A 72,089-nucleotide genomic window follows, 5' to 3' on the forward strand; every position below is an offset into this window, starting at 1 on the left:
TTTCAATCCTTAGATTTTATTTGACTGATTCTTGATGTCTCATAAAGTCATTAGCTTCTTCTTGGCCATTTCTAATTTTTATCAAATTGTTTTCTTAAGTTAACTTTTAAATTTCCTTTTCCATCTGTTCAACTATTTTTTTAAGGAATTATTTTCTCCAGTTAGTTTTTGTACTTCCTTTATCATTTGTTCAATTTTCCTTTTTAGAGAGCTGTTGTCTTCAGTGAATTATTTTTTCATACTTTTAAAATCATTGGTCAGTTTTTCTTGTATTTCCACAGCTTCTAGGTGAAAGAACCAGAAGCCACAACACACAAAGCATCAAGGCTTTGGCACAAAAACTATGGGGCAGTGCTCCATGTGCCACAGATGCAGAGATCTACCTTAAAAGTCAGGAAAAGGGCTATTATCAAGAGTAAAAAGCAAAGCAGAAAAGAAAATACCATAGAATCTTTCTGTGGGGATAAGGAATAAAACACAAATACCAAAAAGGTCAGCATTGAGACTGTACTCCCATCTGAAACTTCAGAAGGGAATATGAACTAGTGTGAAGTGCAAAGAGCCTTCTTGGAAGAACTCAGGAAGGATTTTAAAACCAAAATTAGAGAAATAGACCAGTGTCTTTAAAAATACAAAAAAAGAGAACATAGAAGAATTTAAAATGAGAACAGGACAAATTAAAAAGGAACTTCAAACCTAACTGGAGAAAATAATTATTTAAAAGTAAGAACTGAACAAATGGGAAAGGAGATAAAAAAGTTAACTGAAGAAAATAATTTGATAAAAATTGGAATTCCCACAAGTGGAAGCTAATGACTCTATGACACTTCAAGAATCATTCAAACAGCATCTAAAGGATGAAAAGATAGAAGAAAATATAAAATATCTAATTGGAAAAACAACTGGCCTGGAAAATAGATGCAGGAGAAAAAAATCTAAGAATTATTTGCCTACCAAAAAGCCATGATGAAGAAAAGAGCCTGGACAATATCATACAAGAAAGTATCATGGAAATTTGCCCAGAAGTCTTAGACCCAGAGGGAAAAATTGTCATCAAAAAATCCATTGTTCACTTCCTGAAAGGGATCCTAAACTAAAAACACCAAGGAATATCGTTACCAAATTCCAGAACTGTCAAGTGAAGGAGAAAATACTACAGGCAGCCAAAAACAAGCAATTCAAATATTGAGGAGCTATAGTCAGGATCACAGAGGAACTTGCAGCTTCTACATTAAAAGACTGAAGGAATTGAAACACAATATTCCATAAGGCAAAGAAGATGGGACTACAACCAAGGATTAATTAGCTAGCAAAGTTGAGCAGAATATTTCAGGCAAGAAGATGGACATTCAAAGAAATGAAAGATTTCCAGACATTCTTGATGAAAAGATCAGAACTCAATAGAAAGTTTGATCTTCAAAGGTGGGGCTCAAGGGAGTCATAAAAAGGAAACAGGAAAAAAATAGTACACAATACAGGTAAATTGTTTACATTGCTACATAGGAAGATGATACTTGTTAATCTTGAGAACTGTATATTCATTGTGAAATGTAAAAGGGATATACTTAGAAAGAAGGAGTGGTTATAAATTAAATGATGTCTTAATAAGAAATGTGATTAAAGGCTGCAAAGGGATTGTAATGGGAGATGTGAACAGGAGGAGGCAGAAAAAAATAAATTGCATCACAGGAAGAGACACCAAAATATATTACAGTAGAGGGAAAGAGGGGAGGAAGAAGAGCATTGTTTGAGAAGTACACTCATTGGGTTGGATTTAAGGAGGGTAAAACAAACTCAGTTAAGTAGAGAAATACAACAAGTACTATAGGCAGGAGTGCAAGGGGAAAGAAAAGGGAGGGAAGACTAAAAGGGAGGGAAGAAGTAGTAAGGTAAAAGTAGGTTAAAAGGGAGAGGGGATGAAAGAAGGGAGGGAAGACAGAGGGAGGCAGTAGTCAAAATTTAAAACCCTATTGTGGAGGGGAAGGGAAAAGGGAGAACTAAAAGCATAAACAAGGGGAAAGGGGATGGAGGGAAAGACACAGATAGTAATCACAACTGTGAATATGAATGGGATGAACTCTCCCATAAAACAGAGATAGCAGAACAGATTGAAAACCAAAATCCAAAAATTGTTGTTTACAAGAAACATATTTGAAACAGCAGCATACATGGAGGGTAAAAAAAAGGTTGCAGCAGAATATTTTGTGCTTCAGCTGATGTAAAAGAAAGCAGGAATAGCAATCCTAATCTCAGACAAAGCAAAAGCAGAAATAGAACTAATCAAAAGGGATAAGGAAAGAAACTATATCCTGCTAAAATCACCATAGAAAATGAAGCAATTTCATTACTAAACATATGTGCTCCAACTGGTATAGTATCCAAATTCTTAGAGGAGAAATTAAGGGAGTTACAAGATAAAATAGTCAGTAAAACTACACTTGTGGGGGACCTCACCCCCCCTCTCTCTGAACTTATAAATCTCACCTCAAAATAGCCACGTAAGAAGATAAGTTGGTGAATGGAACTCGGGATGAAGTAGATATGATAGACCTCTGGAGAAAATTGAATAGGGATAGAAAGGAATATACCTTTCTCTCAGTGGTACATAGCATATATACAAAAATTGACTATGTACTAGGCCATAAGAACCTCACAATTCATTGCAGAAAGACAGAGATAATCAATGCATCCTTCTCAGATCATAATGCAATAAAACTTAAATGTAATCAAAGGCCACGGAAACATAAACCAAAAACCAATTGGAAACTAATGAATCTAAACCTAAGGAATGAGTGGGTTAAGTAACAAATTATAGGAACAATTAGCAACTGCATTAAAAAGAATGAAAATAATGAGGCAACCTACCAAATCTTATGGGAAATTGGAAAAGCAATTCCGAGGGGAAATTTTATATCTTTGAGTGACTACATGAATAAAATAGAGAAAGAGGAGATTAATAAATCGGGCGTTCAGCTGAAAAAGCTCAACAAAGAACAAATTGAAAATCCTAAAGTAAATACCAAAATAGAAATATTGAAACCAAAGAAGAGATTAATAAAATAGAAATTAAGAAATCTATTGTTCTAATAAACAAAATTAAGGGTTGGTTTTATGAAGAAAACAAAAAGTTGAAAAAAATGGTCAATTTGATTAGAAAAAGGAAAGAAGAAAACCAAATTACCAGTATCAAAAATAAAAAGTGCGAACTAACCTCCAGTGGGGAGGAAATCAAAACAATAATAAGAAATTACTTGGTCCAAATGTATGCCCAGAAATTGGACAATAAAAATGAGATAAATGATTATTTTAAATAAATATAAATTGCCCAGATTAACAGAAGAGGAAGTTGAGTACTTAAACAACCCCATCTCAGAAAAACAAATTGAACCAGCCATCAGTTTGCTCCCTAGGAAAAACCTTCTAGGGCTGGATGGATTCACAAGCGAGATCTATCAAAAATTTCAAGAACAGTTAATTCCAATACTATATAGACTACCCGGGAAAATTGAAAAAGGAGTCCAACCAAATTCATTTTACGGTAGAAATATGGTTTTGATAGGTAAACCAGGAAGACCTAAAATAGATAACGAAAATTATAGGCCAATTTCTCTAATGAATATAGATGCAAAAATTTTAAATAAGATTTTAGCAAAAAGAATACAGCAACTTATCATGAAAATTATATATTATGATCAGGTAGGATTTATAAAGGAATGCAAGGCTAGTTAAATATCAGGAAAATTATTAGCAGTATGGAGAATATCAGCAATAAAACTAATGGAAACCACATCTCAAGAGATGCAGAAAAAGCTTTTGTCAAAATTCAACACCAATTCCTATTGAAAGCACTGGAGAACACAGAAATCAATGGAACTTTCCATAAAATAATAAGAAGTATCTAACTAAAACCTTCAGCAAGCTTTATATGCAATGGGGATAAGCTAGATGCATTTCCCATAAGATCAGGGGTGAAACAAGGATGTCCGTTATCACCACTATTATTCAATATCATCCTAGAAATGTTAGCTGTAGCAATTAGAGAAGATAAATAGAAGGAATTAGAATAGGCAAAGAAGAAACGAAGCTATCACTCTTTGCAGATGATACAATGATATACTTAGAGAATCAAATAAAGAACTACTTCAAATAATAAACAACTTTGGCAAAGTTGCAGGTTAAAAAATAAACCCACACAAATCTTCTGCATTTCTATATATTACTAACAATGATCAACAGGAAGAAATAGAAAGACAAATCCTATTTAAAGCTATGGTAGACATGGTAAATTATTTGGAAGCCTACCAAATAAACCCAGAGACTACATGAACACAATTACAAAACACTTTTCACACAAATAAAGTCAGATTTAAGGAAGTGGAGAAATATCAGTTGCTTGTGGATAGGAGGAGCCAATATAATAAAAATGAAAAATCTACTTCAATTAATTTTCTTAATTTTTCTTATTCAATGTCACACCTATCAAACATCAGATAATTATTTTGTAGAGCTAGAAAAAATAATATCAAAATTCACCTGAAAGAGCAAAATAGTATCAAAGGAACTAATGAAAAGAAATGCTGGGAAAATGGCCTAGCTCTACCAGATCTCAAATTGTATTATAAAGCATCAATTATCAAAATCACTGGATAAAGTGTAAGAAACAGAAGGCTATATAAGTGGAATATATTAGGTACTCAAGACACAGTAGTCAACGAATATAGCAATTTACTGTTTGATATACCCAAGGACCCCATCTTCTAGGACAAGAATTGACTGTTCGGCAAAAATTGCTAGAAAGATTGGATAACAGTATGACAGAAACTAGACATAGACCAATGGCTGACACCGTACACAAAAAGAAAGTCCAAATGGGTCCATGATCTAGGTATGAGGATTGATAATATAAACAAATTAGTGGAGCAAGGAATAGTGTATTTATCAACTATATGGGAAAGGGAAGAATTTTTGACTAAACAAGAGACAGAAAACATTATGAAATGTAAAATTGATTATTTTGATTATATTAAATTTGAAAGGTTTTGCACAATCAAACCCAATGCAAACAAGATTAGGAAAGATGCAGAAAACTGGGAAAGAAGTTTTGCACCTAGTGTCTGTGATAAATGCCTTATTTCTAAAATATATATACAACTGAGTCAAATGTACAAGAATACAAGTCATCTCTGAAATGAGAAATGATCAAAGGATATGAACAGTCATATTTTTTTTCAGAGGAAGAAATTAAAGCTATCTGTAGTCATATGAAAAAATGCTCTAAATCACTATTGATTAGGGAGTTCCAAATCAAAATAACTCTGAGATACCACATCACACCTGTCAGATTGGCTAACATGACAAAACAGGAAGATGATAATGTTGGAGAAGATGTGACAGAGTTGGAACACTAATTCATTGTTGGTGGAGTTGTGATGTGATTCAACCATTCTGGAGAGCAATTTGGAGTTATGCCCAAAGGCCTACAAAATTCTGCCTAACCTATGACTCAGCAATGCCATTTGTAGGACTGTATCCCCAAGAGATCATAAAAATGGGAAAGGGTTCCACGTGTACACAAATATTTATAGCTGTTATATTTTTGGTGGCAGATACTGGAAATCAAGGGGATGCCCATCAATTGGGGGATGACTAAATAAATTGTGTTATATGCATGTATGCATGGTGCAAACTATCTCTCATAAAAGAGGCAAGAGAAAGTTTTTTATTTATTTTATTTTTTTATTTTAATTTATTTATTTAACTTTCAACATTCATTTTCACAAAATTTTGGGTTCCAAATTTTCTCCCCCCTTGTCTCCTTCCCCCACCCCAAGGCACCAAGCATTCCAATTGCCCCCATCACCAATCTGCTCTCTCCTCTATCATCCCTCTCTGCCCTTGTCTCCATCCTCTCCTCTGTCCTGTAGGGCCAAATAACTTTCTATACCCCTTTACCTATATTCAAGAGAAAGTTTTGTCAATGGAGGGGAAAATGGGGGAGGTGGGAGGGAAATAGTGAAGTTTACTCTCAGCACATTTGGTTTAAGGAGAGAATAACATGTACCCTCAATTTGGTATTAAAATCTATCTTACACTACATGAAAGTAGGGGAGAAGGGGATAAGTGGGGTAGGGGGATGCTAGAATAGAAGGCAAATGAGAGGAGGGAGTAATTAGAAATAAACATTTTTGGGGAAGGACCAGGTCAAAAGAGAGGATAGAATTAATGGGGGGGCAAGACAGGGTGGAGCAAAATGCAGTTAGTTTTTCACAACATGAGTATTATGGAAGTCCTTTGCAAAGCTACACATATGGATCCTATTTTGAATCACTTGCCTTTTCAGTGGGAATGGGTGGCAAGGGAGGAAGGGAGAATATTGGAACTCAAAGTTTTACAAAAAATGTTGAAAACTGTGGTATGCAAATGAGAAATAAAAAATACAGGCAATGGGGTGTAGAAATCTATCTTGCCCTACAACAAATGAGAGAAAATGGGGATAATGGAAAGGAGGGGTGTGATAGAAGGGAGGGCAGAATGGGGGAAGGGCTTATCAGAATGCACGTTGTTTTGGTTTGGGGGGAAGGCAGAGATGGGGAGAAAATTTGCAACTCAGAATTTTGGGGAAATGAATGTTGAAAACTAAAAATAAATAACTAAACATTTCCCAAAAAGAATCCACATATTATAATTAATATTGTGAAAGTAGCCTGCAACAAGACAGAGACTTGTAGAATATTCTACCTGCTTTGTATTCTAATTCTACTAATTACTAGTTATGATTCAGTCCTTTTATCTCTGTGGGTTCTAATACAGGTTCCTAATATATGAAAAAGTTAGACGAAGAAAATTCCAAAGTTCTTGACAACTCTAAGATTTTCTGATATCTATCAATGTATACCTATACACATATACATGTATTCAACACTAAAATATTTGATTCTATTGAAAGGAACTTCTGAGTGGCTGATGGTGCTAAAAAGATTGCTTTCAGATTTTCATAGTGAGTAAAAAGACATATTGTCATTGACAATATCTCCAACTCAGGAGATCTGTAGTAAAACGTCATTCTTTTGAATTAATTAGACTCAATACCATAAGGAAATTTTGGTTCCTTTCTTTAGGCACCTAAGGTTGATAAATAATGAACTTACATTTAAGTACTCTTCTTAATATATATATATATATATACACATATATGTATATACATATATGTGTATATATATGTGTGTGTGTGTATGTATACATATACATACACACACATATATATACATACAGATAGATAGATAGATAGATAGATAGATAGATAGATAGATAGATAGATAGATAGATAGATAGATAAATAGATAGGTAGGTAGGTAGGTAGATGTGACTACGTATTTCAAAGCTTTTCCAAACGGGACACTGGTGTTTGTGGGTCCTATGAATGAAAAGTTTCCAAGTATAGACTCAGAATTAAGCCTCATTTCTGTTGCCAGAAGATCACCCTTGCTATAGTCAGAAATGCTCATAACCAGTGGATTGGTCACCAGGTACAGACATTTTGGTGGAAGAAAATCATGAAGAATGATCTACTAACTGTATACCAATTGAGATCTGTATCAGTAAAAAGACAATACAAACAAAAAGTCAAGCATTTTAAACTGTAAAGATAATTAATGTAAATAGAGCTAGAGTGATGGTTGGGTAGAGGCACCAAAGTGTTGTGGATACATTTCTATCATGTATATATAGCCTTAGAAAGTAGATAAAAGGATTCATCTTCACATGATGCTCATTATCTTGTTTATCTTATTGTTAATTACGTCTTCCTCCTCATTCCCCTTTGCCCAACCATCATACTTCAATGCTAATGCCAACGTTCTGTGTCTAGGACATTTCCATTACTTAGCTACACATATGGCATGAAAGGTTGCAATGGAAACGCTGACCCAAGTATAACTAGTGAGCAAAGTCAACTCAGCACTGAAATTCTTCCTTTTATTAAAGTCTCATTAAAGTCTTATTAAAGTTTCCTTATATGGGAGACCCTTATACAAGTGAAATCAAAGGTCTAGTCCCCATCCGTATCACTATTAGAGTGTGGAATGGGTTGCATGTTTCACAGAACTGATTTTACCATCTTGCTGCTTATTCTTCAAGGATTGCTCTCCAATGTCCCTGATTACTTAAAATATATTTTAACTTAGAAAACCTAAGGTTCTTTTCTCTGATTGTCTTCCTTCTTTCAAACAAATAAGATGCCGTGCTAACATAACTGAATAACCAGTTGCTGTCCTTGTGTTAATCTGATTATGCCAATAGAAAGTCCCTCAAAACCATAGAGACACACATATACACATAAATACGCACATATACATTTTTATATACACATATAAATAGTCTATATTTTGAAGGACAATGTTGTGCTCCTGCTATATTCATTAAATTTATAACTATGAATCATAGAGACTCAAGCACCTTATTTTGCTCAGCACAGAAATAAATTCCTCATGTACTGTTAACAAAAAGAAAAATAACATAATTTGTAATTGCTTTTCCAGTCATTTTTTTTTGAATGCTCATTAGCATTGACATGTAGAATCAGGCATGCTTTTATTAAGCAAATGATTCTACAGAACTGTATTTTGATTCTCTATTATTATCTTTGAATACACAAGACAGTTGAACAGCTGCTTAATCAGACAAGGTAAAAAAGTTACAAGGCTTGTAATACAAAACGGAAAACTCCTTAGAATAAAGCAGAATGTAGTTAGACCCATTTTTAATCCTTGCTGTCAAGAGTTAGTTATGAACTATAGGTTAACTATAGGTTAACATGAGGTATATCAAGCTTTCACTAATACATCCTTCTATTCTGAGCAAAAATTCTGTCTATAATCTATTTCAGTCTAGGAGATTCCTGTGTATGTTGTTTTGGTGATATTCTATTAAATGAAAAAACACTTGCATATAGAAAAATTTTTAAATTAGTGTATATAGAGGAATGTCTTGCCTAATATTTTTAATTGATGCACAAAAATATAAAGTTAAGTGAAATGACATTACACAGTACAATAAGTTCCTTAGAGGTAAGATTAATGGGCAAAATGGAAGAAGACACTGCATTTTCTGTGTCATTCTCAAAAAGTAATGAAAGCTTCCAATTTAGAAGTAAAATTATTGGAAATTCTCAAAAAAATTCAATGACATAAAAAATAAGCAAGTGAATTAAATAAGCACTCCAATGCCAGGCCTAGAGGCCTGTGGGCTACCCGAGTCTTCCCTTACCTCTATCCCAAGGTCTTCGGTTGGCCAAACCGGATGCTCGTATGAGAGAAAGGACGTTCCAGAGTCAAACAAGGGTTGAGCTTTATTTCAGGGTCTAGTTACAAGTGCAGGGGAATTCTTCCTTAGGAGGGAGCGAAGAATCTCCCAAGGAGGCAAAGATCTTACAATAAGAGATTGGAAGTAGAAGTATAAGTGGGGAGAGAGGGGGAGGGGAGAGAGGAGAGAGGAAAAGCGGAGCCTTGTGTCCTGTCCGCTCCGCGCCCCTCCGCCCAAGAGCGCTTTCAGGCTTTCCTGATCCTACTTAAGTTCTCCAGCCGCATAGTTTGCATCTGAATACCGTGTTGTTAGGTGTGCCCAGATCCGGGACAATCTCGAGGGCGGGGAGAGCTCTCTCCCATCACGTCTCTCATGGGAAGAGGCGGAAATACACGAGATAGCTCGGTTCACCTCGATTCCCAGTCGTTTCCTGGGGGGTCTCGTGAGAACTCTAAGATTTAGAAGTTCCCACCTTTACTCGCCCGAGACTGTCCACATGGAATTGAGCTTCCAACCCCAGCATCTCCCCCTTTTTGTTTTGCGCTGCGCGCATATGGCTCTAGAGCAAACAGTGGCTGGAGGCTGAGTGGATTAGGAAGGCCTTTAGCATATGAGTACCCCACAACAAGACTTCATTTACACAGAAATCTGCAGCTAGCACAACTGACAAAGAGAGGCATCAGACAAAACAAAGATGAAGCTAAATGGCTGAGTTACAACAAGAGAAAGGACAATCACTAATTCCAAAGCATATTCTAAGAGAAGCAGCTAGTGCTGGCGCCTTACACATCACCACCCCCTCAGTCATGCAAATGGATCTCAACGGCCAAGCCCGAATGGCCAAGCCTGTGGTATTCAGGCGAAAAATTGGTCATTTCCCGAAAAGTTGGTCACCCCTTCCCCCCCCCCAAATGTCCTGGGTTTGTGATATCAAAGTCCTCCTTCAGCCGCTGGAAAGAGATGCCTAGATGGAGTGGTCAGCAATGTTGGGATGAGTGCTACTTCCTCTCTGGGCAGCAGGGTTAAGGCTGTCAGCAGCAGACTCAGGTGGTGCATGATCCTTCTCCGGGGTCTCCGGGCTCTCTGGGGTCTCTGCCTCCTGCGTCTCCGCCGTCTCCGACATCGGTTTATACCTACGGATCCTTCTAATGGGAATCCACGCATTCCCTTTTCCTGTGGAGACACAAACATACCCTGGACCCTATATTAGTATCTTATAAGGACCTTTCCATTTCCCTGAGGCCATATCATTTACCATGGCCCATGTGTCCTTATTTCCAGCCTGGGTATTACTTTCCTTGAGGGGTTGTCTTGGAATAGTCACAAAATGTCTCATAGCTGGAGTAGCATGTGAGTTTTTTGAGATATGCAAAAAATTGTGTGTATACACAGCTGTATCAAGCTCTGATTGTGTTAGGCGACCTCTTAATCTCCCCCTTTTTTGTTTAGCGAGAATCACCTTTAAGGTGAAATTGATAAGGCTGCATACTGGCTGTTTATTTTGGTATAGCTGCTGCCAGGTACTTACAAATGCTTGATTAACATCTGTTAGGAACCTGAATTTCCTGGATTTTTTCTTTATAACAAACACAGGAGCATTCCAGGGTGACTGTGATGGCTCTATATTTCCTTTTTCTAATTGCTCCTTAACCAGTAGTTGTAGTGCCTGGAGTTTTTCTGGAGTCAGGGGCCATTGCTCCACCCAAATCAGGGTGTCTGACTTCCAATTCAAGGGTGGGGACTCCAGTGCAACAGCAATGGCCCTTACTAAAAATTTGATAGCTTTATCCCCAGGCGGCTCATGATGTCTCTGCCCCAGATGTTAAAACTAAGTCCTGGAATCACCAACGGCCATACGGTCCCTTGGCGATCCTCTGCTTCCCACTTTACTGGGTGCATTGTCTCTAAGGTATTTTGGCACCCTCCTATTCCCCACACTGGTCTCTGGCTTTCTTTAAGCTTCCAGTGCCAGGGTACCGAGAGACCGCTAAGGCAGGTCCTATCTGCTCCAGTATCAAGGAGGCCAGTCATGGGAATTCCATTGAGCCAGATTGTACACTCAGGTCTATTCTGTCCTATTTCCTTTAGTAACTGGATTTGAACTGAGTGCTTTAAGGGAAGGGCAATAGCTATGGGAAGCTGATCCTGGCCCCTCCCTGTACTTATTTCTTTCTGCCCAGGGGTAAGGCAGGCTCTGGCTAAGCTCTTCCAGTCATTAGGAGTCAGAACGAACTGACCATTGAGAGTCTCAAGCATGGCTATGACAAAGGGTGAATTAGGGCTGTGCTTGGTACAAGCCTCTTTGAGAGTCGCTACTCTCTTCCACTCTATGGGTATGTGGCTCCTCCGAACCCCACCGGGGACACTGGGGTCCGCTATTTCTAGCACAGGAAATGTCCCTACGTCTTCTCCATTCTCTATGGCCTTTCGTATTCCCTTTTCCCAACTGGACTGTGGCCCTGGACTGTCTGACCAATGGAGCATGCTATAAGGAGGCGCAGAGGGAAGACGCGGTACATTCTCCCCTGCCTCGCCTTTCCCATCCGCTAGATGGAGCTCCAAACCTATTTTTTCTCTACACTCCTTAACTTTCTGCTCGCCAGGGTTCTCCCCTCCCCTCTCTCTGCTTCCACTCTCATTCCAATCCCGCCCTGGCCTCTCCAGCCCTTCTAAAAGGCTCTTAATGACACTGAATATCAGGAAATTTAAATCCTCCAGCTCCCCGGGGCATAGTTGCTCATAAGCAGTCATTTGTTCTCCGACCACTCCCCATCTTTCTCTTGATATTCCTGTCTGCTTGAGCCAAGGAGAAACTTTCCAAATCCTTTTACAAAATTCTTGGAGGTCGTTTAACTCTATAGTGACCCCCGCCTCCCTGCATTCCCTGTAAAGTATCTCAGCCCAGACCTCCTGTTCCTCTGGCTTTATTACTGGCAATTGATTCCCCATCCCTGCCCTTTTCCCATAGGTGTGGGAAGCTACTCTCACTCTTTCTCTCCTTCCGAGTCTAGGATTCGGGACTCGCGTCTTTCACAGCCCCTTCCGGGTGTTCCCAAAGCACCCAGGATATCTGCGCTCCCAGTCCCTGTTCAGGCGCCAACTGCCAGGCCTAGAGGCCTGTGGGCTACCCGAGTCTTCCCTTACCTCTATCCCAAGGTCTTCGGTTGGCCAAACCGGATGCTCGTATGAGAGAAAGGACGTTCCAGAGTCAAACAAGGGTTGAGCTTTATTTCAGGGTCTAGTTACAAGTGCAGGGGAATTCTTCCTTAGGAGGGAGCGAAGAATCTCCCAAGGAGGCAAAGATCTTACAATAAGAGATTGGAAGTAGAAGTATAAGTGGGGAGAGAGGGGGAGGGGAGAGAGGAGAGAGGAAAAGCGGAGCCTTGTGTCCTGTCCGCTCCGCGCCCCTCCGCCCAAGAGCGCTTTCAGGCTTTCCTGATCCTACTTAAGTTCTCCAGCCGCATAGTTTGCATCTGAATACCGTGTTGTTAGGTGTGCCCAGATCCGGGACAATCTCGAGGGCGGGGAGAGCTCTCTCCCATCACGTCTCTCATGGGAAGAGGCGGAAATACACGAGATAGCTCGGTTCACCTCGATTCCCAGTCGTTTCCTGGGGGGTCTTGTGAGAACTCTAAGATTTAGAAGTTCCCACCTTTACTCGCCCGAGACTGTCCACATGGAATTGAGCCTCCAACCCCAACACTCCGACACAATTACACTATATTCTGCATTAACAGAAGCCTCAGGAAAAACATCAACATGAATTAGTAATCCAAAGTAAAAATATACTAAATAATACCAGTGGTAGCAGAGTTAGAAATGTCTTAAGATGCCATAAAATTGATACCAAACACACTGAGAGTAATAAAAGAAAGAAATTAAATTAGCAAAAATATCACAATGTTAAATGAAGAAAAAAAAAACTGACAAGGCCTCAGGATCATCAAAGCAAAATATGACCCCAGCAGAAAAAAAAAAATCTTCCCTCTTCATACCTCCCCAGTTTAGTTCCTACAACACAAAATATCAAAGGCAGTATTGTCCTAAGCACAATTATTGGAAAATACGCAATTAAAAAGACTTCATTCTTCTATACTGTCCAACTTGAATAACAAGAAGAATATAAATAAGAATCATCACATTTATCAAATGTTATGACATAGAAAAACAAAACAAAAACTTAATTACTTTATTACAGGAAACTTCATAACTAAATCTGAAAGTGAGAGGCAGCACAGTATAGAACGTAGAGGGACTGCTTCTGGAATCAAAAAGATCTCCCTCCCCACACTCATTCTAGTTCTGTTTTCATTACTTATCTTTATAATTTAAAGTGTTTGACATTTTGTTTGTATTATCCTTTTACTGATACAGATCTCAACTCCTCCATAGTTAATTGATTGTTCTTCAAGATTTCCCGCTACCAAAATGTCAGTACCTGTTGACTTTTCTTAGATAGTCATATCTTCAAATCCTTATTGTTGTATAACATCCAGAATTAATTGTCATATTCTTTAGACAGGATTATCATGGACTTCCTCTCAGTCCTTGACCCACCAAACAGAGATACCGGATTCTCGTTCTCTTATTCAATTGGTCATTCATGATGGGATGCATGGCAAGAGCACTGAACTAAAAGACTGAGATGGCTTCCTCAATTGATACTTCTCTATCATATAAGTATTCATCATTGGAGTGAAATGTTACAGTTAGACAATTTAGAATGCATGTAGTGAAAATCTAATAGCTATGTAAGAGACAGTCATAAAATAGAACAAGGAACAAAGGATTTGAAGTGACACGACTCAGGTTTAAGTTCAAGCTGTGTTATTTTCATCAGACTTTAGACAAAACAAACCTTCACAAGCCTAAACTTTGTCCTCTATGTGTTCTTAATGAAGCCATGATGACTTTTAGTCATTATTTTTCCTTTTATAAAAATTGACAAGTCATAGTAATTTTATAATATTAATTTATTCTAGAACTTTGTAAGAAACGTGTTAAACCCAGTGGAGTACATTTTGCAGACTCTATTTTCCTATTTTTTTCTTTTCAAATACTGGGACAGTATTTGATCTTCTCCAGGTATGAATTACTGACGCTTATCAGAACATGTTAAGATGGAAATTACTGATAACATTTTGAAGTACCATATTCAGTATTTAAGTCATGGCTGATTACCCAGACTTAGACCCTTAATAATCTAAAGTACACTAGGAAATTATCTAACATTTTCAGTTACAAAGAAATTGCTGATTTGCATTTGGGAGAAGACATTTCATCACTAAAAGTTTCCTACACCAACGAAATGATAGAGCTAAGCCAAAATCAAACAATCATATTTAAGTATATACTATCCTTTCAAAGGTAAAATCTCACACTCAGACAATAAGTCCATAGCCTATAGCTACCATTGTAGCCTCTTTTTGCAGGTAAATTTCTATAAAAATAGCATACATTCATTTCTTCTAAATCTCAACTTTTTGTATTCTAGTTTCTATCCCCACCACTCTACTCAATAAGCTTTTCTTAAGCATCTATTTTGTGCCATGCTACAATAAAACCAATTTTTTCAAGTTCATAAATAACCCCTTAACTGAAGTATTTTCCCCCTTAGTGCTCATCCTCTTCATTCTGCAACATTTTCTGCCATTAACCACCCTTTTCCTTCATATTCGATTCTACTGGTTTCTTTGATGCTCCACTCTCTTATATTACATTCTGCCTCTCTGATCATTCATAGGTTAATGTTAGAGCATATTTCTGACAGTTCCTTTATATTTCAAATTTTACCTTTCCCCCAAAATTTACTAATTTACCTGTTTCCAGTTTTCAACAATCACTTCCATAAAGTCCAAATTTTCTCCCTCTCCCCAAGAAGACATGCAATCTAATATGGACTCTACACATGCATTTATATTACACACATTTTCACATTAGTCATGTTGCATAAAAGAATTGAAATTAATGGGAGAAACCATAAGAAAAACAAAACACAATATAAGAAAAAATAGTCAGATTCATTCTGTGTTCTGATTCCATAGTTCTCTCCCTGGATGTGGATCAATTTTGGCTTTCTTAAAAAGAAAAAAAATAACTGAATAAAAATATTCAGAATACTTTTGCCTATAATTTTGTGTCTTTTTTTCCCAGAGGATATGCTGACTTGAGGATTAGCATGGACATCACACTTAAACTCTCTGAGCCCCACTTTCCACCATAAAAATGAGATATCTCACTGCTACCAATCACATATGCCTCTTATGTAACCTAATCCACTAGCATTTAACACAGTGCCCCACCACTTTTCATAGTGCTGGCAAGCATTTAATAAATACTCACTTCTCTGTCTTTATCTCCATTTCCCTCTCTGTCCTTTTCTCCCTGTGTTTCCCTTTCTCTTTCTTTGTTTCTCTGTCTCTCTCCTCCTCATTCCTTCCACTGCATGGGTGTTATGATGAACTACTTTTTAAACCTTTAAATTTTAAAAATGTTTTAATGGTTTGTTATGATGCTGCTGCTAATGACAATTAAGTGTAAGAGATTGCTGGTCTTATTTTTTGAAATCAATAATTTTCTTTTGGATTATATTAGGTCGGTTGCTTATAATTGCTTATTTATAACTGATTTTTAAGAAACGCATTTTTTGAATATTTAGTTGTATTCTAACTTCTGGAATTTAATTTTAAGGATCACAAATTTATGTCGTTTTGTCAATTGTTTGTGTCTTATTTATTCATCTACTTCTTTACTGTGTATTCCTTCATTTCCCCCCCCCCCCTCATCTGGGCCATAACATACAATTTATATTTATTTTAAAGACGCAGAATGTCTTTGTTAAGTTTTTGAAACTGTCTTTTCTGATCATTTCCCTTTAACAAATTGGAGAGTCAGGCTTTCTAATCATATACTGCTTATACCCAAACTTCCCAAGTTTGGAATTTTTACTTTCATTGGGTAATGGTATCTTTCATTTTTGTTTCCTTCTTTGACAGAATGGGAATCATCATTGAAATATGAAGACTATAGCATGCTTCCTTCAACAAAATGTCTAGTTAATATGCTACCTCACAAGTATACATGGCATTTATTTTCTTATCACTGATGACTAACAAAATAATTTACATATATAAACATATATGTGTGTGTGTGTGTGTCTGTGTGTGCACACATATAATTTGTAAGATAAATGCCCTTAAATAATGACAAGAATGTGACAAAGGCCAAGCAAAACCACTTGTTCAAACCAAGTCACCAACCTCCCTGAATGATGAGAAGTAATATACTAATGATATTTTTAGTAGCACAGAGGAAGGAAATTAGGTGACTTTGCTAAAGCAGCTGATTAATTCATATGAACTGGATAGTAATATAATACCTATGAGACTTAATGGTTGCCAATATAGAAATGATTGGCATTTTGTCAAATGCTGGTATTAATTTCCCCCAAAATGTGGATAAAGGTTAAAAAGAAGTACTTTCCTTGATATATTTTATTAATGAAAATGATTTGTGTTTTATAAAGGTCTTTAAGGTGATCATTTGTCATGAATTTTTGGGGCCAAACCTATCACACTTGGAAATCAGGATCTCCCCAAGAAAACATTGCCTCAAAGGTCCTTAGCTTTTGAAGGTATAATCAACGAAATATAGGTCTCATTTTCATTTGAAATATGAGGATAAAATTCAAATGAAACTATGAGTCACCAAATGTCATAGCTTCTAACAACTTTAAAGAAATACTCGTGGGATTTTGATTCCCTTCTGGGGTCTAAAGCAGAGCATTCTTCTAAAGTAAGAAAAAAAATTTCATATCATTCAAACTTCCAATTAATTTTTACAGTCATTTTATGAAGATAAAGAACATTTCACTGTTGTACAAAACAGAGTGTCCCACACTTTCCCCAAAGTCAGTTTTAAATAACTAAAAAAACTTGCACAAAGAATTTTCTCTGAAAAGTTTTGCTCTATGGCAAAGGAGAGAGAGAAATGAGCCTATATTTAAAAAACGCATCTGGAGCACACAGTCTATGTTTTTCTCAATTGTAGAACAATAATCATATTTTTAATAGATAAAAAATTGGGGGAAACCATCAAATAACAAGAATGTTAAAATATCAAGGGGAAAGATGAATGCCTTAATTTAGTACATACAGAAGAAAATAAGTAATGAAGTTGAATTTTCATTTTTCAGAAGCAGTATTTACATATATTATTTCTATTACTACACACCTTCATCTCCATGCATAGGTAACATAGTCTCCATAAAGTATGCAACATTTTTGCTTGTGTTTCTGAAAAAAAGCAATTTGCAGATATGGTTATATATTACTTATAGGCTTTTAAAAAATTACCCCATAATCAAATGAGATCATGTACATCAGGATTTTTCAAATTTAAACCATTATACAACTGAATTGCCAATACCTCATCCTCTTAATTTTTCAGTAGGATTCATACGGAAATAGCCCTGGGACATGAGACTAGCCTATTTTGATTTTTTTATTGAATATTCAATGCATAATCTTATAAAGTAACAGCTTTTCACAGTTAAATAAGAGGTATTTAGATATAAGTTTATCCTATGTAGCTTCATTAAAAATATTCTCTGTACAAAGCTGGAAAGTGATAGAATAACACTTATACTATATGTCTGATCCAGTTCTCAGCTTGTAGGTCTGTATGCTTTTGAAGCTTTGCATTCACAGTAGCTGGGAGGTTGAGAATATAGTGTATGATATCATCCATATAAAATATTGCATTTATTTTTTTTAAGTCAATGTTTATTTTTTTTTTTTCTATTGTGATAAACTACTTGGTCTGTGATAATGGTCTGGCTACAGTGTAGTTTATTGATTCAGTTCTTCAGGACATTTTTAATGTCTGTTTTTGGAGTCTAGATATTTCTCTTCTGTTAATCTGTAAAAGAAAGTGAGCTTCTGAAGTATGAGAACATGCCTCTGGAATGTCTTATTAGGTGTTTGGTGGGTATCAAATATTTGCATACTAAGGATATGTTGCAGTTTCTATTGTCTCCTTACATAATCTGCAATAATCATTAAATTCCTTTAAGAGAACTGCTATTTTCCACCAGGGTATCTTAAGTTAAGGTCTAAAAACTTTCTAAAAAGCATGTTTCATAAAAGCATTTCAACCTAATTGGTTTCTTTTTCTAATCTTATATATTTCATTTTATGCATTTAACACATTATTCTGAAAAGAGTTCCATAGCCTTTACTAAGAGTATATGAAACATAAAAAAGGTTAAGAATCCCTGGTCTACATTAATATGAGCTGAATTAATGTAGCTGTTATTCATGGCAAGCATTTTTATTCCACCATTGGTTTTTATTCCTTCATATACTCCATCCAGAGGTAAACCACTTTGATTAAATTGGAAATTTTGGTGGATTGTAAATGATATCTATCAGTCTTTACTATTGTTCATTGAAATGACTAAGGCCTAGGTTTTCTAAAGCAGTTCTATAGGTTTTTGACCTCTTAGGATATGTATCAAACCTCTTCTTTCTCAATAGGGTACACTTGCCATCAACCTTTAAATTGAAGGTTTTTGACCAGTGCTTATCATACGGTTTAAGAATGTTTACAACTTTTCTGTCTCCTTTTGGGGGTAGAAGTATTGTTTTTTCTGTAGTTGTCTTGGGGCAGAAGGTTTTGTTCTGTAAAGTTTGGATTCAGTCAAAGGGATGCCTTTGAGAGCCAAGATGGTGGAAAGATCCTAAGTGCTCTCTCCTTCCCTTAGTTGACATTGAACAACCCAGAGAATATTTCCCCAGGAAAAATTCTGGAACAATGGAAACAGCCAAAGGAGGTAAACAGTCTCTTAGCTCATGAGGCTAGGAAAATCACAAAGAGGGGTCACTTTTGCTTTGGTTGAAGTGTATCAGTACAAGACTTGAGCTGTTCCAGACAGCATGACATTCGGGAACAGGGAGGAGATCCTGAACCCCCTGGGGATGGGGGCTGGAACCTATAATCACTAACACCAGGACCCTAGGCTTACCTCAGCACAAACAGGGGAATTAGAAAGACACCAATGCAGACAGGGTTCCCAGAAGACTAAACTTCCCGCAGCCAGACCACCCCCCCTCCACAGTGAACCCAATTAGCTCCAGAATAACTCCAAGGAAACTCAGAAAGATTTTACCTGGCCTCTGCTTTGGCACACCAGCTAGCCCAGCACCAGATAGGCTACAGCAGTTTAGCTTTTAGCTGAAAGAACCAGAGGCCACGATACACAAAGTCTTAAGTTCTAAGCACAAGAATTATGAAGCAGAGCTCCCAGTGCTGCAGAAGCAGAGATTCACTTTAAAAGACAGGAAAAACGTAATAATCATGAGCAAGAAGTAAACCAGAAAAGAAAAGATCATAGAATCTTCTTATGGGGACAGGGACCAAAACACACATACCAAAGAGGTCAGCATTGAGACTGTTCTCCAATCTGATACTTCAGAAGGGAATATGAACTGGTCTCAAGCCCAGAGAGCATTCTTGGAAGAGTTCAAGAAGAATTTTAAAAGCCACATTAAAGAAGAAGAATAAAAATTGGACAATGATTTTAAAAATATGAAAAAAGAAATCACAGAGTAATTTAAAAGTAAAATTGGACAAAAGGAAAAGGAAGCAAAAAACTCTTTGGGAAAATTAAACAAATGAAAAAGGAAGTACAAAAGTTAACTAGAGAAAATAACTCCTTAAAAAGAAAAATTGGACAAATGAAAAAGCAGATGTGAAAGTTAACTAAAGAAAACAATCTATTAAAAATTAGAACTGGGCAAGTACAACCTAGTGACTTTATGGGACATCAAGAATCAGTCAAACAGAATCTATAGAATGAAAAAAATAGAAGAAAATGTAAAATATCTCAGTGGAGAAACAACTGACCGGGAAAATAGATCCAGGAAAGAAAATCTAAGAATTAGTGGTGTATCAGAAAGCAATGATGAAAAAAGAGTCTGGACAATATCTTCCAAGAGATTATCAAGGAAAAGTGCCCAGAGGTCATAGATTCGGAAGGTAAAACAATCATTGAAAGAATCCACTGTTCACCTCCTGAACGACACCAAGGAATATTGTTACCAAATTCCAGAACTAGCAAGTGAAGGAAAAAATACTGCAGGCAGCCAGAAAGAAACAATTCAAATATTGAGAAATTACAGTTAGGATCACACAAGACCTTGCTGCATCTACATTAAAAGATGGGAGGAATTGGAGTATGATATTCCACAGGGGAAAGGAGCTGGGACTACCACCAAGGATCAATTACCCAGTAAAATTGAGAGTAATATTTCAGGCAAGGAGATGGACATTTAATAAAATAAGGGATTTCCAGACCTAAGGCGAGAGCTCAATAAAAATTCAATCTTCAAACACAAGTCTCAAGGGAGGCGTAGGAGTGCATTCAGGAGCCAGCGCTATGGAGGAGACAGACCCTAAAACTGTACAGGACCTGACTGCAGTGGTTCAAATGCTTCCCCAGCAGATGCAGGACAAGTTTCAGACCATGTCAGACCAAATAATTGGTTGAATTGATGATATGAGCAGTAGCATTGATGATCTGGAGAAAAACACTGCTGACCACATGACCCAAGCAGGGGTAGAAGAAATAGAAAGAGAAAACAAAGTACCTGCAACACATAATAATTAAAGGTTTTGTTAAACATTCAGAGTGAATTCTGGAAAATTATTTTTTTTTACAAGCCAAGAGGTGAATGAACTGCTTTTCTCAACTAACTACTGTGTGGAAACATTTTTTATTCTATCGTTTGTATTCCTAGAATATGCAGTTTAGTTAGGTTTCAAGGTGATTTATTTTTTGATTTATTGTACATAGTAGATTCATAATCTATGACATAAAATGTGTAAACATTAGTTAGTAAACTGAAATTCTGACTACTCTTGGCTCAAATAAAAAAAAAATTAGTACATTTACTGTCAAGTCCTTTGTTCTTTTTGTAGTAGTTTCAGTTTAGTAACAAATTGCTGTGAAGTTTTTTAAAGAAATGCATTAATTTTTTCTACTGTAAATTAGATCTTCTTTGTGAAGTAAAACACCTAGAGTCTGTGGTTTCTAATTCTCAGCACAAAATTACTGTTGTACCAATAACAAATAAATGGTATGCTGGCCATATTTTTAAAGCAGACAAAAAAATTCGAGCATTTTGTATTTAGATGTCTATCATTGCTTTGTTTCTGTGATTGAGAACTATACCTAAGAATCTACCATGAAAAGCTCTACAAAGGAGCTGAAATTGTTGTACAGTAACTACTGCCATTTTTAATACACTAGAGGAATTGAATAGTGACTATCTCAATTTCTCACAAATACTCTGAACAGAAAACCTTCTAGAAAGATGATTTACACTCAATGGTTAGAATTTTGTGTGTCATAACACTAAAATGATATTAGTTATAACACCTGAAGTGCTAACTGTAAGAACTTGAGGGGAATTTAAAACTCACTCCATATTTACCTGTGCTACTGATTTTAAAAAAGCCTTTATTAATTAGAAGAAAAAGCAAATGGCCATTTTTGAATCCTTATTCACTTGCTGCTTACTGAATGATAAATATCCTTATTATAAGTTTGGATTTTCTAAAAAAAATGTTGGGTTTTGTTGTTTACCTTTTTTCTTATCTAAATGCTTGCAGAATAACACATTTGCAATAGATGATAGGTGGAACAGAAAATACCAAACATTTTCATCACAATATAGTTTCAATTTGCTCGCCACAGTGGTTGTGAGAGGAAAAAGTTGAGGGCCCCTACTAATATAATTTTATTGTCTATTTCCTCCTGTAATTTATTTAGTTTTCCTTTTAAGAATCTGAATTCTATGCTATTTGGTACATGTATGTCTACCACTGTTGTTATTTTCATGCCTGCAGTGCCTTTTAGGAAGATGTAGTTTCCTGATTTTCTATTTAATTAGGTATGTTTTTACTTTTGTTTGTCTGAAATTATTCTCACTAATTCTTCCTTTATTACCTCTGCAGAAGCATAATATATTCTGATTCAACTTCTTATTTTTACTCTGTGTGTATCTTACTGATTCAAGTGTGTTTCTTATTTTTGATTTTTTAATATATGTTATTTATTTTTCAGGTATCAACATTCACTTCCACAAGAATTTGAATTTGAAATTTTCTCCCCATCTCTCCTCAACCCCCCCAACTCAGGATAACATGCACCCCATTCACTCCTTCCTTCAGTCTGTCCTCCCTTCCATTACCAACACTTCTTCCAATCCCCTTCCCCTCCACTTTACTGTAGGGCAAAATAAAATTCTATACTCCGTAGTCTATATAGTGAGAAGGAGAGAGAGGGAGGGGTAAATATCTAAGATATATGGAAGTGACTGTAGAAAACTGAAAACAAATAAATTAATAATATTTTTTAAAAGGGACGCACTTGAGGACCTAGAGGGTCATATGTGGCCTTGAGGGTTTAGGTTTTCCAGCCCTGCCGTAGGGTGATGAACTCTATGTTTATTGATTGTACATAGCAGCTATGCCTTTTGTTAATCACTGATAACAGAAACTTTGGTAAGAAATTCGCATTACCAGTGCTGGGTAGCATGTTAGACTTGCAGGCTTAGAGAGTGCACTAGAAAACCAAGGAGTTAAATTACTAGCCCAGGGTGACATGACCAGTATGTGTCAAATAAGAGTTTCACTCTTGTCTTGATTTTGTGGCCAGTTGTCTAACCATAATTCAATAATGGTTCTATATATTCATATGCATTATCTATCTATCTACCTATCTCTCTCTCTCTCTCTCTCCCTCTCTCTGTCTGTCTGTCTATCTATCTATCTATCTATCTATCTATCTATCTATCTATCTATCTATCTATCTATCTGCCAAGCCTAGAGGCCTGTATTGGGCTACTCGAGTCTTTCTTACCTGTCCAGGTCTTCGGCTGGCCACGCCGGATGCACGTATGAGAGAAAGGACGTTCCAGAGTCAAACAGGGGTTGAGCTTTATTACAGGGTTTCGGTTACAAGTGCAGGGGGTCTTCTTTCTTAGGACGAAGAGGGGGAGATTTCCTAAGGAGGCTAAGCTTAAGGGATTGGAAGTAGAAGTACAAGTGGGGAGAGAGGGGGAGGGGAGAGAGGAAAGAAAAGAAGCAGAGCCCTACTTTTCTCTTTGGCTCCACACGTGCTAAGAGAGCTTTTAGGCTTCCTCAATCCTACTTAATCTTCAGCCACACAGTTTGCATCTCAATACCGTGCTGTTAGGTAACTAGGTGTACTCCAATCCGGGACGACCTCGAGGGCAGGGAGACTCCACCCATCAGGTATCTCCGGGGGAGAGGCGGAAATACCCGAGCTAGCCGAGCTAGCTCAGTCTGACCTTCTCGAACCCCCGCTGTTCATGGAGGGCCTCGTAAGACTCTAAGATTTAGAAGTCCCACTTTTACCTGCCCGAGACTGTCCACACGGAATTGAGCTTCCAGTCCCAACATCTATCTATCTATCTATCTATCTATCTATCTATCTATCTATCTATCTATCTATTATCTATCCCTTCTATTTATGATCTATCATTTATCCATCTGTCATCTACCTGTCTATCTATCTATCTATCTATCTATCTATCTATCTATCTATCTATCTATCTATCTATCTATCTGTCTGTCTGTCTGTCTGTCTGTCTGTCTGTCTGTCTGTCTGTCTGTCTGTCTGTCTATCTATCTATCCATCCATCTCTCTCTCTCTCTCTCTCTCTTTCTGTCTCTCTGTCAATCTATCTCCATCTTTCTGTGTCTCCATTTCTCCCTATTTCCATCATTTAATTTCAATTTTTGTTAGCTAATGAACTATGTTGATATATTAATGTAAAAATATGAAAAAGTATTTTTTCCATTTACTCAATAATTTTGCTATTCAAATAAAGCAAGTAAAAGAGATAAACTACATCAACTAAGCTGGTTTTCAATTGAAAGTTCTGTTCCATAAAACCTTAATAATGATTTTTTCAGGAACTAGGTATATGATTAGTCTTATATTTCTTCAAGATTTTAAAATAGTTTAGACAATTTCTATTCTCTTAGAAAGATTTTAATATGACATGAGAATCTAGGAGATAAGTTTTTATAAATCTCAGGAGGTTGAGGTAAGTAGAATGTATTTCAGCAGGGTTTCCCCCCTCTTTTAGGTTCCCCATGGTCAGACTCGTAGTTATTAAAATTAGAATTTATGAAGACAGCACTTTTCTTTTTAGTAGTTTTATTTCTGTAGGTGAATGGTGGTAGCAAAGTAGTGTTATAAAATGGTAATATGGCTAATAAACTTTTGGCAGATTATAAAAAGAAATTTGATCAAATAGCTAGATTTTCTGTGTCTAAATCATAGGTCATGTTTGATACTTATTTGTAATTATTATAAATTTAAACTTTTTCAGAGAATTACAAGATTATGACAATCATTTTTTTCAAACTGGTCAATCTCAAAATTTTAAAGTAGAAATTAATATGGAAATCTATGCAAAAATACAAATATATACCCACAAACATGGATATGCAGAATAATTTAGGATATAAAAATAAGGTAAAGGTGCCTTAACTGTCTCCTTTCAAGGAGTCTTCCTAGCATGCTTTCAAATCCATTCTCTTATTGTCACTCTAAAATGAGGGAACTGCTGCACCATGCATTAAAATCACATTTTAATCTCTTAAAATAATAGAAGAATAGTCATCAGGGAACATGTAACACATTCTCTTTTACCTAATGATGATGTTTAGTAATTAAGTAGAGGCATTTTGAGATTAAAAACAGTATTCACTAAAGCAGGCAACAGGAATCCTACTGAAGTTTTCCTAAATAAGCACTCTGGTAAGCAATATAAGATCCCTTGCTCATCTGTTATTAACTAGTAAATTACAACTGCTATTTTTCTAAATTCCTAACTAGCATTCTATTGGCTTAGATATTCCACTGTGTAGCTTATCTTTAGATGCATTCAGATAATGTTAGGCATACTTATTGCATTACTAGTAAATACTACCTTTTTGAGTTTAGTAGCCTGAAAAATTCATTTGGAAAATTCAGTATTAATTTACACCACAATTAGGAATGACATTTATTGACATTATAAAGAAAAATATCCACTCTTAAATGACTTTGAGACCGGCTGTCAAGAAGCTCTTTTGCCAAGAAATTTGTTTTCCATAGCTGCTGCTCTCCAATATGGTCATTCTGTGACACTCTGCATTGTTTATTCTGGGGATGAAGATCCATTGGAATAATCTATTTATCTCTTTTAGAATCTTTTTACTACAATTGAATGATGACTAGATTCTGAAAATGTTGAAGTCCTAATGGTGTATATTGAGTATTTGAATTATACTACCCCATGCGCAGAATATTTTATAACAAAGTCCAGGTTATTATGAGCTATAAGGGGCAAAGTGGAGCCAGACCCTTCAGCTGGAGAGCGTGAATTAAAGTATCACATTCAGTCAAACCAGGATTTAGTCTCTAGTTCCAAAGATTTTTCTCATTTTTATACCCTCTAAATTCTTCAAAATTCCTAGGGAAGTCCAATTCCTTGCTTTGTCCTTGAGTAGAATGTCAAGGCATTTTGCAAAACTTATCACACTCTATAAATGAGATTGGTGACAATAATGATGAAATAGAGGAAAAACAGAAAGAAAAGAAAAAAAGAGGAGGTAAAGAAAGAAGAAAAGAAGGATAAGGAAAAGGAGATCTTTCCCACAAATCCACTCACTTTAGGGGTATTCATAGAAACTAGGAGAAAGAAAGATTAAATAATCTCACCAAACTTGTCACTGGTTTTTAGTAGTTGTGATAGCAGCAGCAGCAGAAGATAAAGCTTATATTGTACTTTAAGTTTTATAAAGTTTTTTCCATACATTACTTCATTTGATCTTCATGAGTACTCTGTGAGGTAGATACAATCATTTTACAATATGTTTTTCACACAACGTTGACCTTTTTATTCCCTTAGATTTTTTTCTGAATTTATAATTACACATTCTTCTAGCTCTTCACAATAAACTTTTATCCTGACAAAAGATTGAAACTAGTTTCCAGAGGTCAGAATGGTTATTATGCTTATTGAAATTTTGGTTGCCTTTTAGAAACTCTAACATTCTACACAATTTTCTTGAGAATAATGATGAAATAGCATTATGGTTTTTCTTTAAGTCACTGAGCTAGAAGAAATATCATAGAAAGTGGTGCAGGACCCCCTTTGAAGAATTTATAGGAGGGCATGAGCAGGAGTAATTGAGGATTGGAAGGAAATAGGTAAGTTACTATCAGCATTATTGAAAGAGGTGCACATGTTGAGATTACAAATTCGCTGACATATCAAAGAAATTGCTTAAGGGTTTGATTAAAAATAGGGTAACCAGTTATTTTGAATTCTAACTTCCCTTCCATCACTGATTAACTAAATGACCTTGAAAGCACTTTGTCTCTATTTGCCAATTCATAAAGTAAAAATAAATGTCTTATTCTGTCTCTAAGGGATGTGGTCCAGCTTTTCCCAGCAATCGCAATTCTAGTTGCTATTAAGCTGAAGCATCTGAATGTGATTATTGTGAAATAAGACTAATTTCCTTTAATCTGGCTGAAGAAAGTAAATAAAACTGATTAAAAGAACATACTATTTAAAAGCATAAAAAGTAAGCACTGAGCTTTTCAAGGAACATTAGCTCATAAATGGTATACTCTCATTGAATTGAAATTACTATGGAATACTTTGCATAGTCTGATTTTGTGTGCCTATTTATTATCCAAGTATTGTATTAACATTTTCCATATAGTCATTTAGACTCAAATGCTTTACAATGCGTTCATGACTTGAAACTCAGAACATTAGATTGTGTCTCTAAATAGATATGAAGGCATTTGACTATGGTTCTTCCATATTTTTTACTCTGATCTTTTCATCACCATCCCTTTTCATATAAATAAACTCATCTGATCACGTACTGAATTAAGAGAGATTTTCTTTTTAGGAATATGTGGGTAGAAAGCAATCCAAATGTTTCATCTCCTTCTCTTACTTGGCTTTCAAAATCCTTTTTGAGCTCTTCCATGACCTGTGACAAATTCATATTTTTCTTGGAGGCTTCTAATGTAGGAGCTTTGCCTTTGTTGTCTTATTCTAGTTGTATGCTTTGATCTTCTTTGTCACCGAAGTAAGATGCTATAGTCTGATTTTTTTTTTAACTTAGTTTACTCATTTCCAATCAAATATTTGACTTTTTAATTCTTTGTCAAACTAGAACTCTCCTTCCAGCGGGGAAGTTGACAGGGGTAGATGTACTGCCAGAGGTTATGTATCAGCCACACAATCTCCCACCATCTGTGGGACCAGAGCTCCAGATGCAGCTGCTACTGCTACCACCACTCCCACCTCCCCCATCCCAGGGGTGGGGCTAGACTTGCATTCCTCTTTCACCCAGGTCCCACAGAGTTTTCCCAATGATCTTCTATGCTGTCTTTGAAGTTTGTGGGTTGAGAAGTCTGAAAACTACCACAGACACCAGTGATTTAGTCCCCTGAGGCCTGCTCTGGCCCTGTCAATTCTGGCACAGCCCATGCCAGACTGTGTTTGGTTCCCAGTCCAGTGCAACGTACCCTTCCTGTCTAAGTTGTCTTTGATTAGAGATTTGATTCACTTTGTCATTTTGTGGGTTCTATACCTTTAGAATTTTTTAGAGGCATTTTTACAGGTATTTGGAGGGGTTTGGAGGAGAGCTCAAACAAGGCACTGTTTTTACTCCACCATCTTGGCTCCACCTCCCGAAAAATGTAGGTAGTAATCAAAGAAGAAACATCTTTTTAAATTTATACCTTATTTATGTTTCAGTTCTTAACATTCACTTCTACAAGAATTTGAATTCAAAATTTTCTCCCCATTTCTCCCCATCTCACCCTATCCCCCACCCCAGGACAGCATGCATGCCATCCACCCTTCCTCCAGTCTGTCTTCCCTTCAATTACCCACCCTTCTTCCATCCCCCTTCCCCTCTATTTTCCTGTAGGGCAAAACAGATTTCTATGCTCCATTGCCTGTATAGCTTACTTTCCAGTTGCTTGCTAAGGCAATTTTTAACATTCATTCTTAAAATTTTGAATTTCATTTTCTCTCCCTTCCTCCCCAGCCACCATCATTGATAAAACAAGCAATTCAATATAGGTCATATATGTGTAAAAATGCAGAGCACTTTCATAACAGCTATGTTGTAAAAGACTAACCACATTTCCCTCTGTCCATCCTACCCTTCATTTATTCCATTCTCTCCCTTGATCTGTTGCCCCACAATAGTGTTTTCTTCTGATAATCCCTTTCCCCACTTTGCTATCCCTTTTATTATCTTCCCTCTTTTATCCCTTTGACCCTTGAATTCCTGCGGGGGAAAATAGATTTCCATACCAAATTGTGTGCTACTCCCTCCTTAAACCAAATTCAATGAGAGTAAGGCTCAATTATTTCCTTTCATCTCCTGCCACTTTCTCTCCATTGTAGAAGCTCTTTCTTGCCTCTTGTATGTGAGATGATTTGCTACATTCTCTCTCTCCATTTCTCTCATTCCTAGTACATTTCATTCAACAATAAATTTTGTTTTTAGGTATTCTTCCTTCATATTCAGCTCACCTTTTGCCCTCTGTCTATATCTAGACACACACACACACACACACACACACACACATATACATACCTACACCTAATATTGAAAAAGATCTTCTCATGAGGTACAAATAACATCTTTCTATGTAGGAATGAAAACACTTCAACTTTATTGATTTCCTTAAGGCTTTGACCTCTGGAATATCATATCCCTAGGCCTTCCATCCCCTAGTGTACAAGGTGCTGTATCCCGTGTTATTCTGATTGTATTTCCACAAGACTTGAATTGTTTCTTTTTGGTTGCTTGCAGTATTTTGTCCTTGCCCTGGGAACTCTGGAATTTGGCTACAATATTCCTAAGAGTTTTCCTTTGGAGATCTCTTTCATGAAGTAATCAGTGAATTCTTTCCATTTATATTTTATCCTCTAGTTCTAGAACATCAGTGCAGTTTTCCTTGATAATTTCTTGGAAGATAATATCTAGGCTATTTTTCTTATCATACTTTTCAGGTGGACCAATAATTTTTAAATTATCTCTCCTGGATCTATTTTCCAGGTCAGTTGTTTTTTCAATCCAATATTTCACATTGTTTTCTATTTTTTCATTTTTTTGTTTTGTTTTATAATTTCTTGCTTTCTCATAGTCATTAACTTCTATCTACTACATCCTAATTTTTAAACAACTATTTTCTTCAGTGAGCTTTTGAGTTTCCTTTTCATTTGGCACACTCTTTTTAAAATTTTTTAAAACTTTTTTATTTTTTAATTCAATTATTTAACTTTTAACATTCATTTTCACAAAATTTTGGGTTCCACATTTTCTCCCCATTTGTCCCCTCCCCCACCCCAAAACACCGAGCATTCTAATTGCCCCTATCACCATACTGCCCTCTCTTCTATCATCCCTCCTTTCCCTTGTCCCCATCTTCTCTTTTGTCCTGTAGGGCCAGATGACTTTCTATACTCCATTACCTGTATTCCTTATTTCCTAGTAGCAAGAACAGTACTCCACAATTGTTCTTAAAACTTTGACTTCCAACTTCTCTTCATCCCTCCCTCACCACACATTCCCTTCAGAAGGCAAGCAATTCAATATAGGCCATATCTGTGTAGTTTTTCAAATGACTTCCATAATAGTCATATTGTGTAAGACTAATGATATTCCCCTCCATCCTATCCTGCCCCACATTGCTTCTGTTCTCTCTTTTGATCCTGTTCCTCCCCAAGAGTGTGACTTCACATTGCTCCCTCCTACCATTGCCCTCCCTTCCATCATCCCCCTCCACCCTGCTTATCCCCTTCTCCCCTACTCTCCTGTATTGAAAGATAGGTTTTCATACCAAAATGAATGTTCATTTTATTCCTTCCTTAGGGGAATGTAATGAGAGTAAACTTCATGTTTTTCTCTCACCTCCCCTCTTTTTCCCTCCACTGAAAAGTCTTTTGCTTGTCTCTTTTATGAGAGATAATTTGTCCCATTCCATTTCTCCCTTTCTCCTCCCAATAGATTACTCTCTCACCCCTTTATTTCATTTTTTTTGGATATGATCCTATCCTATTCAATTCACTCTGTGCTCTGTGCTCTGTGCTCTCTCTCTCTCTCTCTCTCTCTGTAATCCCACCCACTACCCAGATACTGAAAAATTTCAAGAGTTACAAATATTGTCTGTCCATATAGGAATGTAAAGAGTTCAACTTTAGTAAGTCCCTTATGACTTCTCTTTGCTGTTTACCTTTTCCTGCTTCTCTTCATTCTTGTGTTTGAAAGTCAAATTTTCTTTTCAGCTCTGGTCTTTTCATCACGAATGCTTGAAAGTCCTCTATATCATTGAAAGACCATTTTTTCCCCTGAAGTATTATACTCAGTTTTGCTGGGTATATGATTCTCAGTTTTAGTCCTAATTCCTTTGACTTCTGGAATATCCTATTTCATGCCCTTCGATCCCTTAATGTGGAAGGTGCTAGATCTTGTATTATCCTGATTGTATTTCCACAATCCTTGAATTGTTTCTTTCTAGCTGCTTGCAATATTTTCTCCTTGACCTGGGAACTCTGGAATTTGGCCACATTGTTCCTAGGAGTTTCTCTTTTTGGATCTCTTTCAGGAGGTGATTGATGGATTCCTTGAATACTTAATTTGCCCTCTGGTTCTAGAATATTAGGGCAGTTTTCCTTGATAATTTCATGAAAGATAATATCTTGGCTCTTTTTTTTATCATGGCTTTCAGGTAGTCCCATACTTTTTAAATTGTCTCTCCTGGATCTGTTTTCCAGGTCAGTTATTTTTCCAATGAGATATTTCACATTATCTTTCATTTTTTCATGCTTTTGGTTTTGTTTTGTGATTTCTTGGTTTCTCATAAAGTCATTAGCCTCCATCTGTTCCATTCTAATTTTTAAAGAACTATTTTCTTCAGTGAGCTTTTGAGCTTCCTTTTCCATTTGGCTAATTCAGCTTTTGAAAACATTCTTCTCCTCATTGGCTTTTGGACCCTATTTTGCCAATTGAGTTAGCCTATTTTTCAAGGTGTTATTTACTTCAGCATTTGTTTGTGTCTCCTTTAGCAAGGTGTTGACCTGCTTTTCATGGTTTTCTTGCATCTCTCTCATTTCTCTTCCTAATTTTTCCTCCACCTCTCTAATTTGATTTTCACAATCATTTTTGAGCTCTTTCGTGGTCTGAGTCCACTGAATATTTATTCTGGATGTTTGGGATACAGAAGCTTTGATTTCTATGTCTTTCCCTGATGGTAAGCATTGTTCTTCCTCATCAGAAAGGATGGGAGGAGACATCTGTTCACCAAGAAAGCAACCTTCTATGGTCTTATTTTTTTCCCCCTTTTCTGGGCATTTTCCTAGTCAGTTACTTGACTTCTGAGTGTCTTCTCCACACCCACCTCTCCTCCAGATCAGCCCAGTTAGTGCTTGGGGTCTGAGATTCAAATTCTGCTTCCCAGCCTCAGGGCTTTTGGCAGGAGCAGGGCTGCTACTCAGTGTGAGATTAAGTTCAGGTGCTCAGGTCGGGGCAGAGCCACCTCACGGGGCTCAGTTCCCTCAGGGGATTTATTTTGAGACCTTCAACAATGGATCCAAGCTCCTGCCTGCTTTGGGAGCCCTTGTCTGCTGCTGCCTCTGCTGCTGCCTCCTGAGGGGGCCTGGGTTATGGAGACAACCCACTCCCCTCTTGGCAAACCCAAAAGACCCTCTTACTGACCTTTGGCACCTGTGGGTGGAGGGACCTCCGCAGCCAGTGGAGATTCTGTCCCTGAAGCCTGCTGGGATCTGCTCCTCTCAGCGCCTTGTGGCCAAGGCAGGCCTGTGCTCTGCTTTGGGTCCAGTGTGCAAGGGACCTTTGGTGTCCATTTTTCAGGTCTCTCTGGAACAGAAATCTGCTCCACTACATTGTTCTGTGGCTTCTGCTACTCCGGAATTTGTTGGGAGTTCTTCTTTACAGGTATGTTACAGGCTGTGGGTTCGGAGCCAGCATGTGTGTATCTTTCTACTCTGCCATCTTGGCTCCTCCAACCCCACTCTTTTTTTTTTTTTTAAAGCATTCTTCACTTCATTGTCTTTTTGGACTTCTTTTGACATTTGGGTTAGTCTAATTTTAAAGTTGTTATTTTTTTTTTTTAACATTTTTTGGCTTTCCTTTAGCAAGCTGTTGACTTACTTTTTTATGATTTTCTTGCATAGCTCTCATTTGTCTTCTCAATTTTTCCTCCAACTCTTTTACTTGATTTTCAAAATCCTTTTTGAGCTCTTCCATGGCCAGAGACTCTTGCATAGTTTTTGGAGGTTTTGGATGCAGTAGCCTTGACTTTGATGTCTTCCTGTGATAGTATGCTTAATTCTTCCTCATCAGAAAGGATGGAATAAAATACCTGTTCACTAAGAAAGTAGGCTTCTATAGTCATATTTTTCCCCATTTAGGGGTATTTTCCCAGACAGTTACTTGACTTTTTAATCCTTTGCAAGTGGAGGATACTCTCTAGTTACCTGTAAGTTCTCAGTTCCTCCAAGGTGGCACAATCAAGGGAGAGGAGTTACTTCTCTCCTGGCCTGTGCTCAATTTTTTGGAGCAATGACAAGTACTCTTTTCTGCCTAGGATCTGTGAGTGGTACTCCCTCTCCAGAGACTCCACAAGCTCCAACACACCAGTGCTCCACCTCACCCCAGAAGCATCACTGAAGACTGAGACCCTTATCAGTTGCTCGATTGCCCCAGGGTCTTTAGACTCAGGGCTCCAAAAATGGAAGCTGCTTCTGTAGTGGCTGCTGCTACCCTGGGGTGGAGCTGGGACTAGACTGCACACCCCTCTCATCCAGGTGAAAGAACTTTTTCTCTGACCTTTGAAGCTGTCTTTGGCATTTGTGGGTTGAGAAATCAGGGAACTGCAGCTGTAACCATAATTCCATGCCCTGAAGGTTTTGCCAGCCCTGTTCTTGCTATGTGGCCCAGGCTCAGCTGCTCTCCACTCCTAGTTCAGTGCAATACACCTTTCCTGTTGACCTTCCAGGCTGTCTTGGGCTGGAAATCTCTGTCACTCTGTAGTTTTGTGGCTTCTACTTCTCCAGAATTTGTTTAGAGTCAATTTTTACAGGTATTTTATGGGCTATGTGGGGAGAGCTAGAGCAGATCTGTCTTTCTACTCTGCCATGTTGGCTCCTTCCCCCATGAAGTATTTATAAACTAGTTGTTCTGTGACAGGAACTATGGATAGAAATACAATGAAACTATCCTTGCTTGAAGGGAACTTACATTTTATCTAGGAAGATAATACATACAGATTCAAGACATACACACACACACACACACACACACACACACACGCACATACATATATATATATGTATGTACCCATATACTTATGCAAACACATGTCCATGCTTTTATATATATTACATGCACACACACACACATATATATGTGTGTGTGTGTGTGTGTGTGTGTGTGTGTGTGTGTGTATATACATACATACATACATATATACATACACACAAACACCCATCTGTAAATGTGAAAAAAATACAAAGTAGTTCAATGCAAGGTCATCAGGAAAAGAGAGTAGAAATAATTGTGGGGGTCTGGAAAACCTACCTGAGACAGTGCTGCTTTGGTTGAACTTTGAAGGAAACTAAGGTGTCTATGAATCAGCACTGAGGACAGGGAGCATTTCAGCATCTGGGGTCACAAAGATTTAAGGACAGAAAATGGCTTTTCTTATCTGAGGAACACATAGTCTATTTAGATGAACCACTAAATGCAGAGAGTGGAATATCATGATACTAGAAAGGTAAATTGGGGCCAGCTTGCCAAGAAATTCCAAAAGTCAAATAGAATTTATGTTTTATTCAAGAGGCAATATGGAGTCTTGAGAGTTTCTGGTGCTATGCTTTAACTAGACTATTTCTAAAGGATTATCTTTCATTTTGGACTCCACACTTTAGGAAGCACATTAACAAACAACAGAATCCAAAGGAGGGTGACTTGAATAATGAATATAGACTGTATGTAAGAAGATGTGAAAGAACTGAAGATGTTAAGCCTGGAGAAAATAATCTGAAAAGACATGATATTTATCTTTAAGTATTTAAGGGGTTGTGTGAATCTGAATAAGAATGATGGCTATGAGTTGAAAAGAGGTGTAATTTTATTTAACGCAAAGAAAAAGAAATCCCTAATACTCAGAGATATCTAGGAATAGGTAAACACGGGTATGAAGAATGGGTATACAGAAAAGGGAATACAAGGATTCAGCTGAAAAGATATTTAATTAAGCAAATACTAGATAACCTAGCAGTAGTTAGGTACATTGTAGAGCAAATTACTTGCAAGATATTTGTTAGAACAGCAGGTTCCTGAGGTCTTCTCTGACTCTGAAATCCTGATACTTCTTTAAATTTATGCCTATTTTAAGAATAGGCACAATTCACAATGACATCTTGGTGATATGACCATTTGTGTAGGAAGACAGTTCTTATAATTCAATTGCATTTAAATTGTTTTTATTATTTATCTAATACTTGCAAGGCATTATGCAAGGAACTGAGGATGAAAAACAAAAAAAGAAAAAAAAGAATATATTTGCTAATTATTTCCATTCCTGAATTCTATTTCAACATTAAACATTTTAGTCCCTTCTAAATCAATGAGTATATATTTTGGCAAAATACTAACAGCCATGCCACAGATTAGAATGATAAAATATTTGATGGATATTTCTTGAGTGAATGTCTAACCAAGTAATAGATATTTCATATAAAACCTTCTGAACTTCTCTTAAAACATAATCCCTATGAAATGATGATACTTACATATATAGTATCTTACATTAAGGAAGTAAATATTGTCAAGCTGAAATAAAATTAAAATAAAAAATGTATTTGTTTCTGTAATGATTGCTTTATTAAAAATAAACCTAGGATTGGAGCCAAGATGGCAGAATAGAAAGACACATATACCCAGGGGCTCCCCCCACAGCCCATAAAATACCTGTAGAGAGGGACTCTCAACAAATTTTGGAGCAGCAGAAGTGGAGAACAACAGAGTGAAGGAGATTTCCAGCAGAAGGTGACCTGAAAGGCCCACAGGAAAGGTCAGTTGCACAGGACTTGGAGTCCAGCATGGAGCCCAGTGCAGCCTTGGACACACAGCATGGTGCAGCACAACTCTGGGAGGAAGACACCTTGGGGTGAAATCTCCAGTTGCAGCAGAGGGTCCACAGATCCCTCAACCCACAAGCTTCAAAGATCAGTGACGGGGTGTCATCAGCTGGCCAGGAAGGGAGAAGGGCCTTCCCATAGCTCCAGCAGCAGGCAGCGGGCACAGAGACGGCACAGAGGTGGCACAGCTGCCAATACAGACCTTTCCATTGGAAGGTAAAAACCCCTGGGGGCACTGAAGAGCTGAGTCTTATCTTAGCCCTTTGTAGATACCCTGAGGCAGCTGGTCTTTGTCTCCCACTGAATGTCGGCCCTGCCCCCACAGCCTGACAGAATCCCGGTCCCCAGTGTTAGCTTGGCAGAACTGGAGGTCAGGTGTCTGTGGAGAGGAACCTCTGCTAAGATTCTGGGGTCAAAAATCCTTCCCTGCACCCAGAGCAGTACACGTTTGATTGTGCCACCTTACAGGAACTGATATCTTACAGGTCCCCAGAGTATATCCTACTCTTGACAAAGGAACCAAAAGTCAAGTAACTGGTTGGGAAAATGCCCAAAAAAGGAAAAAAAAAAGACCATAGAAGGCTACTTTCTTGGTGAACAGATATCTCCTCCCATCATTTCTGATGAGGAAGAACAATGTTTACCATCAGGGAAAGACATAAAAGTCAAGGCTTTTATATCCCAAACATCCAAAATAAATATTCAGTGGGCTCAGGCCATGGAAGAGCTCAAAAAGGATTTTGAAAATCAAGTTAGAGAGGTGGAGGAAAAACTGGGAAGAGAAATGAGAGAGATGCAAGCATGAAAAGCAGGTCAACACTTTGCTAAAGGAGACCCAAAAAAACGCTGAAGAAAATAACACCTTGAAAAATAGGCTAACTCAACTGGCAAAAGAGATTCAAAAAGCCAATGAGGAGAAGAATGCTCTCAAAAGCAGAATTAGCCAAATGGAAAAGGAGGTTCAAAAGTTCACTGAAGAAAATAGTTCTTTAAAAATTAGAATGGAACAGATGGAGGCTAATGACTTTATGAGAAACCAAGAATTCACCAAAAAAAACCAAAAGAATGAAAAAATGAAAGATAATGTGAAATATCTCATTGGAAAAACAACTGACCTGGAAAAGAGATCCAGGAGAGACAATTTAAAAATTATGGGCCTACCTGAAAGCCATGATCAAAAAAAGAGCCTAGACATCATCCTTCATGAAACTGATGAAGAAAACTGCCCTGATATTCTAGAACCAGAGGGCAAAATAAGTATTCAAGGAATCCACCTATCACTGCCTCAAAGAGATCCAAAAAGAGAAACTCCTAGGAACAATGTGGCAAAATTCCAGAGTTCCCAGGTCAAGGAGAAAATATTGCAAGCAGCTAGAAAGAAACAATTCAAGTATTGTGGAAATACAAGCAGGATAATGCAAGATCTAGCAGCTTCTACATTAAGGGATCAAAGGGCATGGAATATGATATTCCAGAAGTCAAAGGAACTAGGACTAAAACCAAGAATCACCTACCAAACAAAACTAAGTGTAATACTTCAGGGGATAAATGGTCTTTCAATGAAACATAGGACTTTCAAGCATTCTTGATGAAAAGACCAGAGCTGAAAAGAAAAGTTGACCTTCAAACACAAGAATCAAAAGAAGCATGAAAGGGCAAACAGCAAAGATAAATCATAAGGAACTTACTAAAGTTGAACTGTTTACATTCCTACATGGAAAGACAGTATTTGTAACTCTTGAAACTTTTTTCAGTATCTGGACAGTTGGTGGGATTACACACACACAGAGGGAGAGAGAGAGAGAGAGAGAGAGAGAGAGAGAGAGAGAGAGAGAGAGAGAGAGAGAGAGAGAGAGAGAGAGAGAGAGAGAGAGAGAGAGAGCGCACAGGGTGAGTTGAATATGATGGGATCATATCTCAAAAAAGTGAAATTAAGGGGTGAGAGAGAAGTAAAGTGGGAGGAGAAAGGGAGAAATGGAATGGGGCAGGTTATCTCTCATAAAAGAGAGAAATAAAAGACTTTTCAGTGGAGGGATAAAGAGGGGAGTTGAGAGAAAAAACATGAGCTTACTCTCATCACATTCGAATAAAGGAAGGAATAAAATGCACACTCCTTTTGGTCTGAAACCCTATCTTACAATACAGGAAAGTGGGGGAGAAGGGGAAAAGCAGGGTGGGGCATATGATGGCAGGGAGGGCAGTGGGAAGAGGGAGCAATTTGAAGTCAACACTCTTGGGGAGAGACAGGATCAAAAGAGAGAATAGAAGCAATGGAGGGCAGGATAGGATGGAAGCTATTATAGTTAGTCTTACACAACACGGCTATTATGGAAGTAATTTGCAAAACTACACAGATATGGTCTATATTGAATGGCCTGACTTCCCAAAGAGAATGGGTGGGGAGAGAACGATGGGAAGAAGTTGAAACTCAAAATTTTAGGAACAACTATTGAGTATTGTTCTTGCAACTAGGAAATAGAAAAACAGATAATGGGATACAGAAAGTTTTCTTGCCCTACAGGATAAAAGATAAGCTGGGATAAAGGAAGGGAGGGATGTTAGAAGAGAGGGCAGACTGGTGATAGAGGCAATTAGAATGCTTGGCATTTTGGGGTGGGGTGAGTGGAGAAATGGAGAGAAAATTTGGAACCCAAGATTTTGTGGAAATGAATGTTGAAAAGTTAAATAAATAAATAAATATTAGAAAAAAATAAACCTATAATTTTATGCACTCAGATTTCTTAATGCATTAAGAAGCATCACACTATCATTCTTCAGGAGTATTAGTGGGCCAGGAAATTTGAACAAGGTTGTCTGGATTTCCAAATCTGTTGTTCTCTCTTTAGTGATGAAGTGTACTGCTTGCTTTGGAAGTAGTAACTTAGAGGGTGCCCTTGTTTGATCTTTTATAGCATGAAGGAAGAGGAATAATTAATTATATGCCTTTGCATATTACTGATTTTTTTCCAGAATTCTAACAACACTCATTATTACCTTGTCTTTTGTAAATTGCCAAAATAAAACAAATACTTATCACCCCTGTCATCAAATTTGCCTGAAACATTACTAGGTTGTTTTTTTTTCTTCTCAGATGGTAGCTGTTACTAATTTTACAAAATGCTACAATCATAAAATCTAATTATTAATTCAATTACAATTTCCCCTTAATAATGAACTGTATTTGGCCTCTAAAGAATGACCCAACTCTAGTTATGTATTTGCATTTTGCAATTAATAAGAATGATGATGATCAATTTAAGCTGTAGATTAATGCATATTATCATTGCTTAATACAAAATTTGTGAACGCTTATTAAACCTCATTTGTCAACTAAAATGTCCGCTGATCCTCTTTAATTTAATGATATTGACCTGACTCTGAATGTAACACTACCCATGGATGTTGGGCAACTCTGCTAATAGCCCATTGTCTTCAGTTTGTCCATCTTTCCAAACCATATCCAATTTATTTCTTTTCTTTGACCTTCCTCTTGGCTGAAATTGAATTTGGTGTATGTGTTCGAGTGTGAGTCAATCTGGATCTTATTTCCAAATTGGTTTAAATTTTCTTGTGTGTTATATGTTATTTTAATTCAAAATTTTTATTTGAGGCTATTGAGACAGAAATATTCATTTTCCACCTCTTTCTGCTCTCTATATTCATTTTTTGACCTTTCATATATAATTTATTATTTTTCAACATTCAATTGCACAAGAATTTTAATTCAGATTTTCTCCTCTTCTCTCCCCAACCCCCACCCTAGGACAGCATGCACCCCATCTTTCTTCCACTCCCTCCTATTTTATATTATCCACCCTTCTTCCATCCCCCTTTCCCTCTATTTTCCTGCAGTGCAAAATAGATTTCTATACTCTATTGCCTATATAGCTTAATATCGACTTGCATGCTAAAGCCATTTTTAAGATACTTTTTTAAAGCTTTGAGTTTCATATTCTCTCCCCTCCTCCTCACTCACCATCATTGAGAAAACAAGCAATTCAATAAAGGTCATACATGTTTAACAATGCAAAGCATTTCCATGATAGTTATATTGTAAAAGATTAACCACATTTCCCTCTCTCCTATCCTGCCCTTCATTTATTCCATCCTCTCCCTTGACCTGTCCTCTCATAACGGTGTTTGCTTCTGATGATCCCTGAGTGACGGCCCTCCCTGCACCTAAAGCCCCTGGGGTAATTGAGCAGCTGATCTAAATCTCAACCCTGAGAGCAGTCCTGGCTTGAGGAGGAGCACTAGGACCCTCCTCTTGACAAAGGATTCAGAGAGCAAGGAACTAACTAGCTGGGAAAATGTCCCCAAAAGGAAAAAAAAATAAGATCATAGAAAGTTACTTTCTTGGTGAACAGATATTTCCTTCAATCCTTTCAGATGAAAAAGAATAAGGCATATTGTCAGAGGAAGTCAAGGTTTCTGCATTCAGTACGGCCAAAAAGAATATTTAATGGGCTCAGGCCATGGAGGAGTTTGAAAGGAGAGTCGATGGCTTGCTAAAGGAGATGCAAAAAATTCTGAAGAAAATAACACCTTTAAAAATAGGCTAACTCAATTGGCAAAAGAGGTCCAAAAAGCCAATGAGGAGAAGAAGGCTTTAAAAAGTAAAATTAGCCAAGTGGAAAAGGAGATTCAAAAGCTCACTGAAGAAAATCGTTCTTTAAAAATGGCAATGGAGTTCAGGGAAGTTAATGACTTCATGCAAAACCAGGAAATTACCAAACAAAACGAAAAGAATGAAACAATAGAAGACAGTGTAAAATATCTCATTGGAAAAACAACTGACCTGGAAAATAGATCCAGGAGAGAAAATTTAAAAATTATGGGACTACCTGAAAGCCATGATCAAAAAAAAAGTATTTTGGAAATACAATCAGGTTACCATGGGATCTGGCAGCTTCTACATTAAGTGATTGAAGGGCTTGGAATATGATATTCCAGAAGTCAAAGGACCTGGAATAAAACCAAGAATCACCTACCCAGCACAACTGAGTATAATACTTCAGGGGAAAAAATGGTCATTCAATGATACAGAGGATTTTCAAGCATTCTTGATGAAAAGACCAGAGCTGAAAAGAAAATTTAACTTTCTTTTTTATGTTTATTTATTTATTTTTAGTTTTCAACATTAATTTCACAAAATTCTGAGTTCCAAACTTTCTTCCTATCTCTCCCCTTCCACACCAAAAATGCCAAGCATTCTTCTTACCCCCTCGCTCAATCTACCTTCCCTTCTAACACCGCTCCCTTCCCTTATCCCCATCTTCTCTCTTTTCTTGTAGGGCAAGATACATTTCTGTACCTCATTACTTGTATTCCTTATTTCCCTGTTGTACACAAAAACAATTCTCACCATTCATTTCTAAAACTTCATGTTCCACCTTCTCTCCCTTACTCCCTCCCTACTCATCCACACTGACAAGGCAAGCAATTCACTATAAGTTATCCATGTGTACTTATGCAAAAGACTTCCATGAAAGTCATGCTGTAAAAGACTAACTATATTTCCCTCCATTCTATCCTGTCCTCATTTCTTCTATTCTCTCTTTTGACCTTGTCCTTCCTCAAGAGTGTTTACTTCTAATTGGGCCCTCCTCACATTTGCCTTCCTTTCCATCATCCCCTCCCCCCCCCCCCCCCCCCCGCTTATCCCCTTCTTCTGTACTTTCCTGTAGTGTAAGATAGGTTTTCTTACCAAATTGAGTGTTCATGTTATTCCTTCCTTGAGACAAATGTGATGAGATTAAGCTTCACTTTATCCCTCATACCTCCCTCTTTTCCCCCTTCATTAAAAAAGCTTTTTCTTGTCTCTTTTATGAGAGATAATTTGCACCATTCCATTTCTCCCTTTCTCCTCCTAATATAATCCTCTCTTACCCTTTAATTTAACTTTTTTAGATATGATCCCTTCCTATTCAATTCACCCTGTGTTTTCCATAGATATGTACACACGTGTGTGTGTATGTGTGTGTGTGTGTGTGTGTGTGTAACCCCTCCAACTATCCAAATACTGAAAAAAGTCTCAGGAGTTGCAAATATTATCTTTCCGTGGAGAAATGTCAACAGTTCAACTTTAGAAAGTCCTTTATGATTTCTCTTTCCTGTTTACCTTTACATTCTTCTCTTGATTCTTGTATTTAAAAAGTCAAATTTTCTGTTTAGTTCTGATTTTTTTATCAAGAATGCTTGAAAGTCCTCTATGTCATTGAATAACCATTTTTACCCTGAAGTATTATACTCGGTTGTGCTGGGTAGGTGATTCTTGGTTTTAATCCAGGTCCTTTGACTTCTGGAATATCATATTTCAAGCTTTAATGTAGAATCTATCAGACCCTGTGTTATCCTGATTGCATTTCCACAATACTTGAATTGTTTCTTTCTAGCTGCTTGCAATATTTTCTCCTTCACCTGGGGACTCTGGAAAAGTTCCTGTGGCTTGGGCCAAGGCAGCCTCTAAAACCAACTAACCTCAGAGCCTGCCTCTTGTTATTAAAAGGGAACCTAGCCTGGAGGTGTTTACTCTTCACAGGAACCACACCTAGTCCTGGGAGTTTCCTTCTTGTCTTCTCAAATGGTCACAGGAAAACCAGTGCTTCTATTCTTATTTATCTTCACCCACACTTTGTACACCATAAAATGCTACTTTAACTCTTTTGCCGTGGGAAAACTTGGAGAGTTTGGAATTTTCCAACCTACTCCACCATCTTCCCAGAATTCTCTCTAGTCTGATTATTCTTGTTTTCTCTTCTTGATCTGTTCTCTAAATCACTTGTTTTTCTTATTAGATGCTTCATATTCTCTTCTTATTTTATTCTAAGTTTTATTTTATAATTTCTTTGTCTGTTTTGACTTCACTGGCTTCTCTTTGCCCAACTCTAATTTTCAAGGCATTGTTTTCTTCCTTAAGATGATGGATATCCTTTTCTAAGTATGGGACTTTCTTTTCAGAATTGTCTTGCTTTTCTTGGATTGTCCTATCCTGCCCCTGATTTTTCTATTCTTTCTTTTGATACAATACATCTTCAAAAGTATTTACTTCTAATTACACTCCTCTCATTTGCCCTCTCTTCTATCATCCCCCACCCCATGCTTATGCCCTTCCCCCTGTTTTCCTGTAGTGTAAGATAGATTTTCACAACAAATTGAGTGTTCATGTCATTACCTGCTTAAGCCAAAACTGATGAGAGTCACATTTATTCTTTCCCTCTCACCTCCCCTTTCCTCCCCTCCACTGAAAAAACTTTTTCTTGACTCTTTTATCTGAGAGATAATTTACCCTACTATATTTCTTTCTTTCTCCTTCATCCAATATATTCCTCTCCATCCCTTAATTTTATTTATTACAATACCATCCCGTTTGAATCAATCAAACAGAAGCTAAAGAATGAAAAGATGGAAGAAAATTTAAAATATCTCATTGGAAAAACAACTTACCTAGAAAATAGTTTGAGGAGAGAAAAATCTAAAGGTTATTGATCTACTAGAAAGTCATGATGAAAAAAAGAGCCTGTACAATGTCTTTCAAGAAATCATCAAGTAAAACTGCCCAGAAATGCTAAGTCCAGAGGGCAAAATAGCCATTGAAAGAATGCACTGTTCACCTCCTGAACAGGATCCCACACTAAAAACATCAATAAATATCATTGCCAAATTACAGAACTATCAAATGAAGGAGAAAACACTGCATGTAGCCAGAAAGAAAAAAATCAAATCTCAAGGAGGTACAGTCAGGATCACACAGGACCTTGCAGCTTCTGCTTTGGAATATGACATTCCGTAAGGCAAAGGAACTGGGACTACAACCAAGCATCAATTACTGAGCAAAGTTGAGCATAATATTTCAGGCAAGGAGATGGATATTCAATGAAATAAGTAATTTCCAGAACTTACCGAGAAAAGGTCAGAGCTCAACAGAAAATTCAGTCTTCAAACAGAGATCTCAAGTGAGGCATAAAAAGGTAAATAGGGGAAGGAAACTAATTATTCAATATGGGCAAACTGTTTAGATCCCTCCAAGGGAAGATGATAGTTGTTAATCTTGAAAATTGTATATTTATTATGATATATGAAAGGAATATACATAGAAAGAGGGAACAGGTATAAAGTAAATGATGTCATGATAAAAATGTTATTTAAGAGTATGAAGGTATTGTAATGGGAGACATGAAAAGGAGGAGTCAGAAAAAGGTAAAGTACATCACAGGAAGAGGCACAAAATATAACACATTAGAGGGAAAAAGGAGAGGGAGATTAGCATTTCTTGAGAGCTACTCTCATCTGATTTGGTTTAAGAATGGAACAAAAAACTCAGTTGAGTATAGAAATATAACTAGCTCTAGAGGCAGGAGGAAGGGAAGGGAGAAAGAAAAGGGATGGGAGGCTAAAAGGGAAGGAAGAAGTAGTAAAAAAAAAAAGAGGAGTGAAAGGGAGGGGAGCTAAAAGAAGGGAGGGAAGACTGAGGGAGGAGGTGGTCAAAAACTAAAACTATTGTGGAGGGGAAGCGAGAAGGGAGAAATGAAACATAAATGGGGGAAAAGGGAATGGAGGTAAAGACACAGGTAGTAATAATAACTGTGAATGTGAATGGGATGAACTCTCCCATAAAATGTAGACATATAGCAGAATGGATTAAAAACCATGATCCAACAATATTTTGTTGCAAGAAACACATTTGAAATGGCCTCATGCACACAAGGTAATGATAAAAGGTTGAAAAAGAATCAAGTGATGTAAAAAATGCAGGGGTAGTAGTCCTAGTCTTAGACAAAGTAAAACCAGAAACAGATCTAATCAAAAGACATAAGGAAGGAAATTATATTCTGCTAAAAGGCACCACAGACAAGGAAGCAGTTTCATTACTAAACATATATGCTCAAGGTGTATAGCATCCAAAGAGGAGAAGATAAGGGAGTGACAGGAAGAAATAAACAGCAAAACTATACTAGTGGGAGACCTCAACCTCCCACTATCTGAACTTGGTAAATCTCACCTCAAAATAAACAAGAAAACACTTAAAGAGATGAAGAAAAAACTCTGGCTAGGTAGAAATGGCAGAACTCTGGAGATAATTGAATGGGCATAGAAAGGAATGAACCATTTTCTCAGCAGAACACTGCACATATACAAAAATTGCACATGTACTAGGTCATCAAAACCTCACAATCCAGTGCAGAAAAGCAAAGATAGTGAAAACATTCTACTCAGATCATAATGCAAAAAAAAAAAAATGCAATAAATGACCATGGGAAGATCAAAAATTAATTGAAAACTAAAAAATCTAATCCTGAAGAATGAGTGGATTCAGATTAACAGAAGAGGAAGCTGAATACTTAAATAACTCCATGTCAGAAAAAAAAATTGAGCAAGCAAAGTTTCCAGGGCCAGACGGATTTACAAGTGAATTCTATCAAACATTTAAAAACAATTGATTCCAATTCTATGTAGATTTTTTGGGAAAATTGGGAGAAAAGGAGTCCTACCAAAATCTTTTTATTGCATAAATATGATTCTGATACTTAAACCAAGAGCCAAAACAGAGCAAGAAAATTATAGACCAATTTCTCTAATGAGTATAGATGGAAATATTTTAAATAAGATATTATCAAAAAGAGTACAACTTACTATGAGAATAATATATTATGATCAGGTAGAATTTATACCAGTAATGCAGGGCTGGTTCAATATGTAGAAAATTATTAGCATTATTGATCGTATCAACAACAAACTAAGAGAAACCATATGATTATCTCAACAGATGCAGAAAAAGCCTTTGACAAAATACAACGCTCATTCTTATTGAAAACACTGGAGAGCAAAGAAATAAACGGAACTTTCCATAAAATAATAAGCAACATCTACCTAAAGCCATCAGCAAGCATTGTATGCAATGGGGATAAGCTAGATGCATTGCCAACAAGATCAGGGATGAAAAAAAGGATGTCCATTTTTACCACTTTGATTCAATAGGGTACTAGAAATGTTAGTAGTAGCAATAAGAGAAGATAAAGAAATTGAAGAAATGAGAATAGGCAAAGGAGAAACTAAGTTATCACTCTGCAGATGATATGATTATATACATAGAGAATCCCAGAGAATCAAGTAAAAAACTATTTTAAATGATAAATAACTTTGGCAAAGCTGAAGGTTACAAAATAAGCCTACATAAATCACCTGCATTTCTATGAATTAATAACAAAACTCAACAGCAAGAGACAGAAAGAGAAATCCCATTTAAAGCTATAGTAGACAGGATAAAATACCTGGCATTCTGCCTGCCAAAACAAACCCAGAGACTATATGAACACAATTACAAAACACTTTTCACACAAATAAAGTCAGATCTAAGTAAGTGGAAAAACATCAGTTGCTCGTGTGCAGGCCGAGCTAATATAATAAAAATTACAATTCTACCTAACTTAATATACTTTTCAAGTGCCATACCAATCAAAATATCAGATAATTGTTTTCCAGAGCTTGAAAAAATAACATAAAAATTCATCTGCAAGAACAAAAGGTTCAGAATATCAAGGGAACTACTGAGAAGTAATGCTAGGAAAGGGGCCTAGCCCCACCAGATATCAAATTGTACTATAAGGCAACAATTATCAAAACCACTTAGTACTGACTAAGAAATAGAATGGTAGACAAGTGGAATATCTTAGGCACTCAACACGCAGCAGTCAATGAATATAGCAATCTACTGGTTGATAAAACCAAAGATGGGATAAGAACTCACTGTTCGACAAAAGTTGCTGGGAAAACTGGATAACATTGTGAGAGTCACTGGACATAGACCAATACCTAACACTGTACACAAGAATAAAGTTCAAATGTATACATGGTCTAGGCATAAAGATTGATACTATAAAAAAATTGAGGGAGCAAGGAATCTTGTATTTGTCAGATTTATGGAGAATGGAGAAATTTTTGACCAAAGAAGACACAGAGAACATTATGAAATGAAAAATGGATAATTTTGATTACATTAAACTGAAAAGTTTTGCATAAACTCAATGAAACAAAGATTAGGAGGGAAGCAGAAAACCAGGAAAGAATTTTTGCAACTAGTGCCTGTGATAAAGGCTTCATTTCTAAAATATATAGAGAAATGAGTCAAATGTACAAGAATATAAGTCATTCTCCAACTGATAAATGGTCAAAGAATATGACCAGGAAATTTTGAAAGAAATTAAAGCTATCTATAGCCATATGAAAATTGTTTTAAATCACTATTGATTAGAGAAATGCAAATCAGAACAACTCTAAAGTACTTCAACATCACTATCAGATTGGCAAACATGACAAAACATGAAGATGATAAACGCTGGAGAAGATATGAGAGAGTTGGAACACTAATTCATTCTTGCTGGAGCTGTGAGGTGATCCAACATTCTGGAGAGCAATTTGGAACTATGCCCAAAGGGCTATGAAAATGTGCATACCCTTTGACCCAGCAATATCGCTTCTGGAACTGTATCCCAAAGGAATAATACAAATGGGAAAGGGTCCCACCTGTACAAAAATATTTATAGTAGCTCTCTTTGTGGTGACCAAAAAGTGGAAATCAAGGGGATGCCCATCAATTGGGGAATGACTGAACAAGTTGTGGTATATGATTGTAATGGAATAGTATTGTACTATAAGAAATGATGAACGGGAAGAATTTAGAGAGGTTTGGAGTGACTTATATGAACTGATACTGAGTGAAAGGAGCAGAATCAGGAGAACTTTGCACACAGCAACAACAACAGTGTGCTATGAATTTTTCTGGTAGACTTAGTACTTCATTGCAGTGCAAGAACTTAAAAGATTTCCAGTGGCTTCTTGAGGCAAAATGTCTTCTACATCCAGAGGAAAAAACATGGAATTGGATCACAGAATCAAGCAGACCATTTGCTTTTGTGTTATGTTTTATTTTGTTTTATGCTTTCTCTCATTCATTTTAATTTGTCTATGCAACATGACTAAGGTGAAAATGTATTTAATAGGAATGTTTGTGCAGAACCTGTATAAGATTGCATGCCATCTCAGGGAGAGAGTGGGGAGTAAGAGGGTCAGAGGGGGAGGGAGAGGAAAAATTCTAAGATAGATAGAAGTGATTATAGAACACTGAGAACAAATAAAATAATTTAATTTAAAAATAAAAATAAAATAAAATACCATCCCTTCTTATGTAAGTGCTCTCTCTCTCTCTCTCTCTCTCTCTCTCTCCATATATATATATATATATATATATGTATATATATATATGTAAAATATCCCTCCAATATAATATAATATCTCTCCAACTACCCTAATATTAACAGAAGTCTCAAGAGTTACAAATATGGTTTTTCCATGTAGGAACATAAACATTTCTACTTTAATAAGTCCCTTATGATTTCTCTTTCCTGTTTAGCTTTTCGTGCTTCTCTTGATTCTTGTGTTTGAAAGCCAAGTTTTCTATTCAGCTCTGGTCTTTTCATCAAGAATGATTGAAAATTATTTATTTCATTGAATGACCATTCTCTCCCCTGAAGGATTGTACTCAAGTTTGCTGAGTAGGTGATTCTTGTTTTTAATCCTACTTCCCATGATCTCTGGAATGTCATATTCCAAGCTCTTACATCCCTTAACATAAAAGCTGGTAGATCTTGTGTTATGTTTTTTGTGGTTTCCTCAATATTCTAATTGTTTCTTCCAATATTTTCTCCTTCCTTGCAATATCATCCTTGCAATATTTTCTCCTTCACCTGGGAGTTCTGGAATTTCGTTACAGTATTTTTCAGAGTTTTCTTTTTGGAATTTCTTTCAGTATGCAATTAGTGGATTCTTTCTCTCTCTCTATATATATATATATATTTTACTCTGTGATTCTAGAATATCAGGGCAGTTTTCCTTGATAAGTTCTCGAAAGATGATATCTCAGTGCTTTTTTTGATCATGGTTTTCAGGTAGTTCAATAATTTTTAAATTGTTTCTCCTGGATCTATTTTTTAGGTCAGTTGTTTTTCCAATGTGATATTTCACATTGTCTGTTATACTTTTCATTCCTTAGTTTTTGTATTATAATTTCTTGTTTTTTGATAAAGTCATTTGCTTCCATTTTCTCCATTCTAATGTTGAAGGAATTTCTTTTTTCTTTACTGAGCTTTCAGACCTTCTTTTCCATCTGACCAGCTCTGTATTTTAAGGCATTCTTCTTCTCACTGGCTTTTTGGATCTCTTTTGACATTTATGTTAGTCTATTTTTAAGGTATTATATTCTTCAATTTTTTTTAGTCCCCTATATCAAGCAATGAATTCATTTTTCATGATTTTCTTGCATTATTCTCATTTCTCCTCCCTGTTTTTGCTCTACATTTCTTACTTGATTTTCAGAATTCTTTTTGAGCTCTTCCATGGACTGAGAACAATTCATATTCTTTCTTGGAGTCTTTGGATGTAAGAACTTTGACTTTGTTATCTTCTTTTTATATATTTTGATATACCTTGTCACCAAAATAAAATTCTATATGTGATTCTTTTTTCTGATTTTTGCTCATTTCCCCAATCATTTGCTCAATTTTTGTGGTTTTGTCAAGTTACCTCTCTGCTTCCAGTGGGTGTGAGGGGGTGTAATGTCATTCACTTCTTTCCCCCACAATTTGTGGGCCTAGAGCTCCAGAAATAACCCCTGCCTCTGGCCCTGCTGCAGTTGCCATGGCCTCCTCCACTTCCTCCCTCACCCAAGGACTGGGGTTGGACCACTTTATTCTTTCACAAAGGTCTGACAGGTTTTATCCCCTGACATTTCAATTCATCTTTGCTGTTTTGGGGTTGTGAAGTCTGGAAACCACCACAGGTGCTAGAGATTCAGTCCCCCAAGGAAGCCTGCTCAGGTTGTCTCTTTGCTGGTATGGCCCACTGTAGACTGTGCTCTGCTTCCAGTGCAATGTGATCGAAGTTTCCTGTATACCTTCCAGGTTGTCTTGGGCTGGAGATTTGCTTCACTCCATCATAGAGTGGGTTCTGAAGCTCCAGAATTTGTTTAGAGTCACTTTTTTTCAGATATCTGACTGGGCTTGGGAGAAGAACTCTGGCAAATCTCTGCTTCTACTCTGCCATCTTGGCTCCATCCCCCCCCCCCCCCCTCCAATGGATAATTTTGATGACATTAAATTAAAAATTGTTGGCATAAACAAAGAATGCAACCAAGATTAAAAGGGGAGCAAAAAGCTGATAAACATTTTTATAGCCAGTTTTTCTGATAAAGACCTCATTTCAGAAAATATAGAGAACAGAATCAAATTTATAAGAATTCCCCAGGACTTCCCAGAATGCAAGTCATTCCCTAATTGATAAATGGTCAAAGAATATGAACAGGATGTTTGAAGAGTAAGAAATTAAAGCTATATGTAATCATATAAAACAAATGCCCCAAATCACTATTTACTAGAGAAATGCAAATTAAAACAACTCTGAGGTGCCTCACACTTAACAGGTTGGTTTATATGAGAGAAAAAGGAAAATAATAAATGTTGGAGATGTGGGAAAATTTAAACACTTTGTTGGTGGAGTTGTGAAGTGATCCAACCATTCTGGAGAGCAATTTTCAGCTATACCCAAAGGACTATAAAACTGCACATACTCTTTGATTCAGCAATAGCACTACTGGATCTATAACATATAGACCATAAAAACTGGAAAAGGAACCACATTTATAAATATATTTATAATAGCTATTTTTTAATGCAAATAATTAGAAATGGAAGGGATGAGCATCTATTGGGAAATGGTTGAATAATTTGTGATATGTGAATTTAATGGAATGCTATTGTTCTATAAGGGATGATAAATAGGTGGATTTCAGAAAAATCCTGGAAAGACTTACATAAACCAATGCTGAGTAAAGTGGACAGAACCAGGGGAACATTGCAAATAGCAACAGCAACTTTGTCAGATGATTAATTATGATAGACTTAGTTCGTTTCAGCAATATAATGATCTAAGACAATTCTAAAGGATTGATGACGGAAAACATTCAATACATCTAGAAGAAGAACTATTGAATGCAGATCAAAGCATATTATTTTCACTTTTTTGGTTTTTATTCCACTGTTTTTCCCCTTTTGCTCTGATTCTTCTTTCACATCATGTCTAATGTGGAAATATGTTAACATAATTGTCTATGTATATTCTATATCAGACTGCATGCTGTCTGGTGGGGGGGAGATGGAGAGCTAGAGGGAGAAATTTTGGAATTCAAAATTTTACAAAAATGATTTTTGAGAAGTATCTTTGCATGTAAAAATATATTATTCTTTTAAAGGGAAAAAGGGAAAAAAATAAAAGATGCTAATATTATATAGAAAGTTGAAAATAAACTGGTTGATTACCAGGGGAATTGAAATTATATTTAACATATGCATTATACAAATATGCCATCTTGAAATCTGATATTTTATGTATTCAGGTCAGTAGGATATAGACATTAAAGCAACATGTATAAAATTTATTCTAAATCTGCATCCATTAAAACCTTCATTTCCCCAGAAATATTTATGACCAATTAATCTTCATTACCTTCAAATTTACTTTTTATTTATTAGAGTAATATTCCTTTTGTTTAACCCTTATATACCAGGAGTACCCATTTGTGCTTATCTTGGTTCACTTCAACACATTTATACTGAACTGTGCGAATCACTCAAAAAGATATACAGATAAGTACAAAGCATTTCCTGCTCTCAAGAAACTTAAGATTTAAAAGACAAATAAATCTTGTAGACAAATAACACTACCACAAAGAAGAGTATGATACATACATAATGTAAGTGTGGTCAAAGTCTTACACTCTGTTCACCTCCAGATTCTAGAAACTCCTACATGTTTCTCCCCAATGCCAAAAAGATTCTTGTAATTGAGTCACAATAACTTTGTATGATTAATTTGAAGTTAAATAACTCTGTGTGTGTTTTGTTTGGAATCAGAAATTATGAACAGTTTACAAGTGCTATTTGGCAACCTAAATTCAGGAAAGAATATAGAACAATTGTCAATTTAACAAACATTAGGTAGCTTCTGTTTACAAGGAATTGTTCTCCATACCAGGAAAATGACACCCTAGCCCTCAAAGCAGCTTACATTATACTGTATAGTGTTTGCGATAGATAGCAACTGAGACATTAAAATTATCCAGCTCATAACAACACCTTTGGAAATTTACCCTACCCTACTTGAACTAGTCTCTGTGGTGAGTGTGGACACCAGTCACTTAATGCTTCTGTAGTTAAAGCAGCTATTTTTTCAGGCCTTCTCTAGGGGAAGATTGCAGAAGCTCACAATCTAGGAGTATCTCTGTTGATGTCAGGTAGCTTAGGTGTTATATCCAGTAATAGATTGCACAAATAGTAAAATTTACTCACCTAATTTACATTTAATGCATCTGAAGAAGTTTAAACAGTGTTGAGTAACTCCATAATTCTTGAAGTTTACCCTACATGAAAATCTCTTTTCAATTAGTTATCAAAAAAACACATATGATGGCAAGGTCAAGCTTGTTTACCTATGGCTGGCTACAAATGGGGTGTTGCAGAATATCCTTCTTTTTCCTTTGTGGCCTGTGAGATATCTGATACTTGAAACTTAGAGATGAAACAGCTGACACTTAGGCCCCCAAGCATTTCACTTAAATGACTTTTTGGCATTTGCTTTGAGCATCAGAAACATGGAGACTGAGCCTTTAATTAAGTTCTCCATAGGTTCAATGAACTTTTTTCTCCAGTTAAATAAAAATGAAAAGGAAAATTCACCAGCAGGAAGATTTCCCAAAGCTCTCACTGTTCTAGTTTGAAAATTTCAAGGGCTGATTTCATGGTGGGAAAAGAATAGAAAAGAAACATTAATTAATACAGATGAAAAGGCCTTTAGAAGGAAAAAAAAATACATTCCTAGGTAGTAAGTACAAGATGATCTTGCTTGAGGCTAAGGAATCATTTCTGTGGATTGGGTTTGCAGTTTGCATCACAATGAATATCATGTTATCTCTGCTCCATGCCACTCTACTTATCATAGATAAAATCATATGTAGAGACCTCTATTCATTCCCTATGTTAAATAATGTTCTCACCCCCCCCACCTTAAAATTTAGCATGCCAATTATTATTAGGCAAAGGTGAAAATGATAGGTTGCATAATCAAATACATTATAGACGCCTGAACCAAATATTGTGTTTTAGATTGACTAGTTGCCTGATTAATTTTGTTAATATTTATGTATGTGTGTATACATATATCTATATAGATATCTATATCTGTATATATATATATATATATTTGTCTCTACGTGTCTCTATCTATCCATCCATCCATTCATCTATCATCTATCATCTATCTATCTATCTATCTATCTATCTATCTATCTATCTATCTATCTATCTATCTACTTCTATCCCCCACCAGCCAAACTACATTATCTTCAGGAGCACTGACCTACATTCTCACTGATGCCACTTTCAGCTCTGGTTTTTTTCTATGCTCAGCTCTGCTGTCTCTGCCTCCTCTGTTTTCTCCCTTTTAACATCCAAGTCAAAGGACATAGCACAAATCCCTAGCAACCATAAGTGAAGTCTCTATTCTCAGTGGACCATTTCAGTTACCCAGATGAATAGAGTCTTGACACATCTTCAAGGAGATTTGATCAAAGATATAAGTAAAGCACTGGGGGGGATGTTCACACCTTCCACAGGAAGCTATCTTTAGGAGTTTACTCTTGTTAAATTCCTCAGGTAAATCCTGGTTACATTCCTCTACACTGGAATAGATATGATTAGCATCTAATGAACTTAATTGTCTTTTATATATGCTCTGTTTTAATGCACAGGACTCCTGAGTCTCCTGAAGATAACAAACTAAAACCACTACCTATGCAAGGAGTTAAAAGTAGTCACTTTCCTTAGGAAGGCTAAAACATCTATTCACCTTAAAACAAAAAACAAAAAAAAAAGCCTTTGTGAGCTGAGAAAAGTACATGTTATAAGACTGCAAATCTAGTTTAGGGAACAGTATCATGTTCTGATATCAAGAGAATTTCTTATTAGGTAAGCTGCATACTGGTTAATCTAGTTTAGTTATGTACAAAATAATATAGGCAAAAATGTATGAAAATTCACAACACTCAGAGAACTTTTACTTTTACTTTTCTGGGCATTTAATTTGCTCCCCAGAAAATTCATTAAGAAACTATTCTTTTTATTTAATTCCAAGGGGAGGGGACACAGAGAAAACTGCTAATTCTTAATAATATTTACATTTAAATATCCTACAAAGAATTTAAAGTGGTATCCTATTAAGGCAGATAAGTTCAGTAAAGAACTAAATCAATAACATTTTGTTACTCTTTTTCCCTCCACTAGTAGAAGCTGAATTAGCCTTGCTAAAGTGAAAGGCCTGAGAACTGGTTTTGAGACTTGACTTTCCAAAGACAGTAGGTTTTTAGAACTCTTATTTAGTACAAAGAGCTTCTTTCTAATGAAAATGTCTGAAAATGCTGAAAAGCTAAAGGAAATAGCATTAAGTCTTTAGTATTAAAACCCACATTCTATTTCCTTAAGACTTAAGACTTAAGTCTTTCCTTGAGACTTAAGTCCTTGAGACTTAAAAAACAGTTATTTTGGGAAGATTTGGCTAATCTACATCACCTTATTCAACCAGTTCAATACATTAACCAAAAAGCATTCATTAAATGTTTATGTGTCAAGCAAAGTGTTAAGCAAAAGACAGAAAGACAAAAGTGAATCACTCCCTTCTTTCAAGGAATTTAATATTCTACTGGCATTACCTCCAGAACTCTGTGTCATTGTAGGAAAGTAGTAGTAGTATTAATATTTTTCCCATTTTGTTGATAATAAACTGAGACACAAGAAGGTTAAGTGACCAATCCAAGACTGCACAGGTGGTAAGAATCTAAGGTGGAATTTGAATCATTTGATTTTAATTTTATTAAATTAATTTAATCATTTTAATCATTAGTTAGTGTTCTTCCCTGATTAAATGATTTTCCAATCACATGGCAGTAGAAGTAATAATAGTAAATACACAGTCATTTAAATATGCATTTATTAATTACTCTGAGCATGGTATAGAGGGCCTGCTATAGTCAAAAGAGAGTTCTAAGAAACAGGAAGACCTGGTTTGTAATTTGATGGAAACTGGATGTCAGACTCTGGGTCAGTCACTTAAATATCTGATGCTCTATAAAGCTGTCTATGACACTAAGTTTCAAAAATAGTGTTAACTTATACAGATGGATAGAAAAAGAGAATATCAATTATCTAGAAGTTTGCTATATCCATAACACCACAGGTTGAGGAACAAGAGCAAGAAGATAGAGGAGATGAAGCACTCAACCAAACTTTCCAAACATTCCCCTCCAAATAATTTTAAAATTAAAATCAAATCAAACTCTGGAATGGCAGAGACAAAAATAAAGTTCAAGGTGAGATACCTTTTCTAGTCCAAGGAAACTTAAACGTTTGGCAAGAGAGGACTATGACACAGGGTTGAGGACTAGTCTGGAGCACATATGGCTTCAGCAGTGATTCTTGGAGGGGCTGTAACAGTGCTGGCTTCAGCAGTTTTGGAACTCAGAGATGGAAGCGAGTTGGACAACAGGACAGAAAAAGGTAAGAGAAAATTCTTTGCTGTCACTGGATGCGTGACTCTGTTGCATTGCCCATACTCAGTTTTGGGTTTTGGACTAGGGTGCAGAGGACCACTAATGCTTGTGACTGCAGGGGAGCATGGATTCTGGTCTCAGTTCTGAGGTGAAGAGTACTAATACTTAACATATTATGTTGACATTTAAATATCCTACAAAGAATTTTAAAGTGGCATCTTATTCAGACAAATGAGGTAAGTAATGAACTAAATCAATATCATTTTGTTGCTCTTTTTCTCTCCACTACTAGAAGCTGAATTTGACTTGCTCAGGTGAAAAGTCTGAGAATCAATTTTACGATGTGACATGCCCAAGACAGTAGATTTTTAGAATCCTTTCTTAGTAAAAGTTGTTTCTTTCTAATAAAATTGTGTGAAAATGCTGAAAAACTAAAGGAAATGAGCCCTGATTTTAGTTCTAAAGCAGGAAGAAGCAATAGCCCTAGAGACCAGAGAGTAGGGAACCTAATCACAGTTCCAGGGTCAATAAAAGTTCTAGCACTTCTGGCTTTAGGAAAGCAGGTGTGCTTGCTGGTAAGAATTAACACTGAAAACAGTAACACAAAATACCTAAAGGACTGGACAGTGCCCTTCTCCCACTCTGACATCTGAGACCAAAATTAACATAAAGCTAAAAGTCAAGCGTTGACAAGAAAAATGCACAAACAACGACCAAAGAACCTGACCATAAAAAAATTCTGCTATGGTGACTGGTAAGATTAAGACACAATCCCAGAAGAAGGCAAGGATATCAATAGAACTACAAGCAAAGCTTCAAAGAATGATGTGAAATGGACACGAGCTCAACAAGTATTTCTATAAGAGTTGAAAAAGATTTTTTAAAAACTAAAATAGTATAGATAGAGGAAATGTTGGGGAAAGAAATGAGATTGATGCAAGAAAATCATGAAAAGGGAATCAAAAGCTTGGTAAAAGAGGGACAAAAATACTGAAGGAAATAACAAACAGAATTAACCAAATGGTAAATTAGGTACAAAAATCTATGAAAGAGAAGAATTCCTTAATAAGCAGAATTGGATAAATGGAAAATGAGGTACCCAAATTCAGAGAAGAAAAGAAAAGCTTAAAAATTAAAATGACGTGGTGTAGCCAACATAGTGAAATAAAGGGAAGGATGCTCCTAAGCTCTTCCACATTCCTCTCTGAAGAATATTAAAATAACACTTCAAAACGAATTTTGGAGAAACAGATCTCACCAAAGGAGGCTGAAACAATTTTGTAGTCAAAGATAGCTTAGAATGTGAGCAAAAAAAAGGTTTGTCTTACTGGGGTTAGAGTGGAGCACAATCAAGTATGGACAGTGAAAAGCCAGTGAAAGTCAGAAGCTGGTCTTGGGGGAAAGGGAGGACTGAATTGGTGCTAGACTTCTGGAGCCCTCAGCTCAAAGCAGTAAATGTCTAGAACAACTAGTAAAAAAGAGATTACTGGGGATACTTTGCTGAGTGTAGAGTTCTGCTGAATAGCCTATATGTGGTTATGAGTTGCATTGAGGAGGGGTATTAGTAGGAAGAGGGACTCTGATCATAGTTCCAGAGTAGAAAAGAGTGCTTGGGGTCACTCACAGGCCATAGGACAGATGAGGAGAGCAGTTACCACACCTCTCTTTAGATCATATCATGTTGAAGAACTGAAGCTTGTAGAACCTTAGAACTAGTTCTGAACACAGCAGCACAAAACCCTAAAGTTTGGGAAAGCCATGAGGAAGATGGGGGTATGTGATAGTTTATGACTGAAGCTTCCTCTCATTAGAATTGGTTCAAACAGGAAATGACATACACACTGAGCTGGGCATAGAAATCTATTTTACCTGCCAATGAAGTATGGTAAGAGTCAAATAAGAAAAAGGTGGAGGCTGATAGAAGCAAGAGTAGTTTAGTAGAGGTACTGGTCAGAAAGAAAACAATTTTGAGGAGGGACAGGGTGAAAATATGTATGTATGTATATATATATATATATATATATATATATATATATATATATATATATATATATATATATATATATATATATATATATACAGAGAGAGAGAGAGAGAGAGAGAGAGAGAGAGAGAGAGAGAGAGAGAGAGAGAGAGAGAGAGAGAGAGAGGATAAATAGAAGGAAAAGCAGATGGAGGATAACAAACAGTAATCATAACTGTGAATGTGAATAGGATGAACTTACCCACAATATAAGAAACAATTAGAAAGCAGAAACAAACAATATGTTGCTTTTAAGAAACACACCTGAGGTGGAGCCAAGATGATGGAGTAGAAGGATGGATATGCTATAGCTCTCCCCGCATAATGCACAAAATATCTGCAAAAGATGATTCTAGAATCCTCTTGATTTGTAATTTACTAAAATTTTTAAAAGGAGCAAAAGAGCAGGACAAAAATTGGGTAGAATATGAGATCATTGGCAGCCAAGCACAGGAGCAGAGCTAAGTACAACTCAGAACAGGCATGGAGCATGCCATGTCAAAGGTAGGACCAGATGGGCTTCAAGGTGCCATGCCACCAGCAGCAGTTTTGGGTGCCAGATTCCTGAATTCACAAACACCAAACATAGCTTCATAGGTCAGTGAAAAAGCTCTTTCACTTGAGTGAGAAGGGAAAGCAGTGGTCTAGCCCCAGGCCCAGCCAGCAGCAACTTCCATTATTGGAGCACTGGCTTAAAGCCCCTGGGGGATCTGAGCATGTGATCTGGATCTCAGCCCTTAGGGGCCCCTCTGTGGTGAGGAGGAGTGCTGAATGGTGAGGTGGAGCTGGTGGAGTCTCTGGAGAATACTGCTCACAGACCAGAGGGCAGGCCAGGAGAGGAATAAACTCCTCTCTCTTGATTGTGCCACCTTGGAGGAAATGGGAACACATAGGTCCCCAGAGTATACTCTCCCCTTGACAAAGAACTCAGAAGCCAAGTAACTGGTCGGGAAAATGCCCAATAAAGGGAAAAAGAATAAAACAATATAAGGTTACTTTCATGGTGAGCAGGTATTTTCTTCCATCCTTTCTGATGAGGAGGAAATTTTAGGTCTTCAGAGGAAGAACTAAAAGTCAATGTTTATGTATGTGAAACCTCCAAAATAAATATGCAAAGGTCTCAAGCCATGGAAGAGCTCAAAAATAATTTTGAAAATCAAGTAAGAGAGGTGGAGGAAAAATTGGGAAGCAAAATGAGAGCAATGCAAGAAAAACATGAAAGGCAATTCAACAGCTTGCTAAAAAAAATACAAAAAAAAATGCTGAAGAAATTAACACCTTTAAAAATAGACTAACTCAAATGGTAAAAGACGGCCAAACAGCCAATGAGGAGAAGAATGTTTTAAAGAGCAGGATTAGCCAAAAGGAAAAGGAGATTCAAATGTCACTGAAGAAAATAGTCCTTAAAAAATTAGAATGAAACAAATGGAAGCTAATGACTTTAGGAGAAACCAAGAAATTACAAAACAAAATCAAAAGAATGGCAAAATAAAATACTACGTGAAATATCTCATTGGAAAAACAACCGACATGGAAATAGAATAAGGAGAGACAATTTAAAAATTATGGGACTGCCTGAAAGTCATGATCAAAAGAAAAATCTAGATATCATCTTTCAAGAAATTATCAAGGAAAACTGCCCCAATATTTTGGAACCAGAGAGGAAAAGAAATATTGAAAGAATTAATCGAACACTTCCTGAAAGAGATCCAAAATGAAAAACTCCTAGGAATATTGCAATCAAGTTCCAGAGTTCCCAGGTCAAGGACAAAATATTGCAAGGAGCCAGAAAGAAACAATTTGAGTACTGTGAAAATACAATTAGGATAACACAGGATCTGGCAACTTCTACATTAAGGGGCAAAGGGCTTGGAATATGATATTCCAGAAGTCAAAGGAACTAAGATTAATGCCAAGAACCAGCTACCCACCAAAACTGAGTATAATACTTCCAGGGAAAAAATGGCAATTCAATGAAATACAGGACTTTCAAGCATTCTTGATGAAAAGACCAGAACTGAATAGAAAATTTGACTTTCAAACACAAGAATCAATAGAAGTATGAAAAGGTAAACAGGAAAGAGAAATCATAAAGGACTTACTAAAGCTGAGCTGTCTACAATCCTCCGTGCAAAGATCATATTTGTAACTCTTGAAACTTTTCTCAGTATTTGGGTAGTTGGAGGGATTATACATGCACACACACACACATACACATATTATACATACATATAGAGGCAAAGGGTACAAGGTGAGTTGACTAGGAAGGGATGATATCTAAATTAATAAAATTAAGGGTTGAGAGAGGAATATGTTGGGAGGAGAAATGGAGAGTTGGAAATGGGCAAATTATCTCTCAGAAAAAAGGCAAGAGAAAACTTTCTCAATGGAAGGGAAAAGGGGAAGGTGAGAGGGAAAAAGTGACGCTTACTGTCATCACATTTGACAAGGAAGAAATAACATGCACACTCAATTTGGTATGGAAATCTATCTTGCACTACAGGAAAGTAGGGGAGAAAGGGATAAGTGAGGTGTGTGAGGGATGATAGAAGGCAGGGCAAATGGGAGGGTGGGGTACTTAGAAGCAAATAGTTTTGGGAAGGGATAAGGTCAAAAGGGAGAATAGAATAAATGGGGGGGGCAGAATAGGAAGAAGGGAAATATAGGTAGTCTTTCAGAACGTGACCATTACGGAAGTCTTTAGCGAAACTACACATATGTAGCCTATGTCAAATTGCTTCCCTTATCAGTAGGTATGGGTGGGGAGGGAGGAAGGGAAAATAGTTGCAACTCAAAGTTTTAGGAACGAATATTGGGAATTGTTTTTCATGCAACTGGGAAATAAGAAGTACAGGTAGTTGGGTATAAAAATCTATCTTGTTCTCCAAGAAAAGAGAAGATGAAGGTAAGGTAAGAGAGGGGTGTGATTGAAGGGAAGGTAGATTAGGAGAAGGGGTACCAGAATTCATGATGTTCTGGGGTGGGGGGAGGGGAGACATGGGGAGAAAATTTAAAACTCAAAATCTTGTGGAAATGAATGTTGAAAACAAAAATAAATAAATAACTTGGAAAAAAAAAGATAACTCTAAACAAATTCCAGAGCAGCAGATGCCACAAAATGACAGAGTGAAATAGATTTCCAGCCCAAAAGAACCTGAAAGGCTGACAGGAAGAGTCTATTACACGAGGCTTTGAGCAAGGGAAGCCTAGCATGTGCCGCACTGTAAGACATTGACACAGGTAGGAATAGAACATACTTCAGGGTGTATAATTAACCAATAAATACCAAAGACAGCTTCAAAGCTAAGAAAGGTGTTTCACCTGGATGAGAGGAGAGCATGGTTCATCCCAGCCATGGCCATAGGGCAGTGGCTGCCACTGCACTAGCCTTCAATCTATAGACCCTGGGGGAACCGAGCAGCTGATCTGGAGCTCAGTCCAGAGTGGTGGTCTTTGGTTGAGGAGGAGTGCTGGATTGACAGAACTTGTTGTGGCTGTGGAGAGGGAACCCTACTCTCAGATCCTGGGCAGAAAAGAGCACTTGTGGATGCCCACAGAACAGAGCTCAGGCCAGGAGAAGAGTAAGCCCCTCTCCCTTTATTGTGACATCTTAGAGAAACTGAGAACTTACAGATCCCTAGAGATATATCAGTGAACAACTGCACAAAACCTCCATAGCCTGGGGTACTATAACCTCCACTTGACAAAGTACCCAAAAATCAAATAACTGGCTTGGAAAATGCCGCAAAAAGGAAAGAAAAAGAAGAATATAGAAGGGTACGTGCTTGGTGAAAAGGTTTTGCCTTCCAACCTTTCGGATGAGGAAGAACAAATCATACCATCAGAGGAAGATATCAAAGCCAAAGCTCCTACATCCAAAACCTCCAAAGTATATGCAATGATCTCAGGCCACGGAAGAGCTCAAACAGGATTATGAAAATCCAATAAGAGAGATGGAGGAAAAACTGGGAAGAGAAATGAAAGCATTGCAAGAAAATCATGAAAAGAATGTCAACAGTTTGCTAAAGGAGACCCAAAAAATGCTGAAGAAAATAACACCTTTAAAATAGACTAACTCAAATGGCAAAAGAGGTCCAAAAAGCCAATGAGGAGAAGAATGCCTTAAAAAGCAGAGTCAGTCAAATGGAAAAGGAGGTTCAAAAGTTCACTGAAGAAAATACTTCTATAAAAATTAGAATGGAGCACATGGAAGATAATGACTTTATGAGAAACCAAGAAATTGTAAAACAAAATCAAAAGAATAAAAACAAAAGACAATGTGAAATATCTCGTTGGAAAAACAAGTAACCTGGAAAAAGATCCAGGAGAGACAATTTATAAATTATTGTACTACCTGAAAACCATGATGAAAAAACGTGCCTAGACATCATCTTCCAAGAAATTATCAAGTAAAACAACACTGTTTTATAGAACCAGAAGGTAAACTAGAAAGGGAAAGAATTCACCAATCACCTCCTGAAGAAAATCCCAAAAGGAAAACTTCCAGGAATATTGTAGTCAAATTTCAGAGTTCCTAAGTAAAGGAGAAAATATTACAATCAGCAAGAAAGAAACTGACGGGGGTCGGTCCTAGGCGCCTGGGCGGATAGGGGCCTCCCCGGGAGTGGCAGCCCACCAATCCGAGGGAGACACGGCTCCCATAGAGGAGTTGTGAGCCCACGGGATTGGTCGGGTGGGCTGGATCCAATCGGGTGGTAGGCCTCGCCCTCGGGGCGGGTTAGGATGGCAGCCCGGAAGAACCTCCCTATATAAGACAACGCCCTGAACTGCTCGTGGGACTCCTCCATGCAATAAAGCTATGAACCTCCTGCGCATTGCCTGATTATTGCCTGCCGCCGTGTCCCCCGGGGTAGGTCCGGAGACGTCCGAAGCGGTGCCCACCGAAGGGAGATTCTCACTCGAAGGTCCCGGGGACAGACCCGGGACAGAAACAATTTAAGTATTATGGAAATACAATCAGGAAAACACAGGATATAGCAGCTTCTATACTAAGGGATCAAAAGACTTGGAACATGATATTCCAGAGGTCAAAGGAGATAGGGTTAAAACCAAGAATGACCTACCTAGAAAAATTGAGTATAATATTTCAGAGAGAAAAATGGAATTTCAATGAAATAAAGGACTTCCAAGCATTCTTGTTGAAAAGACCAGAGTTGAATAGAAAATTTGACTTCCAAATAAGAATCAAGAAAAATGTGAAAAGGTAAACAGGAAAGAGAAGCCTTATAGAATTCATTAAAGTTGAACTGTTTACAATGCTCCATGGAAAGATATTATATTTAACTCATGAGATCTTTTTCAGTTTTAGGGTATTTAGAGGGAATATATATGTAGATGTGTATGGGTATATATGTGTATATGGCATATACACATATATGTGTAGATATGTAAATGTGCATGGGTGCATGTGCATATATGTGTGTATATACATATATGTGTATATACATTTGTGTATATATATACATATATGTCTCTATATATGTATATGTACATGGGCTCATGTGTATATGTGTGTGTGTATATATACATATATGTGTATATATATATCTATGCATCTATATGTACATCTCTATGTGTATGTGTGTGTGTGTGTGTGTGTGTGTGTGTGTGTGTGTGTGTGTGTGTATATATATATATATATATATATGGATGGATGGATAGAGGGAACAGGATGAGCTGAATATGAAGGGAGAATACCTAAAAAATAAAATGTACTGTTGAATGGAAAGTACTAAGAATAAGAGAAAGGGAGAGTTAGAATGTAGCAAATCATCTCACATACAAGAGGCAAGAAAGAGCTTCTACAATGGAGAGAAAGTGGCAGGAGATGAAAGGAAATAATTGAGTCTTACTCTTATGGAATTTGGCTTAAGGAGGGAATAACACAATTGGATATGGAAATCTATTTTACCCTGCAGGAATGCAAGGGTGAAAGGGATAGAAAAGGGAAGATAATAGAAGGGATAGTAAATTGGGGAAACTGATAATCAGAAACAAACACTGTTTTGGGAGGACAGGTCAAGGGAGAGAATGGAATAAATGAAGGGCAGAATAGGACAGGGGGAAATGTGGTTAGTGTTTTACAACGTAACTAGTATGGAAATGCTTTGCATTGTTTCACATATATGACTTATATTGAATTCCTTGTTTTCTCAATGAGGGTAGGTGGAGAGGGAGGGAGAGATTGTGGAACTCAAAGCTTTAAGAATGAGTGTTAATGAACCTTTTCTTATGCATATGGAAATTAAGCTATATAGGCAATGGAGTGCAGAATTTTATTTTGCCCTACAGTAAAATAGAGGGGAAGGGGGATGGAAGAAGTGTTAGTAACAGAAGGGAAGACAGACTGGAAGAAGGAGTGAATGGGGTACATGTTACCCTGGATTAAGGGGGGGGTGGGGAGAAATGGGGAGAAAATTTTGAATTCTAATTCTTGTGGAAGTGAATGTTGAGAACTGAAAAATAACATATATCTGAAAAAATCAAACATAAGAAACACGCTTGAATCAACAAGATACACATAGAGTAAAAATAAGAAGTTGGATCAGAATATATTATGCTTCTGCAGAGGTAATAAAGGAAGAGTTAGTGAGAATAATTTCAGACAAACAAAAGTAAAAACATACTTAATTAAATAGAAAATCAGGAAACTACATCTTCCTAAAAGGCACTCTGGACATGGAAATAACAACAATGGCAGACATATATACACCAAATAGCATAGAATCCAGATTCTAAAAGGAAAACTAAATAAATTACAGGAGGAAATAGACAATAAATGATATTAGTAGGATTCCTCAATTTTTCCCTCTCACAACTAAATAAATCTATCAATAAAATAGGAAAGAAGTTAAAATGATAAATAGAATTTTAGAAAAATTAAGTAGACTTCTGGAGACAACTAAATAGAAATGTAAAGGAGTATACCTGTCCTCAGATCTACAAGGCACTTTCACAACATCTCATCATGTATTAGGTCACATAAACATAGCAAATTGTTCCAGAAAATATATTAAATGAATCCTCTTCAGAACATAATGAAATGAAAATTAAATTCAATAGATGACTGTGAAGACCAATTAAAATTAATTGAAACTGAATAATTTATTCTTAAAGAATAAGTGAGTCAAAGAATAAATCATAAAAAGTCAAGAATTTATTTAAAGTGAATAACAACTATAAGACAAAGTACCAATATTTGTGGGATGCAGTCAAAGCAGTACTTAAGGAAAAATTTTTTGTCACTAAATGCTTATATGTGCCAAATAGAGAGTGAATAGTATAGGCAAGCTATTTAAAAAAGAACTAGAAAAATTTAAAAATCCCCAATTAAACACAAAGTTAGAAATCCTGAAAAATCAAAGGAGATATTAATAAAACTAAAAAAAATACATTGAACAAATAAATAAAACCAGGAGCTAGATTTATGAGTAAAAATACAATATTAAAATAGATAATTCATCTGTTAATTGGATTAAAAAGATAGAAGAAAGTCAAATTGCTAGTATCAAAAAATGAAGAGAGTAGCTACACCAACAATGAAGATAAAATTAAAGCAATTATCAGGTGATACTTTACCCAATTATATGCTAATAAACCTGACAATCTCAATGAAAAGGATAAATATTCACAAAATATAAATTTCTCAGATTGACAGAAGAGGAAACAGCATACTTAACCATACATTACAAAAAGAAACTGAACAAGCCATCAGTGAGCTCTCTAAGAAAAAAATCTCCAGGACCAGATGGGTGCAGAAGTGAATTCTACCAAATATTTACTGATTAATTTCAATACTGTATATACTATTTGGAAAAATAGAAAAAGAGTCCTACCAAATTCTAAAAGTACACAAACATGTTGCTTACATCAAAATTAGAATGGGCAAAAACAGAGATAAAAACTATACGACAATCTCCCTAATTGATGCAAAAAGAATTAAGCAAAATTCTAGCAAGGAGATTACTGAAATATATTACAAAAGTCATACACTATGAACAAGTCGAATTTATACCGGGAATGTAGGGCTGATTCAATATTAAGGAAATTATCAGCATAACTGATCATAACAGTAAAAATCATACAATTATCTCAATAGATGCAGAGAAAGGTTTTGAAAAATACAACATCCACTCCTTTTAGAAACACTAGAAAGCACAGAAATAAATGGAGCTTTCCTTAAAACAATAAGCAGTATCTATCTAAAATCATCAGTGAGTATGGGTAACATAGAAATGCTTTGCATGATAACATGTATAATTGATATCACAATTTTTGGCCTTCTCAGTTGCTGGGGGAGGGATAGAAAGAAGAAAATTTGGAACTCAAATTTTTAAGTTAAAAATTCTAAATAACAAAATTTATTTTTTTTTAAAAAATGAAAAGTCTCAGATCTATTGCTATATCTCTCCTTTTCTGGTCTACAAGGCATTATGTGTGGGATATTAAGATGAAATATAGTAGCAGCTTTTAATGAACTTACAATCTAATAGAAATACAGTACTGCTTAGTAACTATATTCAAACATAGCATAGAAGAATGAATATTTAAACCGGAAATCTAAAACAATAAGCTGTAAAATTTCAGCTTGTCTTTTCCTCTTACTTCCATTTATATGAAAGTCTCTATATTACATTTCAAACATCAATTGATCTTTGCAAACCATGTGATCATTTCTCCTGTTTGGACATTCTGACTCTCAGTTTAACCCATGAAGTTATCTTAATTTAGCTTTCAGATATAGTATAGATGTGAAAGTTTATAGAAATTAACTAACTCTTTGATTTAATTATGCAAGTTAATGAATTCTCTGAGAAATTCTCTGAGAAAAAAATTCTCATTTTCTTCATCTGTAGAGTAAAGGGGACCAAGATGATTTCTAATTCTCCTTCCAGTTTAAACATTCTATGGTTTTTATCTCTTTTAAATACTACCATGAAGCTGTGACATTTGTATTTTAGGGTACAGAGTGTGCTTCATTATTTTGCTTTATACATTCTACACTATGACTATTCAATTCCAAAACAATCTCTTTTTTATAAATCACTAGATTCTCAACTGATTCCTGCCACTTGGAAGAAATTTGGGTACAGATTTTTCACTATTCTAGTCCAATATATAAAAAAAAAAATCAATGAAATCTTATTGTTCAATTGTGTCCAAATATTAAACCCATTTGGGATTTTCCTGGCAAAGATTCTGCTGTGCCCCACAGCTAATAAATGATTGAGGACAGAGGTGAACTCAGAAAAAATGATATTGCCTGATTCCAGGCCCAGCACTCTATCCGCTGCACCCCCTAAGTGCCCCAACAAATATTATTTTCAAAGATCTTTCATTATTAAGAACAAAACAAACTTTAAATTGTACTCACACAATACCTAAAGCATCAGAATAACCATTTCTGAATTAATTTATTGTTTTCCTTTTGGAGAATATGTAACTAACTGTTGAATGCAGCTGACCTTGCCTAACCCGAGAGATGTGAATTATATGTAGGTGATGGAAACCAATGAAAGTACTGACTATTGAAATCAGGTAGAAAAAAAAGGAAAGAGAAAAAAAGGATTCCATCTTTCCAAAAATGTTGCCATGCCACAAACTCCCTGTCCTTTTCTATGGATGGTAGATAGTTGTGCTATTATGATGCCAATTTTATAGTTGAGGACAGTGAAGTTGACAAGTCAAATGACTTCCCTAGGGACCAGATTTTAGCTTAGATCTTTCTTATTATTTTTAGCACCAGTATTCTATACTCAGTGCCATCTAGCTGCCACTAATGCTTTAAGGTTTGGAAAGAGTTTTCCATGTTATATCACTAAACTGCCTATGTTATCTCATCTCATTTACATAGTAAACAAAAAAAAATGTTGTTTTTTTTTTTTAATTTACTCATCCAAGATGCTATGAAGGATCATAGCATATTTCATTAATCTCATGTCAGCACCCAGCGGATCCTAGATGGAAAGATGACAAATTTGCTTCTTCGAAAAGTGCAAGATAGTCACTCCCCTCCCCTTCTCTTCCCTCAAAGCCTACTTTCCTCCTTTTACAAAATAGGACCCTGGTTGTTATTGTTTATCCTTCATTCCTGAATAGGACCAATGTCATCATGAGGTAATGTCTTGATTTGCCTATTAATCCAATTTTAGTGAGGCAGAGTTGCACAAAATCTCTCTTTTCTGGAATCATAGAATTTCTGTAGCAAGACAAAAGTCAGGATGACTGGCTATGACCCAGAATTAAGTGAATGACCTTGGCATTTCTGATGCCTGACCAAACTCTAAGTACTCCACCAGAGCCTGCTTCAACTACCTCCAAGACTCATTGGAACAAATTTTTCTCATTCACCCATCCCACTGGAGAAGTCTTTAAATGTGAAACATCCCCATAATTCAAGGAAGGGTTTGAAGTCTGTTGTTTACCCCTCAACATGGTTTAGCTGGTCAGAGAAGGTTTTCCCCAGGATGTGACCACAGCTTCTGGGAGTCACAGGTGTACCATTTAGCTGCACATTAATACTACATATGTGTAATGGTAATTTAAATGGAAAATCTTAAATATTCATCAATAGGCCTATGTAACCTGCCTGGGTCACATGAATGCTTGAATTACATGAGTGTGAGTCACATGGAGCTTGTGGAAGGAGGAGTTTGATGAATGGGAAGAACAGGAAGAGACAGACTAGAGCAGAGCTGAGAGGAAGTTAGTCTTGAGAGCAGTCGGAACTAGAAAGGATGGAGGCAAATAGGCAGCTGGCTAGAAAGAGTGATTTTGTAATTGTGATTTTGTTTAAGGGATTCTGCTTGTGATTTGTTTAATGGAGTTAATTTGTGGGAAACCCAGTGGGGAAAGGTTTGGGGATCATGTTGTTCTCTGCATTGTTATTGTGTATAGATTTTTGTTGCTATAATGAATTTGGATCTGAATAAATGTTTTGGTTCTGCCTTTCTTACGGAGAGTCTGTAGTATTTCGGGATTCAGAATTGCACTGGGATATTCATGGTCACTGTAGGTGCTGCAAATAACACATTGACCTTACAATATATTACTTTCAATATTGTCAGAAAATAGGACAGGTTTAAGAGAGGCTAAGACTCAAAAGTATTAAAATAGAGAGACAGAAAAATAGATTGATAGATGCATACATACATACACAAATAAGATGCAGTTTGATTCAAAGAACTTATGGGAGTAGGGAAGAGACTGCAGGGAGGTTAAGATAAGAACACTTTCTCTAGTCTTTGATATCAGCTTACTACCCAATTCCACTTTTCCCATAGTTTGGACTTTTCCAAATGGTGTATTTTTTGCCTGACCCTTGACTTATTTGAAAAGTGATGATTCCTCCTCATTTCTTTATCCTTCACCTGCTCTAGCACTTTAAGTCTATGATGAACCATGAGGAGCTCACTGTCCTCAGAAATTATTGGGCTTTTCTAGTATTGAATAATTTAGATGGACTTTGGGACTTTAGAGTTGTCTTTATCTATCCATCTTAAAAAGTTAGTACTATCAAATCTCAGGGCTGCGAAAAAGCTCATTAAAAAACTGCTCTTTATTAGCTAATGCAACAACACTGGCAAGGTACCATAGTATCATAGAATTTTGAAGCTGGAAGGGAACTCAGAGATCATTTAAATCATTCTCATTTTACAAGTGAAGAAGGTGAAGTGATTTGCTCCAGGTCAAACTGTTTATAAACAGCAAAACTTGAGCTTACATCCAATTCTTCTCCCTCTCAAGTCTACATTGCACAAGGCCTGTTATAATTTCCTAGGGCAATTTGGCACAACATCTTTCTGTCCAGATATTTTATTTTCTCCATTTCAGACTAAATTATGTGAATTTCTTTGAAGAATAGCTTTAAGCAAGTTCTAACTACTAGCATTGTTGTTGAGCATGATCATTTTCTTTATGGGCAATACAATGCTGGTCATCAATTTTCTTTAAAGATTTTACACTCTAGCTAGATACACCCTGCTTAAATATCCTGGTGACAGTTTCCTACTTCCAAAAATCTTATTTTAATAAATCAATCAATCAACAATCATTTATTTAAAACATACTACATTGTCAGGAATTTTGCTCACTCTCTTCTAGGAATTTAAGTCTTATTTTTTTCATATTATTTGCATTTTATTAGAAGGATATAACCCATGAAGGAGTGTCTTATTTAGGGAAGTGAGTTTGGTCTAGCTATCATGATTATGAGCTGGAATCATAGGGGCAGTAGATTTTTCTACCCTTTCTAGTACCAATGGTAGTATTACATTTTCTCTAGAAAAAGCAAATATGTACATATATAGATATAGATATAGATATAGATAGATATAGATATAGATATAGATATGTGTGTATATCTATCTATCTCTATCTCTATCTATCTATATTATAGATCTATCTATATTATATATATGTATATATGTATATATGTATATATGTGTGTATATATATATGTGTGTGTATATATATATGTATACATATATATATATATACACACACACATATATATATACACATATATACATATATACATACATACATATATATACATATATATATATATATACTGTTAGGTTGTTGGGGAGGGTGTAGATAGGCTCATGTCAGAGAGAAAGGCCAATAGCAAGATGCTAATGTTGACTGGGTCCCAGTGTTTCATTGGTGGTCTCATGGAATTTAAAGAAGTACATTATTTCAAACAGGATATCAAGATCATTTGACTTAAAACTGAAAGCAGACTCTCACAAAATCAAACCCAACCCTTTTAAAGAGTCTAAGATTACTGAATTAGTTCTTAAAAAACACCTTGGAGCTCTGGAAGTCCAATACCCTAAGTTTCCAGGTGAGAAAACTGATTTTAAAACATGCTAAAATGTCTTGCCCAAGATCACAGAGATATCAAATAAGAGACATGGGATTCAAATCCACAGTCTCTGACTATATATTCAGTTTGCTTTTTGTGATAGGATGCTACTCAGTGCTATGTTTTCCCTCACCACCACTACGTGTCCAAGGGCTGAAGTAAGACAAATAAAAAAGCAGAGAATAAGCACCAAGAAAATTTGCATGATCTTCCTTCCCACAATCATATTTCAAGTTGTCCTAATCAGATTCTCTTGCCTCCCTCCATATCACTAAAATCAAAGTTGTGGTTTGAGTGATATGTTGCTGGTAATGAGGAATAATGTATGCATAAAGGAGGAGACAACCTATCCTTCACATAAAGTTGGAAAAAGAGACCAAGATACAATCATTGTTAATGAGATGACCACTTAAAATGGATAGCACACAAGGAAGCAAAATAAATCCCTCAGATATTCAATTTACATAGGACTTCAACATATATATTCTGGTTTTTACCGTATTAAGAAAAATAATTACCCAACTTGTAGATCCAGCTGTTTGGCATTTTACACTTCAAGTAACAAACAAGCACACTGAAAAGTATAACTGTGTCTTTTCTGCTAACTTTCAATGTGGTATGAATGCTAACACCCTGTCATTCTCAAACAAGGTGAAAAAATGGTCATTGAAAACCTTCAATATGCTGGGACTGTACTCACCAGCTCTAATACTTCAGTCATCCTCCTCTTTCTTTTAATTGAATTTCAATTTACCAGGCAAAAACAGAAAGGAAGGGGAGGGGTGGAGGTAGTACATGAAAAGCAATAAAAATATATATAGATAACATAAGTATAAATGTGTTTTCTTTCCTTCCATTGTAAAAAAAAAAAAAAAGAGAGAAAAATATTAGAAATCCATTTGCCTCTATTCCTACAGCCATACATTTTTGCGGAAGTCCAAAAACCAATTCATACTTTTTGTTTGCAGGCTACCCTGTTGTCTTTATTAAAATGGTATAGGTAATATCTGTTTTCTTACTTGGGTAGAAAATTGGGAAATGTAGGAGGTTAGAGCAAGATCATGCTTATCTGTTAATAAAAAATTACCTTTTTTCATGAAAAGTAAAAGGCGAGAGAATATGTTTTCCCCCCTCTCATTAACTCTTCAGAATGAATGCAGCAGAAGTATGCCTACCCACATTATTAGGAAAAGATGTGGCACAAAATTGATCCCCTCTTTCTAATTCAGTCTCCTGGTGTGGGGATTGGATGTATGGAAGGGAAATGCAAAATGCCAATTTTTGATGCCATTAGGGAAATATTCTTATTGACTCAGATCCTAGGAATCAGAACTGAAAGGGATCTCAGAGTTTATCAAGGTATAAGGCACTAAATTTACACACTATCCCATTGCCTATCCACATACTGTTGTATAAACGGTTGCTTAGATCTAGGAAGCACTCATTCTATTTTCGTTTCCACTTTGTAGAATCCCTAGCTTTCTTCAAAGATTATCTCAAAGTAAACTCCTACAGGGAAACTATCCTGATGTGGCTGACAAATAGCAGTAATGCTCAATGAATGAATGAATGAGAAAATTAAAGTCCAGAGGTGAAGTCATTTGCCCAAAATTGCCCCCAAATAACAAAGTTAGGATTTGAAATCAGTTAGGCTTCAAATATAGTGTTCTTTCCACTGTAAAACATGACCTTTTGTAATGATTATATACTGGGATTCAAACATCCATGATAGTACCAGATAAGTATATTTGCTTCTGTGTGTGTGTCCATATATGGGAAGGTATATTCATGTGTATTCTGAGTGGTATATGCCTTTCCAATACTTTAGAACAGAAAGAAATAAAGATATTTAATGTGTTTTGTCGTAGACAAATAATCTTCTTTTTTTATTTTATTGGTTTTTAGTGTCCTAAAAAAATGTCCATATATCTTAGGTTT

The 72,089-nt window shown here is 36.4% G+C and overlaps 1 pseudogene; it reads left to right on the forward strand.

The window, feature by feature from the left end:
- Window positions 1–20,737: 20,737 nt before the first annotated feature.
- LOC140531261 (heat shock factor-binding protein 1 pseudogene) lies at window positions 20,738–20,968 on the forward strand (annotated as a pseudogene).
- Window positions 20,969–72,089: the final 51,121 nt, after the last annotated feature.

Source organism: Notamacropus eugenii, chromosome 3 (assembly GCF_028372415.1).
Source record: "Notamacropus eugenii isolate mMacEug1 chromosome 3, mMacEug1.pri_v2, whole genome shotgun sequence".
Taxonomy (NCBI): Eukaryota; Metazoa; Chordata; class Mammalia; order Diprotodontia; family Macropodidae; genus Notamacropus; species Notamacropus eugenii.